Below are 72,089 nucleotides of genomic sequence, written 5' to 3' on the forward strand. Positions count from 1 at the left end.
AATGTTAGATTGTGACTGTGTGTTCTGGATGTTGTGTTACTAATTTACCTGTTTAGCTGTCAGTGACGTTGCACCAGGGTTTTGTTTTCAGTGCATTTGTGGCTTAAGATTTGCAAAAATCATACATTTTTTTTAAAATGTAGGCACACTTTATTTTTATCTATATTTTAACAATTTATTTTAATTAAATTCAGGGAGAAAATCCTTTGTAAATTATTTGTTCTGCTTTTTTGTTCATTTAAATTTTACAGAGTCACACTCATTTACACTTTACTGTAGCACAGCATGTAATTACACCAGACAAAAATGTCATTTCCTTTGCTGGATATGTTTCACTTTAAAAGCATTAACCGATCAAATTAAATACATTAACAAAGAATGGACACAAAGATATTCAAGTGCCAACATCTCAAGCTTGTTATGCTCTTCTTCAGTCACACTGCTCAAGAGTTGCTGTGTGAACTGTTCAACAGAGGAGCAGCGCTGCTGTAACAGGAGGACTGTCACTGCCGACAGCACCTATCTCAACTATGGGTCATACACATTTATAGCTCATATCACATTCACTGGCTATAGACAGCAGCAGATCAAGTCAGCATTTGTGAGTAGATCGTATCCTGCTGTACATAATTTCATGCAGAGTATACAATAACAGACTATAGCAATGTAGACCGCATAAAGTAACACAATCTCCTGTCCATCAATTTCTAATGTAAATACAGACTGTTAAAGAACACATAGTGTTAGAGAGCTAATACTCACTGCCTGGAAGAAAGGAAAAATAATAAGTTACAGAGAAGAAACGTTGTTTAGACATCACTTTAGATTACAGAAGAACTAAGTAGAGAAGTGGATCACCTGCGACAACTAAAGCTCAGCATCATCCAACACTAATCCAGAGTTTTTTGTGCTTCTTTCACTAACAGATGGGTGTCGCAAATGTGTACGAGCACCAATGAAGCTGCTTAGCCTGAATATCTCAGATCTGGGGCCACTGCTTTAGTTTTATTCAGCTATCTACTATTATGGCCTGAGCTGCAACAGGAGTTGTGAGATATCCTAACATGGACTAATGCATTAGATCAGACACCAAAACGGGCGCGCTAAAGCCGGTTTAAGCAAAGCCAAGACTGCCATCTAGTGAATGAAACATGTCATTCTGTTCCCTGGGCTTTCATCCATTAAAAAAGGAGTCACTGCTGCCTTTTTAAGGAATATTCAAGGTCGTAAGGCAAAAAGAATACAAAAGTGACATCATAGTGGCAAAAAAGATTGATGTACCTTCTTGTTCCACGCTAATGACAATAAACTTACAGATTATCGTGAGGGCAGGACCCAAATAAATCTTTGGATTCATTTTTTGGATCCTCCTGCAAACACTGAACATGAGCTTTGGAATAATCGGCTTGCAGGTACACGGGGATGCAAGGTGCTGTAATAAAGGCTCTAATAAACAATAAAGCCAGGCTTGCTTGCAGGAACAGTGAGGATGAGTGAAGAAAGAGGGAGAAAGTCAGCAGAACATTCTGTTACTGAGGAAGAAAAAAAGGAAAATACCCTGAAAAATGGTGCTTTGGGGTTTCATATTCTGCACAGACCATTAAAACTCTATTTTATGCTGTTACCTCACTGTAGGTTCAGTGAAATGTCACACACTTTGGCTCAGTTTGAGGCGAAAGATGCTTGTAGATTTAAGGCCTTTGAATTTTTCCCATTTTAATCAGTCTGCGATGATTAATCTAAACCACAGTTGGGTGCTAATGCGCTGCCGGTGTCGTTTGAGTGTGTGTGAGAGTGCAGCCTGGGATTTTCCTGAAGAATTTTTAATTTTGGTAGGTGAGATATTTACAGCTTTGAGACCAAATCCAGACCCATAAAAACACACACACTTTTTTTTTTACATGCCTCTAAATACAGAGTTAATTTGCTTTTTTTGTCCTCTGTGACATTAGTACATGAACAGTGAGTGTGAGGTGTTTTAAAGGGTTCATTTCATTATTCCAAAAAGCACCCTACCGTCAGGAAATAAACACACTTGTGGAAAATGAAGTGTCTGATGTGGGTGTGAAACTTTTCTAAAGGCCAGAAGATTAGAAAGCATTCAACAAACCTACGCTGTTCACATTTGTGCAGCTCACAGAACTGGAAACCAAGATTTTTCTCCCATGCTATGAATTATACTTACCCCATCTACCAGGCCTTGGGGTAATAAATCAAGGATAGGTTACTGGGGCTATAAAGTCAAGCCACATCTCCCTAATTTCAGTAGTGGCTGGCTGCACTGAGGCCAACTGGAATCAGGGGACTTGCTCTGTGGGGCAGGGTGGTAACACCCAGGTGGTCTGGAGCTCAGGTAGTCTCTGACATCTTTCAAAACGACTGCCACGTCCAGACAATCTTTGGCCTTGTTTTGGCTCCGGGCCTGAATTGCTCCCCTTGGGCTTGTAGATCAGAAACCAGCTTAAATCATACATGTCCTTTTGTGTTTGTGGCGAGCATGAATGGAGTACTAGTGCTACTTTAAACCTGAATCTATTTAAAGTTTAACTATATTTGAATGAATTTTATAGAAACCTGAGGAAACACAAGGAAATGCTGAGAATCCACGCTACGTTTCTCTTTGCCACCAAGGATTTATTTGTTTTGAAAGCCCCCCCGCCCATAAAACTTCCAAGTACTGTGAGAAAACCTCGTAGTTTATTTGGGAAAAGAAGCTTGCCACTGAATAACACTTAAAAATAACATATAAAAAGCAACAGTGTGAGGCATCTAGTCCACTCCTGGAATAAAGCAGAATGGGGTGGAGAGTGGACGTTTATACGAAAACAATCCAAAATGTTCATTATAATTCAAGCAATGGTCAAGACGGCCCTCTCCCTCTTCCTCCTCTTTTTCTTCTTCTCCTCCAGGCGACCTGTAGCGTCGGCAAAGAACATGACGTCCTCTTTGCTCTCGATCTCCCGCTGGAGGAACTGCAGGGCTGCACTGTTAAAACCCATCACATCCTGAAAGAAGGAAAGTGGAGAGAGAATAGAAGCAACAATCGGTTAAACGCCAAAAAGCTTTGCTCGGTCCCGCTCCCTTCCACTCAGATGTCACTTACTCTGATTTCCCGCACTTTTGAGAGTGTATTGGTCCGTAGTTCATCGATGACAGACAGCAGCATCTGGTTACTGGAGATCTGACCAAAATGGATCCTAGAAATAAACAAAACACTTTTATTAGGTGCACCTTGCGAGTGTTATTCATGGTGTGCTATCCTGCTGGAAGCAGCCATCAGAAGATCATCACTTGCAGTTATAAAGTGATGTTAACGGTGAGCAACAATACTCAGGTAGGCTGTGCTTTTAAGTGTGCCATGAAAATATCCTCCATCCACTACCTGCAACCTGAACTGTTGAAAGAAGGACATATGGATCCACGTTTTCATGTCCGTTTCATCCATGTGTCACAGAAGAACCTGATCCTCATCTCATCGGGCGATGTTTTCCAATCTTTAATTATTCATTTTTGTTGAGCCCATTCAAATTTGTAGCCTCGGCTTCCTGTTCTTATAGCGCCTTTGAATAATCTGCATTTTCTCAACATTTTAGTTTCGTTAAAACGTTTGATCATTGAAATGAGCTTCATAACACCTAAAAAACCCACCATTCTTATGTTAATTCGTTTTTTAAATTTATGTTTTAAATCTTTTGTTGTTTAAAATTTTCATGCAGATCCCAGACTCCTGAGTCACCACTCAACTGCCCAAAGATTAAATCTGACTATAAAACAGACAACCATAATAAAGCACGTCTCACTTGAGAAGGAAAAACAGGCAGCGGCAGACCAACTCCACCTCCAGGCCCTGCTGGATGTAACTGTTGAAGAGTTTCAGGAGCTCGGGGACATAAGGAAAAGGCAGCACCAGCAGAGAAACCTCCAGCTCACTGATGATCACAAAAAAACGTAAAAAAGAAAAAAATCTGAGTGTATTTAAATGCACAGGACAGTGTAGGCAGATGGTAATCAGCTTCACATCATTCGCTTGAATCTTACCTCGATCTGACCTTCTTTATCACATCTAAAACGTAGCGGGAGGGCTTAAAGAGGGGCAGAGACAGATTGAGTTTATAGCTTGAGCTGAAAACAAGGTTTATTTGTGATCTCAGTATGAAGACATTTATTGTTCATAACTCTGTTTCTCTTACCGAAACATTTCCAAAGGCCACGAGGATAGGGTTGGGTTGCGGTGGAGGAAGCTGCAAAAGAGGATGAACTGTTTAATGTGACCTGTGATGCTTTTTAAAAAACAAAAAACCTGATTTAAACTTCTCTGATGTGCCCTTTGATCTTCTCCTGCACATCTGGACCCAAGTCTGTGCTTCTGCCAGTATTTACATGACTCCCTGAAAGTCATTGTGGATCTGCCACAGGTGCCCGGTCACAACTATGTGACTCATCAATTTAAACTACACTCTGGTAAGCGCACAGAGCTAAATTTAGCAAGTAGGGTAGTTTCCATGGTGATTTTTCAAATGCCCTATTGTAAGTGGACAGAGCAGGACTTCCAGTGGAGCCTTCCAAAAACAGCATCACCACTCAGGGTGGTCCAGAAGTGCACAGGAAGATGACCTTGAAGGGAGGAACTTAAAAACTAAGGTAATGGTGTTTGACCTCTTCCTCACATCACTGCATTTGCAGCTGCTGGAAAAATGATTTCTGCTCAGAATCAGCTGAGCATTGATAAAACAAAAAATGCCTTTTTACTGCACTACCCCACAGCAAAAGTAGAATAACTGAAATCATGACTCAACCTCTTTGCCTGCGCTCTCACAGGCATATCTGTGCTCTTCCATCTTCCTTGTTTCCCCTTTATAAAGCTCCAGAGCCTCCATGATTCGCTCAGCCTGCAAAAAAAATCGAAAAAAAAAAATCGCACAAACAGGGAAAAGATCAACAAAGAAGGCTTCTGATTTTTGACCCTCATAAATATGAAGAATAATTCTTAGTAAAAGGCAACTGAAATATAGAAAATCATCAAGGATTTATTCAATTAATTAATTATTAAAGAAAATATGCTTGATAAAAACTGAATGTGTACCAATCAAGTAAATTTCATTTGACCAAAGTCTGTTAAATTGAACACTTTACAATCCTACTTATGGAATACAATTACACAGAAAATTTACATGTAATCAGATTACTTAAAGTTTTCATTTTGGCCATAAATACTTTTTGAGTGCAGATAATAACTCAGCTAATTACTGAAGAGAACTCACAGCTTTGACTGTCTCCACAGTCTTCTTGCCAGCAGGTGCTGCCTCTCCTTGCGTTTCTCCCGGTACCTGAGAAGCAGAACGTATAAATGCATCACTCATCCAACATAACAGCAACTAAGTGTAGAAGCTGAAAACTAAGCACTCACCACAGGTGCATCTCCTTTAGCCAAGCTCTCCTCAAACTCTGCCTCTCGCTCCTATCGACACAAAAAGGAGGCGGTGTTTAGGTGTTTATGTCAACCACTGTAACATCATCTTTGTGGGCCCTGTCCTCCACCTCACCATCTCCCTTTCTTCCTCCAGGATGATGGGCTCCCTCGTCCTCTCCCAGAGACGCAGGGACTTGTCGTGAGATGACGACACGAGGTGGTCTCCGTTTGGGCTGATGGCCAGACACCAAACCTCCCGATGGTGGCCCTGTGATTCAAAGAGGACGTTCAGTGTTACAACGTAGCGTAGTGGCAACGTTCAAAATGTAAAATGATGAAGCTGAGCAGTAAGAAATGTGGGGCAGCTACAAAAACAAAATCAAATAGGAAAGACCAAGTATCAACAGCTACTGGGTGGAGTGCTATAAAAATTAGATTATGAATTAATTCCTGATTTAAGATAAAACCCCTTTGAACCCTACGGCATAACACTCGTTGTCTGGTTATGGCGTAGGGTTATAACCCGTTTCCGGTTACATCGTAGGTTACAAATTAGATTTCCAGCTGAAGTCTATATAAATTTATTTATTTATTTTAATTTATTTATTTATTTTTTGGATGGGTTAATTCATTTTTCTGTAACATTATTGGGAGGGAGTGGGGGGTATTCATGTATTCATGCCATCTATGTTTTTGTATGCTATAAAACAAAAAAAAGAAAAGATTATCATTTCTGTGTACCTATGTGTTCTATGACAGTCTGGTATTTGAAAAGTAAAAAATAAATAAATAAGAAGTGTGAACTTAACCTAAGTAGAAAATTGATCACCCAGAATTGATCTGTGTGTTTCTGTGAGGAATAAATCCAATGCCATTCTCTGCGTAGCTCATGAATGAGGTGTAGTTTGGATTAGTTACCCTAGTTACACAGGCACACCTACTTCCAACTCCTACATCAGTTTACAGAATCATCTTCCCAATCAATCCATCTTCCCCAAATTGTATTTCTATCATTCATACAAACCCTCGTTACTCAGCTGCACGACTGAGACATTGTTTTGCTGTCTCCTATTTCACCACCAGATGTCACTGAAACAAAGCTTTGAATGAATTAACCTATTTTTAAAACAGCTGATGAAATGGTTAAACACTGCTTCATTTGCGCATCACAAACGCATTGATGTGGCATCCTGGAGGATCTGATAGGGTCCAGGTATCACCTCATGCTACCGGCAGTGACACTGACAACCAGCCAAATGCAAAACTAGTGAAAAGAAACAGTCAGAAAAGATGAAAAGGGAAAGATGTGAGCGGCCTCCACCTGCCAAACCATTCCTGTTTTGGGGATTGTCTCATTGTTACCCCTCTAGTGCATCTTCTGTCAATTTCATTAACACCAAAGGAGCTGAAACTAATTAACAATTAAATTAACCGACCAGATTAATATCGTAGAAGTTTAACTGACTTCACTCTGAATAAAAAAATGTTCTTTTCATTTTTCGAGCGGTGGGCGTGGGGAAAGCTGTTACCTCAAGTGTCTGGATGTTCTCAAACTTGTCTGCGTCCCACTGTTTGATCTTCTTGTCCTTCCCTGCTGTGAAGAACAAATGAGTCTTGGGAACAAACTGAAGGAACATGACACTGCAAAGAGAAAACAGAGGAAAGAAATTATGAGACAAAGCAGATTTAGATCAATTTCAAACAAGGAGACAGGAAAGAATATTACACAACAACACATTTCAAAGGAAATTAGAAAAAAAGTGAAAGAAAAATCACATTTAATCAAAAATTAATTAACAAACGAAAAGAAATCATCAAGCACAGAAACTGAGATGGTCCATGAGAAACCAGAGGAGCGTGCAGATGAAAGAGCAGCTGGTGTGAAGTTAACAGGATACAGATCAGAGTCTCTAACCACAGAGATGAAGTCACGGTTGGAAGCTAAACTGCCCCGTAGATGACTTCATCACTGAGTAAAAATCTCTTTTATTTCCAGTTGAACCTCTGACTGTTTGGTTTGGGTCTGTGCTGGCCAGTACCTGTCGTCATGAGCAAACATGGAGCGGTGACAGTCGCCAAAATCCAAACCCCAGATCTTCACGTTTCTGTCGGCGGAGCCAGTGGCAATAATTGTGCTATCCTGGTTAAGAGACACACAAGGTCAGAGTCAGGAAGACTCTGGGCTGAAGTGAGTCTTGCAGCTAATAATTTTAATATCTCAACAGTACTCACGTGTGAGATGTCCAGACAAAGTACAGGCAGCTTATGTCCATACAGAGACAAGAAGAACTGGAGCAGCAAAAGGAAGAATGTGTAGATATGATGTAAACAGTGACATGAAGCCAGTGTGCGGTAAATATAAATTTAAGTCGAATCTTGTATGTCGAGCCTACCTTAAGTGTGTCTGTGTAGAAGATCTTGACTGTGCAGTCTAACAAAGAGACAGCCAGCAGTCTGTGGTCAGGAGAAAACTTCACACAGAGAACGTCTTCCTCCAACTGCAGAGTGCGTTTGTGCTTCACTGTCAGCCGTCTGAGTCACAAACACACACACACAACAACTCTGCAGGTAAGTCGTGATGCAATAACACAGTTTTCAACATCACTGCTTTCACCATATATAGCAATGTTTCATATTGCACCTACTGCAAATAACAGGAATAGTAAATTAGGCAGTTAGGGCCAGATATTACTGGACACATTCTTATTGTTTTACATGCACACCGTCCAAAAGAGCATCTCCAGCATCTCCAGGTTATAGCAGGAGTCTTGAGTTGAAGAAAACTATTGCATTAACTGTGTGTCAGCTATGTTGACACACAATAATGACACACAATACTTTGGGCTCTTCCCTTACTTTCCAAGGGCTCAACGCAGCAGATGGATCTGCGTACTCTAATTGGGACTGATTTAGACAGGACGCCTTTTCTGACACAGTCTCAGGGACCTCCTGAGTCTGCAAAACTACACATTCACTCATCCATCTCCTCTTCAGCATCCAAATGTGGACCTTTCCCCCCCTTTTAAAGGCTGAAAATATTAATTTAATGTACATGAACACAAATCAGAACTGATAAGAGTGGACATGACGAGAAGTCGTGTTCAGAGACAAGAAAAAAATGTAAAACTTGTGTCCAGTAACATTAAGCAGTAGCATGAAGGCTGTGGCTACAAACTGCTGTGAGATTATGTTAAAGAGAAGACTTCATGGAAAAAACCAACAACAAAAAAAAAAACGCACACACAGCAGATTCACTGCAAAGTCTATTTAAATATTAAGATCAACCAGATTGACAATATGGAGAGTTGATTGAAACAGAGGCCATGTAATGTATGGGAATGTCCCGATCAGGTCTGCTCAGACTTGGTCTATTTCTACAAAGATGACTGGAACCACAACCACAGGCAGTTGTGTTAATAGCGCTGACAAAGTATTTAGAGAGGATTTGTTTGGTGAGTTTTGGCCATCAGGCAGTCACTGTCTGCAAACGCTTAAAAAATATTAAAAATAAGCATTTTATTTATTATGTTAATCGATCCTATATATACACATGTAGCTCCTCAGTAGTTTCAAGCTTATGCTGAACCTGACCACTTTATTCCAGGTGTTAAGGGTCCTATGAGATCATTGAAAATCTACCACATCGATCCTGAACATTGAACAAAATAAACTCACTTCTGGCTCGTCTCCTTGTCCTTTACCAGCTCAAACTCCCAGAACTTCACAGTCTTATCTGCACTTCCTGAGATAATCCCCCTCTAAAGGAAATAAAAAACAAATCAAATCAGTCTTCGGACTTCGATTTTTTTAAAAAAAAAATCAGTTTATGGAAAGGATAAGTTGGGTGTGAAAAACACTCAGACACACAAGCTGAGTACAGTGAGGTTTACCTGATCTGGGGCCAGGCAAATTGACCACACAGCTCCATCATGGGCATCTACAGTTTCCAGAAGGCTTCCTGAACCCAGCTCAAAGATCTGCAGCTTCCCACTCTAATAAGAACAAAACACAATCTTGACTACAAGAAAGTCTACAACTTTGTAAGGAGCAATATTCTCTCTTCCAAATGGTTGCCATTAGATTACAGGATTCAGAAAGAAATACATCTACACGCTCAAATCCACTAAATCACCGACACATCAATAACTTATAGAGAACAGTGGTTGAAACTGACTGTAAGCCTTGGACAGAGTGTCTGAATGACTCAGTGTGTCCACATACCTTCGTTCCCAGGATTATCTGTCGGTCTCCAGGCACAAAGAGGGAGCAGAGGGCGTATTCGCAGGCCATGGTGCGAATCACCTGCAGAGTGGATCTGTCACAGTGGGCAGGACAGTTAGAAGACAATGACCAATGAAGCAAGAGCTTTTTCACTGAATGCAGCAAAATGAATCTAATTATAAGACCCTTTCAGGACGTGCTGCATCTAAACTGGTGTTACCTGTTCCAAACTTTGACGGTGTCTCCGGAGGCGGAGAGGACAGCCAGGTTGTCTGAGCTGAAGGCCAGTGTGCGCACATCTGTGCGGTGTCCCCCGAGTGTGAGGCGAGCCGTTTTATCGGCTACGGGGGTCTTGTGTGAGGTCTTCAGGCTGTAGGTCTCAACTGTGTTATTCTGGAGCAGCAGAGCCACCTTCAGCTCACCACCTGCACATGACAGGCAGTCCACCCACCTGAGAGGGGACAGAGGACATGGATGGTGTGTACATGTGAACAGACCCCTGATTCCGAAGAGCGTGGCTAGCGAAGATCCCTGACTTGTGACACAAGTACCTGGGAGGGATGCATCAGGTCAAATATGTGGTTCCATTTATTGTGGCGCCCCCTTGTGTAAATAAGAGAGGAGCCAGACACAACCTTTCTAATTCTGGAAAGTGCCATCCTACATAATTCAGGTACTTCAGATATATTTAGATCAACAACTTGTACACAATTTGAGCTATTTACATATAAGGACAAAATTATGTTGATGTTTGAAAAAGCTATCTTAAATACTCTTTGCCCTGTTTAACTTAAAAACTTGCTGTTTTCATAGGGGGGTTAATAATTGTGTCCTGATCTGTACTTACTTGAATAAGAAGTCTAAATGTTTTTTTTTCCACTTTGCAAAATTTATATTTTATATTTATTTCTATTTGTAAATCTTGTGCAGCACCACTATTGTCAGGTGGTAAGAACTTGTGCTTTTAAATGACATGAATCTTCATTTTGTTATTTTTCTACATGAATTAGCCTTATTTCATCCTATGAAATTATTCAAGGAACTAAAGACTGTTAGTTGTCTGGAATTGTACTGCAATGTAAGGCCGATTAGAGCAGTTTATAATACTTCATTCCTGCATGCTCCGCTTTTACTTCAATGTCCAGCAGGTGGTGGCAATGCACACAACAACCATGATCAGAGGAAATTCATGATCTCCTACAGGTAACTGTGGCTTAATGTTTAGAAATAGGGTCACTGGATCAACACAGATAAAGAGACAAACAGCGGCAGCAAAGTGAATTCAAAATGTTTGAAAAGTTAGATTTGAAACAAGAAAATTCATTTTAACATTTATTCGGATGCTATCTGGACCTAAGTTTCAAAATCTTAGAGAGAGCATAATTCGCTGCACTGACCTGATCTTGGAAGATGCCTTGATGTTTGTTAGTCTGATGATCTCGTCCTTCAGCATCCTCTTCACCACGGGCTCCTCTGTCTCCTCACCTGAAGCTTCCTGAGCTCTGCAGAGAGCAGGGATAATAATCATCAGTTCAAAGGGAGATCAACAATAACAAAAAAGCTGAAACTAATCATTTAGGCAGCAGCACTAGCACTTGTCCTTCCACCTCCACTGACATCAGTGTGTTAGAAGTAGTCAAGATAGGTGGTGTCAGTACTGGAGTTATATTAGCGACATTCATATGAAGCTTTCTCAGAAGAGAGCAGAAATACACGCGTTTAATTGTCTTTGGTAAATTTGTCCACCTCAGTATCTGAATGTCTGGCTAATAAAACTAGCGCTGGTTGTGCGGTGGTAACAGTAACAGTCAATGTGCAAATATTCCAAAGAACAGAATACATGTGCGCTTACTTGGTGGCCTTCTTTTTGGCTTTCTTCAGCTTCTTTGTCATTTTTTTCTGCACTTCTTCCTCTGACAGCACAGTGAAGAGCTCCAGGACTGAGTCGTTGCCCTGAAAGACATAGACGGCATAATGTGTGTCATCAATCGCTTTTAGCTAGAAAATTAGTTTACAAACACAAAGGCATTTAAACTAGTATGTGCAATGTTTAAATTACAGCTGATTGTCAGGCAAATGCTGACGGGCAGTGTGACTGTATAGGAGGAAATAACTCAGCAATCAGTCTGACCAACAAAACAAAACCATTGAAACTATTCTTAATCGCATTTAACCATCAGGTCATGTGATCAGAAAACAAATGAATATACAGACAATTACAGCAGGTTGTGAACTGACATACATTAGTGATGTCAGAATGATCTCTTTCACATTACATTAGCGACACTGACTAAAAGCCACAAGACGACCTTACTACTGATGAGTGCCTAAAAGCTACCAGTGAAAGAAGAAACACATACTACAGCATGACTACAGCAGGTCTCAGTGGGCTCAAACTGCACCGAGCAAGCATTACATTCAACCCACATATAAATACTGTGTATTCCAGACATCATGCAGAGTCACAAGGAGCTGTAAGATGCTTCAGTACTAACGTGGCAGGCGATGACTCTGGCGTGGCGGTCTGCTGTCAGTGAGACGACGCGATCTCTAGCTTCTCTCAGGATGGAGCCGGCCTTTTCACAAGATAGGATGCGCTGCCCAAAAAGAAAAAGAAAGAATAAATGTTAAAGAGAGAATTTGGTTTAATTTACAAAAATACTCTAGTTGAAGATGGTGTTGAATAATTGGAACTATTAACAACTGTGAAACATTAGAAAAAAAAGAATCAACAGCACAAAAATGTGGCAGTGCACTGACTTTATCCTTCTGAGACCTACACTGCTTAATAAAGAATGACGTTCCACTACAAAGTAGATGCATGCAGAGCATTTGAATCATTTTACCCTCACTGCAATGAATGCTACTTTACCTCTTCAAGGCTTTCATCCACGTCTTCTTTATTGTCTTCTTCATCATCATCAACCAACAGAGTTTTTCCCTTCTTCACCGTAGGCTCACCCTCAGCTTTTGCCTGCGCAGGACGCGACCAGACAGAGTTTTACGACCTTACAACAACTCCATTAATATCGTTTTTAGAGCCAAAACCTACAGTTAATAAGGATCTGATTAACTTCAATAACAAATTTAATGTAATTGAAAAAAAAAGTGCCCGTGTTGTGTAAAATTACAGGCAAAATAATACAAAAGGGAAATGAAAGACTACTAAAAGCAAAACATGACATCTTCATAGAAAGTAAAGCATCGCACATTAGGGGAGAGACTCCAGGATCTCAAGAAAAACTGTTTGCTTTCTCTCTGATTGTCTTTTTTCAGTAAAGGGCAGTTGGGGGAGGAAGAGAAAAAAGTGCTCAGCTGAGTCCTTTCTCACCTCCTCCAGGTAGTTGATGTCCCAGGCTCGAAGCTCACTGTCTGCAGAGCCCGTCAACAGCCTACTCTCCTGGCTCAGCAACACCATACCCCAAACCTAACATACACACACACATTTAAAACAAAAACATCGAGTCATCTTAATAATCTAGGAAAAACATTAAAATTCCAGTGGAAAGTCTCTTATAATCCCCATTTCCTTCCAGTGAAAGCAGCTAGTCACAAGAGCTCCACTATATGGACCAAAGTACTGCACAGTACACCTACAGGAACTGCTTGGCCATGGAAAATCCTGCCATGAAGCTCCCAGTTCACAGTTTTTGTCCTGAGGTTAATGCCAGAGCAGGTTTGGAACCACACTGTGCGCTGCAGCTTCAGTGTGGGTGATATTACCTCAAAATGCTATCACAAGATGTCAAGGAAATGTGCAATAATGATATTTCTGACACTAAAGAACAAAAAATACTCAATAAATGCTGTATCAATGAGTGCAGCTTGCAGCCAGCAGTGTTTATTAGTGCAAACAAAAGAAAAGGTATTAAACATGCTGTTCTTGTGATGAGTTACTGTCATTAGAGATAGACTACCCAATTCAAAATGTGAATCTACTGCCAGCAGCAGCCACATTATAGCCCAATAGCAGTGACACAGCATTACATGCAGTGACGCAGCATAAGTCCAATGTAAGCACAAAAGCAGGCCAGCTAGTGTTTTCTCTGGTACTATGTGGTCGACCTTTTTAACCAGTTACTTAAATTCCTCCTTTAGCACCAGGAGATTGCATCAGTAATTTCCATCCACTGTTTGTGCTTCTTGTTATATGGAGTGTAAGTAGCAAGTGCTCCAGTGTTGCTCAGGTGAGTCATTTGTTTAATGTTGGGTTGCACATCATCAGCTGTTAGCATCTCCTCCTTCATAGCCTGGTTGTACTTGATGGTGTGTTTTTGCCTCAAGTTTGTTGTTTCCATCGTCACCAGGAAGCGTTTTCTTGCACATTTTGTAAAGCATCACACTTTGTTAGAGGTTGCTGAAGTAGCTCCCTTTTACAAAATCTTAATCGTGGCAGAAGGCTAGAATATGATTCTGCTGCAACCTTCTTCCTATTAAAAGGGAGTTTTTTTCTTTCCATTCTTGGCAAGTTCAGAGGAGGTTGTCTGATTGTTGGGGTTTTATTGTGAACAATATCTGGCCCAGCCCTAGTCATACATGTGTGGAATATGTAGAAGGGAAGAAATTCCACAAACGGACTTGGACTAAATGCAGAGAAAGAAGCATCTCACCTCACTGCGATGGCCCACCATAGTCTTAAAGCAGTGCTGTGTGTCCAAGTCCCACCACTTGACAAAACTGTCTTTGGAGCTATACGGTGGGCAGAGCACACAATTAGCTTTTCAAACCTCCATTTCAAATATACAATCCAGTAGACGAGACACAATGTAAACATCACGGTGTCCTACCATGTGACGAGGAGGTTCTTGTCTCTCAGGAACAGGGCCTGCGTGATGACATCTTTATGGCCTCTCAGCCTGTACAGCCCACACTCATTGATGATGTCCCACACGATCACATCTGTGTCCTAAGAGAGGAGTAAACAGTTAACTGAGGTGATTCCTTGCAACTCACAGTCCGTCTTGTAAAATAAAAAAGCATTTTTAAAGGCAAAGTAAACCACTCAACAAACAAACCTCCAATTTATCTTCCATTTATATTAACACCTTTATTTTCGTGTAACTGTTGTCACTTTGATGTTGAGTTTAGAAACACGTCAACACTTAACAAAACCAAGGAACAACCTGCCACACTCACCTTTGAGCCAGTAACAAGTCTCGCCCCGAGTGCATCATAGTGTATGACGCTGACTGCAGACTTGTGGCCGTTGAAGGAGACGTTGCTCTCACCGTTCAGCAGGCTGAAGATTCTTACTGCACCATCTTCGTAACCCACGGCAATATGAACTCCATCAGGTGAAGGGCAGAGAAAGGTCACCTCATGTTTCTGACCCTGCAGGATCAGGACCTACACACACAGAGATGACAAGAATAAAGATAAGAACAGATAAAATCTGAAGGGAAGTGTACCTGGATATGAGTTGTCGCATTGCTATAATCACACTTGAACCTCACCTTCTCTCCTTTTCGAACATCCCAGATGAAAACATGTTCACATGCAGCCACAGCCACATAGCGCCCCTTCTCCCCTCCTCGAAGGGTCACATACGTGATGTTGGCTTTTTGGCTGCCAATGACCCCAAAAACGGCGCTGGCAACATAGCGCAGGTACTGCTTGGTCAAACCCATGACCAGCAGCTAAGGTGATGCTGAATCCTGTTTCACACCAGAGCACAGGAGAAAAATTTACTGTGCACACCTTTTACGGAAGAAAAACAGAGACTCAGTGCTTGATTGGCTCCACCTGATTCTACATAATGTCTGAATAAATTTAAGACAAGTTCAGAGTTCAGCATGTTCTGCTAGATATTGAAGTCTACATTTTCATGAAGATAATACAGAAAACTGTTTTATTATCTTTATAACACTGTTTGAAAAGTTGAACATTACACCCACATGTTATTAGTTATCATGTCATCCTAAAGTGGCTTTGACGCCTCCTGTGCTAAATGTTCCAATATAGTGTGGGGAAGATCGTGAATAGTTTTTATATGAAAAACCAGTTTCCAGATACAACAGGAGGCATAAACACATAAACACTGCTGTAAACATGAACCATTTTAAACTTTGGTACTAAACCACATTTGCACAATCAGGGCACCCCTCTCTTTTTTAAGGACCTGGCTTTCTGTTTGTGCAACTGTTGGCAAATGTTGCCACAAAAATGGAAACATCGTTGACAATGCATGCTTTCCATCATGACAACAAAGACGAAATACATTGTATATCAAATGTACCCAAGAGTCCACATATTAATAGATATTTACAGAAATAAAATGACGAATCTTTATCTATATAGCATAGTTTAATTTGTGCTGTAATTTGTCCCTGCTATCTAGAATATATAATCTACCACGTATGCGTATTAAATATATCACAGTTTTCAAAAATAAGGTTTTCTGTTTTATACCAGCATAAGACACTACATACTTAATACATGTCTGATCTTAGTATGCTATTCCGTATTAATGAGGTGTAAAGTATTTTCGTATTGTTTATAATGTGTCGAACTACGGCCTTTATTTCTGCAGTGTCGATTCAGTGTTGTTGGTCTATTCCTTCGTTTTATGTCCTTTCCTCATAATTTGCAAATCCTGCTTTAAAATAATACACCAAAAATACGTACTACTTAGTAAACGTGTAGCAAGGTATAGCACATCAGTCCTCGCAGATACGGGTACGTTCGTTTTAGTACACAAAACTGCAGGCAGAGTTGCCGGTTTACGCTTCTGGCATTTGACTCAACACGACAACGTCAACCTCCGCCCGCCCGGAGACAAATTTGACCCAAATCGAGTGTGCCTAAGCATGATACTCAGTTACTAGACCCACGTGGTAAAACAATTCTTGGATAATTGTACTTAATAAAAGTAACCATGACATAAATGTATATCTCTAAACGTTATATACAACATTTGCGTTTGTTTCGTCAATGTAAAGCGTCTATGTTGGTCCTCTTACCTTTGAAGTGTGACAACTAGCAACTACCTTGAAGTGCCTGACTTCGGCTGCTGTTTCAGACCCAACCAATCTATCACAAATCGTTACTAAAACAATACCATGCAGTGCTAGTTTGCCTATAAAACTATGCACACAGATACAGTCTATTGGAAATATATATATTTTTAAAATATTTAGATAGGATTTTAGCAGTGAACTGCGAGTCAAAGAAACCTTTCTGTTTCTCTGTTTTCTCGATTGCGCTCTTTCTATTGCTTTTGACTGCAATACCAAAAAAAGACATTTTATACATTTTTGAATGTACAGTCCAAAATAAAATAATATATTAGGTCTTTACAGATACTCGTTTTTGTTTGTTTAATTTTTGGACAGAGACGTCTGGCTTAGAGCCAATGATTTTTGCGGTTTACATCAATAAAGTGACTCCACAGTGATCCCTAAGCAACCATACCGGAAGTGTTTTTTTTAAGTCAGCTGACTAGCACCGGAAAAATAAAATGATCTCGTGAATAGCACCGGAAAAGTGTTTGTCTAACCTATACAAAACAAAAGCGTGTGCTATTTTAATAGGAGAGTATAGACATGACAGAAAACTATAAAGAACAGAGTAAAAGTACATTAAACATACTCTAAAAAATAGTTGAAAGGTCAGAATAATCATAGTCACATGGCATTGTATTTCGTTTGTAATTCCAACATGTAACACATACATGGGACCGCCACTATAGAGAGAGGGAGAACAGACTTTCACTAACTACTTGATAATGATAAAATTAATGAAACACATAATTAATGGAGTCCTAACTGGCTTTTTCTAAAGGAGGGACTAAAACAGAAGAAATTCTTTAACAAGGTGCATTTGTACACTATTAAAGGAAAGGTATATGTATATGTTTTGGGTGGTTTTTTTAAATGCAGGAGGTCACTCGATTTGTTTAATCCAAGCACCTAGCAGAAACGTTTTTTAATCATCCACAGCACTTTATTAATGAAACTTGAGAAATAAATGTAATAAGTGAGATCAAAAACATGCAAGCAGACACGTTTATGTTCAGAAATTAACGAATTAGGTCAAAGAAAATGGGAAAATGTAGTTGTCATGCTTATATGAAATTTAGTTTTTGAAATGTAGTTAAATGAAAACATTTCTAGAAGTTTATTTTGAAATGCCTAACGGGATGTTGATTTCTTTTAATACTCCAGACTTTACGCCGCAACAATCAGCTCTTAGCATGGTTGCTAAATGTGCAAATCCTTGTAATTGGCACTTTGAAACTTACTTTTTGACTGCATTTGCAGTATTTGTGCTTGTTAGTATGAGGACCCTGAGGATGAACATCACGTCTTGATTTTATATGGTGTCGTGTCAAGATTTATTAATTGTTCCTTTTATAATTTTGGCGTGACATCACCCCTGTAAAGGAAATACATTGCTAGGTGGGTAACTGTCTGTTTGGTTTCTGAAACACTCTGACCAAAGTGCACTATTTATCGATTTATAAAGAGACTATTGCTTTTCTGGCCTGACATAGAAATGCTTCGGAAGAGAAAGAAGTTTACCTAGTAAGAGACAGACGATTAATTTCTTGTGACGGATGCTTATCACACATGTGTTTGATTATTTTAATGAAATGCAGCTGTTACAGAGCTAATGGAGTAGTAACATGCCAAATGCCATGTCTTCAAACTGCTTATTTAATTTACAAAAAGTAAGTAAAAGTATCCAATTTGCCACAAATTAACAGCAAGAAAAGCAGCCAATTACAAACAAAAACAGCTCGACCAGCTTACTAAAAATAACTTTCTGCGTTACACCGAACTTATTTAAGGCTTACGAGTTTTGTCGTGCTCACGACATGGTTTTATCTCGAGCTGGGGTTTATATGGTGTTACATGTGTGAACAAAGGGACTACTGTCATACGTGTATTCAATGAAGCGCCCAGCTTTTATCTGGTGATAATGTTATTACATGAGGGTTTCTTGTTGAGTTTGCCGCCGTAAATGCCGCCGTAAATCAGAGACAGTCTGATATGTGTGTCTGGAATCAGACTGGTGGCAGCCGTGCAGGTAGTTTGTAAGGTCCGTCTTTACTCCAGGTCGTTATTAGGAATGGGAATCGACAGCTGGTTTTCTACTCTCTAATCCGTAGACCTGCTTCATGACAAACATCTTGACTTTTCATTGCAGGGAAAGCTTATTTGTAATAATGATTCCTGAGTTCAGTAAGTGTTTCAGTAAGCCAGGTTGAAATGTGTGCTGTTAAAACAGCTGGCCGAGCTCAGCAGTGCTGTCTGTCTGACAGTTGTGTATTGCAAACGGTGAGGTTGAACTCAGAGTCACGTGCATATTTTGTACTGTCTGAAGACCCGGAGATAAGTAAAACCTATGTAGGTCACTGACATAGTAAAAATGTGGCTCCATTACAGACTCCTACAGATCAGTTTATTAGATAGATTAACAGGATGCATGTTACATATGTATTTGCATAGAAAAAAATAACATCTCAGTCTTATAGGTTTGAATTTTTAAACACTTCTTTATTCTAAACAGTTTATTTCAGACCTGAATGTATTTTTCATGTGCTAGGTAACTGCTCTGTTAAGTGATCTTATTAGGTCTTCTTGATGATCTAATGTCCTCCTCATAGCCACCAAACAGGTCTCTGGAGGCCAGAGCCACCTCCAGGAGACTGGAACACCCTTGAACTGGGTTTTGCACAAAGATCCAATACTTGAAAAATGTTTAACAAAATCATAGGTTTTGTTTTTACCCTTCAAGCTTTCAAAGATAATGTCATTTTTGCCAGTTCTCCCTGCCTGCACCTTTCTGTGTTCTCCTTGTGTTTGTGTGGGTGCTCCAGCTTCCTCCCCGAGTCATTTATGGGGTTAAGGCCAATCAGTGATCCTAACGTGGCCATAAATGTGAACATAAATGGGTTGTCAGGTTTTCTGTGTTAGCCTTGCAACATACTGGTGACCTGTGGCCCGATCACAGCTAGGATAGACTGATTACCTGTGAAAATAAACCAAAATGCAGATCTTCTCAAAAGCACAGCAAACGAGCACTGTTCATTTCCACAATCATCTAGATTTTTATTTTATTTTTTTGTCTGTCAAAGCCACAGGGAGACACTGGAAATAGGCAAATGACTTTATCTTGTACTTGCAGCCCAGCTAGTTGGTGATCCTCTCGAGGCTTGTAGTGCCAGATGGGGATGGATCCTCTGGGTGCTCGCTCCCAGTTTGTGGATATCCAGACTCTTCCCACATGGCAGCAGCAGCTGGACAATGATGGCGAGGAGAAACGGCTGGTCCGGAGCCACAGCATGCTCAGCCAGAGTTTCCCCTCACCCTTCCCCTACAGACCAGATATCAACCGCAAGATCATCCTCTTGTGAGTCACGCTGTTTCTTCACATTGTTGCTGCTCTGTAGAAATCTGTCTTTTTCATAAGAGGTCACAACGTCAGCCACGGTTTCTTCCTACACATTTAGACACAGAATCATATAGTCATTCAAGCAAAAATGTCACAATGAAATAACTAAAGTTTGAAAGTATATTTAACTTGTAGCTTTAACTGGTTTTGGTGGTCTATATGATGTATTTTTTGTAACTATGTCATACTAAATTTCTTCTTTTTTTAACATCTGCTCTTTGCAGTAAGATACAGCTGCTGTGTGTGTCATTGCTTTTGTGAAAGTGACCAATCATACCGAAACTATCAGTAAATCAGATCAATGCCCACAAAAGTTTCACTTTTTACCTGTCAGAGTGTGTATTCCCGCCCACCTTAACCAAAGAGAACCCAACTCACAGTGGTTGACTTTGAGCACTTGGCTGCTTAATCTAAACACACTTTTGGATGCATATCTGTGTATTCTGGTAATCGCTATCAATCATCTGTCATTTAAGCAAAGTGTGTGATCCTAGATACATCCTAAAAAAGGGCAGTAATATTAATGTATTGATATTAGCAGTATCATATAGTAGTAGTAGTAAATGCTGCTTGTGTGTCCATGTGCTCATACAAACCTGTTCAGAGTCCATAACCTCGTAAATCTTCTTTGTAGAGAAACGCATGACTATGTGGAGCCCGACTTGGCAGCAGTTTTTCTTTAGGAGCCTTGTTGTGGTGCCAGCCTTCCCCTGAGCAGTCATCAAGAGCACGCACATTCCTGCCACAATAGCATGACCAGGATTTGAGCGCAATTGACCCTCGAGCAGTGGTGCTTTTAAACCTTCCAGCAGCTAGAATTACAAAGGGGTCTATTTTTGAGCTAATATCAGAGGTTCCATATGACTACAGCTTAGATTTTCATTCTTTCACTACTTTTTCAAACTTACTTTTAAACCCATGGTGGTTAAAAAGTAAAGTCCAAGCAAGGTATCTGAAGGTATTGAAAGTCTTAATAGTGTCTCATTAAATAGATAAAGAGCTGTTGGCTCATTTCTTTTGACAGAAAGTCATTTATAGAGTAATTAAGAAAAAATTATTCTATTTTATTTACTTTATGGTTGTTTTAAATGTCAGAGTCAATGTCATTGGACCTCAAAGCATCATCACACTGAAGTTCTTCACAGAATCTTGTAGCAATGTTACTCTTCCTGTAAGTAATGTTTGTTGATTTATGTGATAGTCATGATATAACTCTGTCAATGTGTTGCTATTTTTATTGTTTTAAAATGAACTTGTGCTTTTCGTGGATACTCTGATAGCGCACACCTGGTACTATATGTTGTTAAATGACTTTGTTCATAAATGGGGAGAGGACGTTTCATTAGTTTGGGATATATCTGCTCTACGACTTAATACAGAAGCTAGCATTTGACAAAACAGGAACAGGGGATTTGCACGAGATCTGTTTCACTGTTGTTTGCAGGCATCCTGCTTGACTTGATTTGGTGACTCATCTGTAATTGAGCTAGGAGGAATGAGCTGAACAAAAAAAATACACAACTCTTCCTCCGTGGTCCTGGTTGCTGAATATGTCTTGTGATCAAACACTGTCAACACATGCATTTCCTCATTGTTTTTTCCTAACACAACCTGAAGGGCTTCTGAACAAAGAGTTGACTTCAGGTATTAAAATAAGCATTGAAGTTTCGCCAAATGTCTTCAAGGTCTAAATGTTTGCAGTATGTTTGATCCGTCGGTCACTGTTACTGTTAGAGGTAAAGAAAAAGTCTTTGGTTACCACTGTGCTGTGACTGGGGCCTGGTGATGACTGTCAATAAAAGTCACAAAAAGCAACTTGGATAATGAACATCAGTAGAAGTTCAATTGGGTGTTGAAATGTTCGGACAGTGGCACAGTTTTCATAATTTTAACTCTCTGTGTCAACACAATAGTTTTTAAAATGCAACAATAAAGTGCAGATTTTTAGCTTCTATTTCCAAGTGACTGTGCAAAAACATCATTCTCACAGTACTCAAATGGATGAGTTACCCAAATAATACTTTTTAAAAAACCCAGTGAATTAGTTTTTTCTTTTTGTTCTTTGTAAAAAGTTTCAAACCCACAGACATTACCAAATAGCAGATTTCCTCTTTCTGATCCTTTGATGTTGGCACCTCTGGAGCCTGTAGAGTGAAACACTTTCAACATACCCAGGATATCTTTGTTTCACTTATACTAATTCAGACCAAAAACAACGATAGACTAGCCTTCTGTTTAACCATGTAGCTACAACGGTGTTCCCAAAAGGGGTGATGTTGGAAACGTATGATGACTCAAACATGATTGTCCATACAAAATATTGTTAGAGAGAGATGAGATTAAAAATATAATGCATGCTATAGTCCAGTATACCTGCTCCAGTTAATGTGTATGTGTAGGACATACATACTGTACGGTGCTTTTATCCGATATTCATAAAAGAAACCCTTCAGTGAATGTGGGCACATTAAACACTTTGACTGAAAATGCGTTACGTTATAAAAGTTTTCTTCAGCCGCATGAATTGAAGCTCAAAGTTTGCATTTAGATTGCATCTTTATTGTTTCATTGTAAATCTGCTGTAGCTGCATACAGCATCAAACTATTCAAAAATTGCGTCCTTGTCCAAAACATTTCCACACCTAGAAAATACAGAATAACAAACTCATACAAAACATTGTTTTATGGCAAAAAAAACCTTTACAACATCTTTGGCAAAATGACATCACAACGGTTTTTTTATACGCCATATCATTCGTATTTACTCTGTATAGTTTTAATAGATTGTTTTTCTTTCCCCACAGTGTTGGTGACATTGCTCTGCTGAATTGCACCGCCGTCGTGAACACCAGCAACGAGTCGCTAAACGACAAGAACCCCACGTCTGACAGCATCCATCAGCTGGCAGGACCCGAGCTCCGAGACGAGCTGCTTAAACTCAAAGGTAGACATGGAAGGTTAAACTGCTGAAATGAGCTTGATTTCACTTTGGTCTTCTCAGAGATATCACTGTGAGTGTTAAATATAACCAGTCACCTGATATCACGCTGGCACTACCGCTGGCACTTTAATACAGAGTAACTTTTATCAAGTCTCTACAGCTGCTGAAAGTACTGATAACACACAAATAAGTATGTTCTGGCTTCTGTTCTGGCAGGAGCCCAGTTTTCACTGGAACTACTTTCTGCAGAATTGCTTCCAGTAATATGCTTTGAACTTTGAGCTCCAATTTCAAGGAACAAATACAGATGTTCTTGAACCCTGCAAAGATTTCTGGGTTTGTTATTCAATCATCTGCATCACTGTGGATGTGTGACAGTGTTTTTGAGATTGGCTTTTCAGACGTCCCAAGTACAAAAAAAGGTCTAGTTACTGGTTTTTACCCCGACACACTGGAAGTGTCTTTTCATCAAAAAACGTCACCTAAAAATATCTACATTATTATATATATATTGATGCTTTAAGATGCAGTATTTGAAGAAGCTGGTGCTCAAAATAAAAACCTCTGTGTGGTTAGCATACCAGAAAATTTAATCAGCAAATTTAATTGTCAAAAGAAAAGTTTTCCCTTTCATGAACTCAGTTGTCAGCTCTCTGATTCACATGTGTATTTGCTGGATCAACAGTCATGAGAGTTTATTTTTAACATGTAATAATAAATATAATAATCTTTTTGTGTGTTTGTGTCCAGGATGTCGCACCGGGGAGGCAAAGCTGACCAAGGGCTTCAACCTAGCAGCGCGGTTCATCATCCACACCGTGGGGCCAAAGTACAAAGCCAAATACAGGACGGCAGCAGAGAGTTCACTATACAGCTGCTACAGAAACATCATGCAGCTGGCTGCGTAAGAATCAGCAACTTATAATTCAGCCCACGTGCTAAACTTGGCAGTAATCGGACTTTCACAAATTTCATCTGTTTCATTCTCTGTCAGAAAGCACCAGCAAACAGTCACTGAATGAAAGTGACTGAGCTTTCCAGCTTTTCAGATTACAGAAACACTGATTTTAGAAAAGTTGGATCTGTTTTAAAAGTTGATGGAAAAACATTAAATCCATCTGTAAAATATGAACTCATTGGATAAATTAAAAACAACCCCCCCCAAAAAACAGTGTTTCAGATTAAAATCCACAATTTCCTAATCAATATTTCACAGACCAGATTGTGCCGTTTCTGTCCTGATCTACTTGGTGATATAGATGTTTGCAGTATATGATGAAGTGGAGAGAGCAGTGATGATGATTTAAGGGAGAAGGCTGAACCCACTAAGACAAAAAAAGAAAGGAAAAAGTCAGACTGGCAAAATTTAAATAGTAGTACTGGAGGTCAAAGGAGCTTGCAAAGTGTGAAACTGGCTGATTGGGACCCACACCCAGTTTCACACCTTGGCTCAGGCGATTAGAGGATCATCAGGGGTCCTTTTGTCCCTCTGTGGGGGGAAACTCCCACTAGGTTTATATCTGGGACTCTCCACCATTTGACCTTAGAACTGAAGAAGCTTCTCGGATGAGAGGTGAAACGTCTTCAAGTAACTTAAAGAAGTCCAGACGCTTTTCTTTGCAAGCTCCTTTGACTACAATGACCTGGATGACTGAGAACCTTCACAGACGTAGTACTGGAGGTATTTAGTGTTTTGTTTTTACCCCTCAGCTGTAAAAAGGCTGGTCAGAGATTGTTGTCACGCCTCCCTCAGGTGGGCAGGCAGCATGGACACCTGAGTTTGTGAATGCGATAAATCCAGAACATGGCAGGAGTTTTAAATGAATACCATACATGTATGTACTAAGAATCTTGGGGAAATTTGAATCTCAAACTCAAGGTCAGAGGACAAGTTTTCTGAAAATCTTGCAAATGCGATAACTCGCGTAGGTCACCTAGGACTTTCGAATTGATATAATAGGTTTGTCTACTAGAAAACTGAGGGGAAGCACTGACGGCTGCCAGCATTTTCTTTACATGGAATTACATTTTTACCTCCATCAAGGATGTTATGTTTTTGGTAGTGTCATTCTGTTTATAAACACAACAGCTCAGTAAGTTCTGGATGAACTCTGAAAACTTTGTAGGTGTGTAGAGTGGGGTCCATAATAATCCCTTCAAATTTGTCTTAAATTTGTCTCCACCAAGATCTTCAAGGTCAACTCAATGACTTATTAGTCAAAAACTGATGAAAAGCCTGAGAACTTCAAAACTACGATTGTTACAAGTTGGTGTGTATTGTCAGCATATAGAAAGTGCCATATGAAGGTTTAAAATATCATGTCACATTTGACCTCTGACCTTTCTTCAAGGTCAATAGAGGGATCTGAAGGTGCTATATTGAACCATTGTTTGTATTGACAACATGTAGACATATTGGGAATGATGTATGTCACATTTGACATTGTATAGTCAGTGTGTACTGTAGATGTGATGTGCAGTATGTGAGACTGTATTTCTTCATTTTTCACCACAGAGAGCAGTCAATGGCATCAGTTGGCTTCTGTGTGGTGACCACAATCAAAAGAGGTTATCCTCCGGAGGATGCAACACACATTGCTTTGAGTAAGACACACAGATGCACACAGGTTTTTATTGGAGTGACACTTTAGTCATATTTTCTTATTTTTTTATCTCTCTTTGTAAGTTTATTGGTGCAGCCCTCCACCAAAATCCCGATTTCTCATGTGACCCCTTTGGAAAATTGAACTCCCCAAGCTTGTAATCGGCCCAAATTCAAAACAGTGGAATTTAATCTAAGAGGTTAGATTGCCACCCTGAAATCACTCAGATCCACTCAAACAGAAGTCTTACTCACCTCTGGAGTTAAAGCTACTACTGGCTGTAAAATAACCACAAAACCTAAACTGAATGTAAGACTGGATATACACGGGGCATAGTTGAGTGTATTAGTTCAGTGAACACCCAAAGAGAACCATATGTGGCAAATATTCTGCTTGTTTGCAAAATGTTTGTTCAGGTTTGTTCACTTAAATACACGACTACAGGTCCACACCACAGAAAAGGACGCATCTCAGTTGGTTTCATCCTCTTCTTAGTCTTAGAATAATTGCAGTTCTCTGTAAACTACAGATTTGCTGTTATTTGTCTGTGTTATCTTGTAACAAACCAAAACAAATGTGTTTGCAGGGACAGTGCGGCGGTTCTTGGAGAATCATGGAAACAGCATAGAAACGGTGGTGTTTGCGGTTTCAGACACAGAGGAGGTTTGTGTGACTTCTTGTCTTTAGTTTAGACCAACAGGAAACACTGAACCTGCATGTTCCTCTTATTTAAAACCAGCTGTATTAAGTTAGCCATGTGCATATTAATCACTAATAGATATATATTCATATTTGTGCTCTTTCAGTCTGTGTTCAAGAAGTTACTCCCTCTGTACTACCCACGCTCTGAGGGAGAAGAAAAGGCTTGCCTACCTCTCATCCCAGCTGACATCGGCAATTCTGAGGGTGAACCAGTGGTTCCAGAAAGACGGATCCGCATCACAGAGAAACCAGGAAGCATTGAAGGTGCAGCCTTCTTCTTTTTTTTTTTTTTTTTTTTTCTCAATAATGTGATGAACAATTTCCTGAAATCGGAAAGGGACACACAACATGCTTCACTTTCATTTCAGTCAAAAAGAAACAAAACATTTCTTCCCTGTAGTTTGAATTTGTAGAATAAAAGCTTTTCTTTTCACTTGAAAGACTTAATTGTCAAGTTGAAATAGTCTGACCGAGCAGTCAGCCGTTTGGCTTTTTAGGCTGTCAGCCATTCATGTTGTTTGTCACTCACTCACCAACGGAACCATAAAACATCTGAGCTCAATCATTAAATACAGTGTGAAGATGACACTGGATAATGATTAACTTAGAGCTCAGGTTGTTTTTGTGAGTCAGTCAGACTGCATCTGCCTTCAGGCTCCTGAAGTGTCAGGACATGATTGTTTTATTTGTAGTAAAGCACTGACAGGACATGAGAAGTATCGCAGACAGATTTTAACCAACATAATGCCTCGTCACAATGATTGTCTCAAAGCCCTTGAACAAAAGTGTTCTCCTAAAAGAAAGAGTTTGATGTGATCAGCACACGACTATCAAACAAAGGAAGATTCGAGAAACTTTCAGAATTCTAAATAGGGAAACTGTTTTGAAGCACATCAAAGCTTTTCTAGTCTCCCAACATTTGTATTTGTCCTCTAGCTAAATGCAGACCAAGTAGTCTTTATTGAAAGTAATCGAGGCCCAACAGTTCTGTAGAAATAGCAAAATAATAAAAACACAAAGGACAAACAGAAATTTTGAGTTTTTAAACCCTCCACATAAACTGGATTTTGTATGACCTCTTTAGTTTACCTCAGCTAAGCCTTTGCTTGCACCCTAAATGTTAGGTTTTGGTGAAGAGGCCTGTGAAAGTAACACCAGCCCATGTGTTAGTGAGTGTTTGTGGTTTCCATTTTGAGCCTCTTGCCTCCATTGACCTCAAGTGTGGTGCCTGCTGGCCTGATGCTTCAAAGCATCGACATGTGGCTTTGGGGTGTTGATCCAAAGCAAGCAGGCTGCCTGCGAGTGAAACCCAATAACAACAGGCTGATGTATACACACTGACAGATGCACATGTCCGTTTGGATGTTGATAAAATGCACAGACATGCATGCAGCAGTGCATGTGGTCTTGGAGAAACAAGGAATGAAACAGACTTGAACCCGAGCCTGGAATCTGTCAGCTGAGTTTATGACTTCATAGCAGCGTTTTCACACACGTGTAACAGCATCCTTGCAGATGAATTGGAATCTGTGTAATAAAATAAATACGGACAAACAAGCAAACCCATGAGAATGTTGCTGCATTTATAATTTGCTAAAACTTGTACACAGATAGTGTTTTGAGGGGAAACGATCGTTTAAAAAAGCCAGAGTTAACTGGATTAATTATTTTTTGTAAGTAGTATCGGATACAAGTTCAGCATTTCATTACGATGTCTTATCTGTTGGCTTGTCTAGATGAATGTGAAGAGGACAGCCTGGAGTTGGATCTGGGTCAGGTTGGGACTCACGCCTTCGCCCGGATGGAGGGCGACGTAGACAAACAGCGGAAACTGATTTTACAGGGACAGATGTCTGAGGCAGCCATGCAGAAGCAACACCAGAGAAAGTAAGAGTCCAAGCAAACTGTGAGATAACTCGATGATGCTTTCAAATGTTTTTCTTTAAATAAATGTAATAACATAATACTTCAAGTGTTTTCCACTTGTATTAACATTGACGTTGCCTGTATTAAAGTTTTCACGTGCAAAATCAAGTGCAGTATTTTCTTCAGTTACTAAACTGTAAATAAGTACAATTTGAATTACTCTATTTATGAAGTATTTCTATCTAATGCTGTTTCAGTTTGCACTGTAAGTGTTTGTCACTTAAAATTTTACTGAAACATTTCTGAACGGCTACGTTTTGGCTGCTTTCATGATCACACTTAAAGTTCTTTTTAGTTTTTTTGGGGGTTTTTTTTATAGGTTTTTAGTAGATGTTTTGGCAGTAATTTACAGAGGCAGTAGTTATAGCATGTGTGTAACCGCTAATTGTTCCATATATTTAAGATACTCTTTCTGTTTTAATCCTGCAGCTACGGTCGCTGGCTGTGTCGAGCGAGAGCAGAGGACCTGTCAGACATCGCCGCGCTGAAAGCGTTGTACCAGACTGGTAGGTGTTTGAGCATGGGACGTGCATATTAGATCTTTGAAGGAGTCTTTCAACGTCTGAATGTAGATCTGAAACAAAACCAGGAACCAAAAGACAGTTTTCAGACATGTGTATTGTAAGGGTGCTCGCCTGAGAGTTTCTGTTCCGCCTCTGCATGAAGAGCGAAGGCAATTCATCCTCTCTAAGGCACAATTGACTGTCATCACCAGTAGGAGGCAGTGTTGTTGCACACAGTCCAGGACGAGGTTGAGCACCAATTAGCTCAGCCGATGTCAAGTGAGGCAAAGGTTGAACCTATTTGAACTTTCAGGCCGTGTTTTGAGGTGGGTACATTTAAGCTTTAACATTAAATATATAGTTTTAAATTAAAGAATATTTAATTTAAAACTATATATTTAATGTATTTTACTTGTATCACAAGAAAAGTCTTTCCAAAAAAAATGTTCTTTATGTTGTTGACTGTCTTAGGGAAATATGCAAAAGAAACATTTTACATTTTGTAGTGATGCTACACAAGTAGAAGGTCTGTATGCATTCAAGTAAGAAACAAAGGCTGTCATACAGCCACTAATGCACATTACAGTTGGAGTGTTTTATCCAAAAGTCAGCTTTCCAAATCACTGCAGATTACAAGCGAAAAGTCCAGATCATAGTCACAGACACAGAGGCTGAACTGCTGGAAAACTATTACTCAGTGTTGGCCAGATGACCTCTGTAGGCAGAGGGCCAAACACAGACTGTATCTCCACACTTCTCACTTACTACATCTGCAGCTCTGTTTCAATACTGTGATACTATATTTAAATGAATACAAAATTGCAGGGTCTGAGTGTCTTTACACTTTACTGTGTATTTGTCCAGGCGTGGATATATGTGGCAGGACGGTGATGGTCGTGGTTGGACGAAACATCCCCGTGACCCTCATTGACCTTGAAAAGGTAACGTGTGCCAGTATGTCAAAGTGAAGCACTTTTAGTGATCTTAGTCATGTCGGACCTCACCGTAACAGATGGTGCAGATTTATTTTTTTGTGTACTCGTAATAATGCAATACGTGTGAGCAAGCACAGGTCACATTGATCTGCTTTTAACCTTGTTCACTGCACGTTTGATTTTACTCCTCAGTACCTGTTGCAAAATGCAATATATCTGTTTTTGATAACCAAGATGGCGCCGCGTATGGATGCCCTGGTGCTTCAGTGCGTTACTTTTGTCTTGTTTTTGTGCATTTCTTCTGTGTCTGGGAACTCCTCTGGATACTCGTACACCAGAGAAGAGCTCCTTAACTGCAGGACTACAACGCCTGTGGACTTATTTCCAATATTTGTCGCATCTGCGGCAGATTTACTGCTGACTCTGATCAGGAAAGTGAGACGTCGAAAGAGAGGTAAGCGAGCCGGCGTACTCGTGCGTTTGAGGAAACGCGGACTGAGAACGGCCCTTCCTGGGATCTTCCTTTCTAATGTACGCTCACTCTGGAATAAGATAGACGAGCTGGCCCTGATGAGAAGCATGAACAGAGACTTTGCCTCCTCCTGTGTCTTATGTTTTACGGAGTCGTGGCTCAGTGAGGACATCCCGGACTGCGCGCTCAAGCTGGAGGGCTTTCATCTGCTGCGCGCGGACCGGCAGGCCGCTCTCTCCGGTAAAACCAAAGGTGGAGGTGTCTGCTTCTACATCAATAGTGGCTGGTGCACAGATGTAACAGTGATTGCTCAGCACTGCTCTCCCTCTCTGGAATATCTTTTTATTCACTGCAAACCGTTTTATTCTCCGCGGGAGTTTGCTTCATTCATCCTGGCCGCTGTTTACATCCCGCCAGACGCGGATGCGCAAGCAGCTCAGTGCGCACTCGCAGAGCAGATTCTCCACACGGAGCGGACATACCTGGACTCTCTCATCATTGCTCTTGGGGACTTTAACAAAGCCAATCTGAGCCATGAGCTTCCGAAATACAAGCAGTATATTAAATGCCCGACCAGAGAGGAGAGGACATTAGACCACTGTTACAGCACGATCAGCGGGGCCTATCGCGCGGTGCCGCGCGCTTCACTCGGACTTTCTGACCACGTCATGATCCACCTAATCCCCGCGTACAGACAGAGGCTGAAGCTCTCCAAACCTGTCGTGAGGACCAAAAAACTGTGGAGCAACGAGGCTGTGGAGGAGCTTCGCACGTGTTTGGAGACCACAGACTGGGACACAATGAAGGCTGCTTCTAACAGCTTGGACGAGTTTACGGACACTGTCACCTCCTATATCCACTTCTGTGAGGACAGCATTGTGCCATCACGCACCAGGGTGAGTTATAACAATGACAAACCCTGGTTTACTCCTAAACTCAAAAAGCTGTGGCTGGAAAAGAGTAAGGCGTTCAGAAGCGGAGACAGGGACTGCTACAGAGAGGCCAAGTACAGGTTCACTAAAGAAGTGGACATTGCTAAACATCAGCACTCTGAGAAGATGCAGCAGCAGATCTCAGAGAATGACTCGGCCTCTGTGTGGAAAGGTTTTAGGAATATTACAAACTACAAGCCTAAAACCCCCCACTCCACTGACGACTTGCTCTTGGCCAACACCCTTAACGACTTTTACTGCCGTTTTGACGAGCCATCAGGCAGCCTTCACACCTCCAACGACCCCAACAATAGAGGCACTTTGGACACTCATTCCCCCACCTCTCCCCCCTCCATAGAGCCATCACCACCTTCAAACTGTTCACCTGCAACACCCCCCTCCTCACCCCACACAAAAGAGGATTTCACACCACCTCCTCCGACCACAACTCTTCATATTCATGAAGCAGATGTGAGGAAGCAGTTTAGGAGTCTGAATGCTCGGAAAGCTCCCGGCCCAGACGGTGTGTCTCCTGCCACCCTCAGACACTGTGCAAACGAGCTGGCCCCAGTGTTTTCTGGCATCTTCAACTCCTCACTGCAGGCATGTCATGTGCCTGCCTGCTTCAAGTCCTCTACCATAATCCCTGTCCCCAAGAAACCTAGGATCACTGGACTAAATGACTATAGACCCGTGGCTCTGACATCTGTGGTCATGAAGTCATTTGAGCGCCTAGTTCTCTCCCATCTCAAGACCCTCACGGCCCCCCTCCTGGACCCCCTGCAGTTTGCATATAGAGCCAACAGGTCTGTAGACGACGCCATCAACATGGCTCTACACTTCATCCTGCAGCATCTGGACTCCCCAGGAACCTACGCCAGGATCCTGTTTGTGGACTTCAGCTCTGCCTTCAACACCATCCTTCCAGACCATCTCCGAGGCAAGCTTTCCCAGATGAATGTGCCTGATCCCATCTGCCGGTGGATCACTGACTTCCTGACGGACAGGAAGCAGCACGTGAGGCTGGGGAAGAATGTCTCGGACTCCCGGACCATCAGCACCGGCTCCCCTCAGGGCTGTGTTCTTTCTCCTCTGCTCTTCTCCCTGTACACCAACTGCTGCACCTCCACCCACCAGTCTGTCAAGCTAATCAAGTTCGCAGATGACACCACCGTCATTGGGCTCATCTCTGACGGGGATGAGTCTGCCTACAGGAGGGAGGTTGAACGTCTGGTGTCTTGGTGCAGCCACAACAACCTGGTGCTGAATGCCCAGAAGACAGTGGAGATTATTGTGGACTTCAGGAAGCACACAGCCCCACTCCCCCCCATCATCCTGACTGACACCCCCATCACCTCTGTGGACTCATTCCGCTTCCTGGGTACCACCATCACCCAGGACCTGAAGTGGGAGCCCACCATCACCTCCGTCATCAAGAAAGCCCAGCAGAGGATGTACTTCCTGAGGCAGCTGAAGAAATTCAACCTGCCAACACGGACGATGATGCAATTCTACACTGCAATCATCGAGTCCATCCTCACCTCCTCCATCACCGTGTGGTACGCTGGAGCCACTATCAAGGACAAACAGAGACTGCAGCGTGTTGTGCGCTCTGCTGAGAAGGTGATTGGCTGCAGACTCCCATCTCTGCAGGACCTGTACACCTCCAGGACACTGGGGCGTGCAGCTCGGATCTCAGCTGACCCTTCTCACCCTGGACACAGTCTGTTTGACCTGCTCCCCTCAGGCAGGAGGCTCCGGTCCATTCGCACCAGAACCTCTCGCCACAAGAACAGTTTCTTCCCCTCTGCTGTTGGACACATGAACAATAACCACATGACTGTCCCCGCCACTAACACATGACCCTACGCTGTGTCACTGCATCATTTCATGTCTGGCACTGATCACCACCTGCACTCATGTATATATCTTTCTACGTAGCACTCTTAATTCTTATTCTCATGTATATATGTTTGGCACTGATCACCACCTGCACTCATGTATATATCTTTCTACGTAGCACTCATAATTCTTATTCTCATGTATATCTCATGCACATATCTTTCTTTCTACATAGCACTTTAATTCTTATTGTCTGCACTGAAGCACCGCAGCAATTTCCTAACGTTGTAAACCTCAACATCTGGCAATAAACCCATTCTGATTCTGATTTAAATAGGAAAAGCTGCAACTATAAAAGAAAATGTATCAGATGTGGGTGATCTGGTTTTTAACAGAACTGTAAGTAAATAAATACTCACAGTAATCCTGTGTCTTTGTTTCCTCTGCCCGTGTGCTGTAGGCGCTGTTGTACTTCATCCATGTAATGGACCACATCACAGTGAAGGAGTATGTTATGGTTTACTTTCACACGCTGACCGGAGAGCATAACCATCTGGACACCGACTTCCTGAAGAAACTCTACGACATCGTTGACGTCAAGTCAGTCTGACATTTTACTCACCTGATTACACTGAGCCTGTGGCTAATCTAAACCTTGAGCTGAAGGCATGACTGCAATTTTTTTAAGTATTTGCCTTCCATCTTTTAAATTAAAACATGTCAAGTATATTGGAAAACCAACATTAAATCAGATATGAAGTGGAAGAGAACATTGAATAGATAAGGCATTAACTTAGTTCCAGTTTTTGTCTTATTCCTCTGGCATTGAGTCACTGAGTAAGAACAGTCTGCTTCAGCTTTCCATCCAGAACTGTTGTCATCTGGGTTTACAATATATGTTTAAAGTAGAATTAGATTTGGCTGACATTGTTGGCCAACTACTTCTCCAGTCTTAACTAACCAAAACTTAAAAAAGAATCAGACAGAGAGAGGTTGTGTAAAAAAGACGGTCTTTGGGAATTCCCCTCTCATTCACTCCTTTTCTCTCTCAAAGGCCATGACGATACTATGATTGAGTCATTATAGTAGCCGCTTTCATATTTTCTTCCATGCAGCATAGTGCTTACTGGATTTTAAATCAATCTAACGGTCATTTTGTATCAACATGACAAAGGGTCCACTTTTCGAACTAAATCAAGGTGTTTAACATTTTGTATATTAGGTCATACAAACATTTAGAGTTGACTTTCATTTGACCTATTTGGTGTTCGTTGGCTCTTGCTCTTAGCCTCTGCAGCTGCATTAAAGTTGAGAAACATTGGTCGTGCCACAGTACGATACCACCAAGGTTACAGTGTTTAGATGATTGGAAAAGCCAAACAAGCTGTGAAACACATTTGTTTCATTGTTGGCGTTGGCGCGAAGTCTCGCGGTGACTTGAGGCCAAGCAACTTGGCTCTGACTTGGCCTCAAAGAGTTCAAACGAGTTCTAAACTGAGACCGGATAAACCTTTCAAAGACAGCGCTCTGAAAAGTTGTTGTCAGACATGACTTTGTGATAACTGAGGTTGCAGAATGGATTTGGACCTGAATCGGTCATTCTGTTGAGCAATGACGTGTCCATTGTGTACCATCACATTGGAACTCGATACACATGGAGGCAGATGCTGTTTGATCTCTTTGAGATCTCCTGAAAAGTTCACCATTTATGAATATTTTCGTCGTGCTTAATCGTAGCCACATCTTCCAAATGGAAACCAGAAAGATCTAGACTTCTATTCAGAGATCAGAGTAGACCTACAGCTTCACTGTTCTGAAGTGACTCCTCTATCCACGCAGACTCCCCTGTTTGTGAATGTTATGTGTCCAAAATTAATAAAGACAGACATGAGTGGTCATACAGTAGATATTATTAGAGTTAGGTTTAAGTGTACGTCTTAATCATCCTACTACTACTGATTTAAAACTAGCACTTGAAACTAGATTAAACAAATTTCTAGTGTCCATAAACATCAACACACACATGAAACCCACACAATATCTAAACGTAACTGGAAAAAAAGAAGGGGTTGAAATTTTGTTAACTGGAAGCCACCAAAGGAAAAACCTAGAGAAACTCAGGTACTCGGTGGGTAGGAGAAGCGTTTATAGTTGTCATCTCTTTTTAGTTTTGGTTACTAGAAACCAAACTTGCTTCCTGTGTCAGTGGGAAACTCCATACAGTCAAGACGTACCTTTCCACGCTTGTCTTTCTCAGGTTTCATTGCTTTCTTACTGTCTATTCTGTCGGTTTCACAACACCTTTCTTAACCTTCATAAAGAAAACTGAAACTGTAGCACATTCCTGATGTTTATCCTTTATGTTGTGTGATAAATTTACCCTAAGGGTGTCAGATGCAGGTTACGCGATATATTTCAGTGAGGCAGGAAAAGGGAATTTAAAAAAAAGCAAACCTTGCTTTCACAGAGTCTTTAAATGCGAATGAAGACGCCTTCATTCAGCTTCCCCTTTCATCGGAACAGGAAACCCCCATTCAGTCATAAGTGACGAGGGCGAACGTTTGTGTTCTGCTGATTCATCAGTGCAGCCTTAAAATGTTAGGGATGTTTAGGCTCCACCACCTCTGCAAACTTTTAGCTGGACCTAACGAAACCCAGACAACAGTCTGCCCTCTACTAAAGGCTCATTTAATGTGAAACAAAAAACGCTGAGGTTATCTGTTTGCTTGTACACTTTCTGACTTGGATATTGTACTTTGGCTGCAGTAGAAAATGATGACTGCTAACAAGTTTGTCATTTAGCAGGGGCGTGGGTCTGGCAGAGCTCTGTGTTTAAAGCACAAGAACTGTGCTGCCTGTCAGTCACAGAGACAATCAAAGCCTTTTTTCAGGGAACTTTGTGTCCTCGTTCTTCTGCAGGGCGAGGAACACACGCACATCACGTTCAGGGATCACTTTACTTCTAAACAGTTACAGTTTCTGTTCTAGCTGTTTTCATTTAGGAGTATTTTTCTTTCTCTGCAACATTTCTCAAGCAGTTGCTTTGTTTTGGGGGTTTTTGGTTTGGCATCGTGATATTGAACCCTGGTCTGGCTATTTGGCTATTGATTGACTGCAGATGCATGTTAGCTTCAAATTACCTAACCAACAGACTCTCGCCAGATTGAACATATCCACAGTTTTGGAAGCGTATATGTTGTCTGCATTTAGCAGGAGACCGATGGACTCGAGAGTGATTATTTTTAAATATCCTCGGGTCCGGCTCTGGACCAGTGCAGAAGGCCACAAGTCACGGTTTTGTACGTTTGAATTATTTGGATAACTAAAAGTTCCTGTGTGTTCCTCTGATGGACAAATGTTTTGGTTTTTCTTAACACAAGCAAATTTAGTATGGATGGAAGTTCAGGTCGGCACTATTTCCAGAGTTTTCCAGAATGCAAGAACTTTTTGGCAGCATCCAAAGGGGCCGGGGTTAAAGGGAAAGAGCTTACTATTATTATTTAATTTATGTGTTTTATTTTAAGAGTAAAGTGGAAATGTTGAGTGTAAAGTTAAAGTGCATGGACTGTGTGGACAAACGTGTTCTCTCTGGATAAATCTGAACCTGAATCTGAACCTCACCCTGAAGACTCAACATCTGTGTGTGATGGTTGATTCCTACAATATCAAGAAGAACTTCCAGATGCAGCACATTAATTTAAAATATCATCTGAATTAGTGAATATCAGAAATACGAGGAATTTGGCTCTAAACACATGTAACTAGTAACTGACCCACAGTTTTAGTTGGCGCTCTCTTACTCTGGGATATACCCCTGATTTGTTTGTTAGTCTCACAGTCTGTTTGTTTGCTTCTGTCTTGAAAACAGAGATGCGGGAGTTGACTCCAGCAACTTAGGAATGGCAGACATAACAGGCTTATACCGGTTTGGTAACCTCAAGTTTACATGTCATGTTTTTGCCAGTGATGTGGCTCTGTTGCTTCATTGGAGCATGGTCTGTAGTTAAATAATGGTGATTGAAATTGAGTTCCTCCCAAATGTAGATGCCTCTCGGGCCCCTCTTCCATCAGGGAGAGTTGGTTGCGTGAGACTGACAGACTGGTGAGCCATCTGTGGTTTTGGCTGCTTTGACTGAGCTTCAGATACGAGTAGATGGAGACAAGTGTCTAAAATTAGCTTCCTTCTGTAGACAGTTTGGCACAGTTTTATGGCTAAAGTTGTCTGATCAAAGCAGCGTAAAGCAGCATTGTAGTATGACAGCTGCTGTAGCTGACACTGTCGATTAATTGTCTAATTACCTGTCTGTTCAATCAAATAAATAACCAAGCATTGGAAAAACATTTGGCACTTCCATGTGGTAAATGTGTCCATGCTAATGTACAGGATGGAGCTGATTGTAAAGTGGTGTTTTTGTGGGACAGTAAATGTGTGGCTTTGGAAACGGCCACAGAAACATTGTGTCTCCTCTTTCAGAACATCAATCATTTTCATTTCATAATACAGGTTTTTTTAATTTTATGTTTGATTTCCAGAATAATGAGTCATAGGGTTGCTGAGAAGTATTATTCCACTAATGTTCTGCTTTATTTCTTGCAGGTATAAAAAAAATTTGATGGCTTTCTACTTTGTACATCCAACATTCCGCTCGAAGGTAAGGGATGGTTTTATTTACAGTTTCTGCAAAGCTTATTTAATATACAGGCCTGTGTAAAACATTTATATTTCAGTTGATAATGTATAAATGTATGAAAACAAACCTTGTCTGTGTTGTTTATTGTATTTCAGATGATTTTGATCAAGTTTTTATCCTTTTTTTGTAAGAAAAAGAGTGAGCACAAGACATTAAAAAGCCATATTTATACATTTAAGATTAAAATGCTGTGCCTTACACCCTTCAGTGGAAACTTATTTCCACTGCTTGCCTCATTCTTTTGTTCACTAGCCGGAGCTCGTGACCACAGGTGATAGTAAGAATCTAGACTGACCTGTAGATTGATAGCGTTGCTTTCATGCTCAGCTCTTTCTTCACTACAGCACACCGACACATACGCACCAGTCTGCCTGTCAGTCTCCTGCTCCCCTCACCCCTCATTCACAAACAACACCATGAGATGCTTAAACTCCTCCACTTGGATCAGCAACTCATCCTGACACAAAGTTGGGACTCCACCGTTTTGCCGTCAAAAAAAACATGGCCTCAGATTTGGAGATTTGTGCTAGTTTTCATCCCAGCTGCAAACCACTAAAGTGCAAGCTCGAGGTCACTGCCTCAGAACCACACATCTGTAAAAGGCAGACAACCAGGAGCGTTTTGCTTTTCTTATTAATCTAAGTCCTTACATTCCTACCACACTGATCCAGAAAATATTTTCCTCTTTAGGTAACTTCTGGTTTATCTGGTTTCTTGATAACTTTTTCTTTATTCATTAAAGTTCAGTCTTGCTCAGTTTTCTGTTTTTGTTGTGTTCAGTTATTCTTTGATTATTGCATGACTGGTGTCCTGGCAATGTAAAATCAAGCTTGAATGTTTTTAAAAACTGAAGTAAAAGTATCCAATTTGCCACAAATTAACAGCAAGAAAAGCAGCCAATTACAAACAAAAACAGCTCGACCAGCTTACTAAAAATAACTTTCTGCGTTACACCGAACTTATTTAAGGCTTACGAGTTTTGTCGTGCTCATGACATGGTTTTATCTCGAGCTGGGGTTTATATGGTGTTACATGTGTGAACAAAGGGACTACTGTCATACGTGTATTCAATGAAGCGCCCAGCTTTTATCTGGTGATAATGTTATTACATGAGGGTTTCTTGTTGAGTTTGCCGCCGTAAATCAGAGACAGTCTGATATGTGTGTCTGGAATCAGACTGGTGGCAGCCGTGCAGGTAGTTTGTAAGGTCCGTCTTTACTCCAGGTCGTTATTAGGAATGGGAATCGACAGCTGGTTTTCTACTCTCTAATCCGTAGACCTGCTTCATGACAAACATCTTGACTTTTCATTGCAGGGAAAGCTTATTTGTAATAATGATTCCTGAGTTCAGTAAGTGTTTCAGTAAGCCAGGTTGAAATGTGTGCTGTTAAAACAGCTGGCCGAGCTCAGCAGTGCTGTCTGTCTGACAGTTGTGTATTGCAAACGGTGAGGTTGAACTCAGAGTCACGTGCATATTTTGTACTGTCTGAAGACCCGGAGATAAGTAAAACCTATGTAGGTCACTGACATAGTAAAAATGTGGCTCCATTACAGACTCCTACAGATCAGTTTATTAGATAGATTAACAGGATGCATGTTACATATGTATTTGCATAGAAAAAAATAACATCTCAGTCTTATAGGTTTGAATTTTTAAACACTTCTTTATTCTAAACAGTTTATTTCAGACCTGAATGTATTTTTCATGTGCTAGGTAACTGCTCTGTTAAGTGATCTTATTAGGTCTTCTTGATGATCTAATGTCCTCCTCATAGCCACCAAACAGGTCTCTGGAGGCCAGAGCCACCTCCAGGAGACTGGAACACCCTTGAACTGGGTTTTGCACAAAGATCCAATACTTGAAAAATGTTTAACAAAATCATAGGTTTTGTTTTTACCCTTCAAGCTTTCAAAGATAATGTCATTTTTGCCAGTTCTCCCTGCCTGCACCTTTCTGTGTTCTCCTTGTGTTTGTGTGGGTGCTTTTTCTTTATTCATTAAAGTTCAGTCTTGCTCAGTTTTCTGTTTTTGTTGTGTTCAGTTATTCTTTGATTATTGCATGACTGGTGTCCTGGCAATGTAAAATCAAGCTTGAATGTTTTTAAAAACTGATGAACGGTTCTTTACACACATCCATTCTCTTTCTTCACTTGTCTCAATCAAGGTTTCAACATGGTTCTTCACCACTTTCAGTGTATCTGGCATGAAGGAAAAGGTCCGCTACCTCGACAATCTGCAACAGCTCTTCACCTGCATCAAGCCTGAGCAGCTCGATATCCCTCCATTTGTCTTGGAGTACGATGCACGAGTAAGAACACAATAACAGAGAGATCCATAACTCAGTCCTATGTTGTTTTCACATGATCCACGGATATCTTTCAAAGTGATTTGAATCATTTTGGAAAGGTAACTGCTAAAATACATAAAGGATTTGATAAAGCTCTCAAAACTAGCCCAAACGTTTGTTCCAAAAACCCCACACAGGTTGGAACTATTTATTTTAACATAATCAAGCTGACGTCCATCCAATTATTGCTCATCTAATTAGCTCTCCTTCACCAGCAGCAATGCATCTGAAGTATAAAGCAGCAGGTGTTCTGCCTTTGCCACACAGTATGTTATTGCAGATGGATAGAGCTACATTAACCTAGTAGAAATGAATGGTGTAAATCAGCCACTGAGTAATGCTGAAGGTTTTTTGTTTTGTTTTTTCATCCTGCTACCTTGTTGTGGCTAACTGCACGGAAGGTCAACCATTAAATAGACAGGAAATGAAAGCACGTCAGATAATGTTGTAGGCTGATTCACTCAGCGGTAGGAGCTCAACGATTTGCAGAGGTTCAGAAGTGACATTCAGTTATTATTTTCCCTAATTATTCTTATTTTTACTACCTGCCTACCTAATGTGATATTAGAACAGAGTGTTTTAATACTGGAAAGTGGTTCAGCTTTTGCCACTTTAAAAACTTTTTAACATTTTATAGTTTAGCCATATGTGGTTATAGTCTGACCATTACTAAAGTACTTTGTAAAACATCTAATTTGGGCCAGTTTTTCTTTTTTTTTAGCTTTCTGACTTTACTGTGACAGGCAAAGTATGTCAGTTGGGTGCAGCTGTGGTAACCCCTCCGCCTTCCTCTGTAAGAGTTAGGGTTCATTTGAAGTAGTGGCTAGAAATTCTAATGTAGACACCAGAAAGTTGGTCCCACTTTCTCTAGATGACTAAAATATAGGTCAGGTGCTGAAGCATGTGATTTAAAGTTACAAGCGACCTGCCAAAATAATTTGATGTGTCAGAAACATCTGGAAGTTGCAGCAGATTATCCCAGTTAATATATCTTAACTTGGAAAATATGTCACTACATTTGGAGCGCTGATGTTTGGAGCCAGTAACTGACTTCCTTTGATAAATTAGAGTTTGTGTGTCTCCACCTCCCTGTAAGCATCGGTTTTGCATTTTCAGATGCTGAAGGACGGACCGTAACCCTGTTTAGCCTCACGTCAGCTCTCTGGCTGATGGTGTTTTAGTAGAAATATTTAGGTAGGCTATGTTCCTGTTGATGTCTCGAATAAACCTGAAATCACACAAACCTTTGTGTGTTTCTATTCACATTCTTTTTTCATCAGTTGTATTTGAGGGATCAACAGACGAGACAAATCTCTAGACTTTCCCTTTTCTATTCTCCTCTTCCTGATGTAAACCAGAGATGGTGGAAATGATTTCTGTTGTTCTTTGTGATAGGTTTGTAGCTTGAACCCATCCGCTGGAACGTTAAAGGCAATATAATTACACTGCAAAGCAAGACACAAGTAGGCAAGCTTCTTCATGTTTCTCGTGCACGGGAGAGAACCGGACAGGCACCGTTCCTTCGCTTGACCCCAGTTGCTCTCGTCCGTTCTCCCGTACCACTGTTCTTTTATTGAGGTTACATGAATATGCATAAGTTCATTAACATATGACGTCTACATACACACAAAGAGTACCTTGCGTGTGTGTGTGTGTGTGTGTGTGTGTGTGGACTGCTGATCAAAGGGTCAAACATCCTTGGTCAGGAAGAGGGTAGCCTCACCCTAGATGGTTCATCCTAGATAACACGGTGAGGAAGTCCAGCAGTTCATCTAAACAAAGAGCACTTAGACTAGAACAGACGCAACTACGTTAATCCTACCATAAAACAATAAGACACGGTATGACCTCTCATGCTCCCAAAGTGCTGTCTAATACACACAAAGTTTGCAGACTATCAAGGATCAAAACCTCTACCAATCTACAACTAATTACAAAACTCTAAGCATATATAAGTAAATATTTCTAAGCATAAATGACAATCAACAATACAAATCTAACATTTCCCCCCTTTTTGACCTTTATGCTTGAAAAGTTCCCAGGTATGAATACCTCATGTCTGACAGTTTCAATGCAAACATTTTTATACTCAGCATACGTCAAATCACCCTAAATTACTGAAAAGGTACACAGTTTAACAAATGTATTAGCAGTTATCCCATTCCTCATTGATCTCATCTCATGGCAAACTGCATCTTACGAGCAAACAAAGAAATTGTTAATTTAATAGTGAAAATAAAAAAGTAACATTTTCAAAAACATCTCAGCTTGGTAATGCTTCCTCCAGGTGTGCACATCACATGTCTCTCTGCAGAGTGGTTTGAGTTCTGCAGGGCGTCATGAATGTCTCTTCCAGTTGTTTCCATCATTGTCCATAGGACCAGAGTCCAAACGTATGTAGAATAGACATTCAAACATACCAGTTGGTTTTGTTGTTCGTCAACATGGGTCTCAGCTATTTCCAAGCTGCAGACTTCTCAGCACTCTAGTTTTATGGCCTCCCATTACCTCACTTCAGGCCTTCGTCCTGTGAGGGGGATATTTATGACTCCTTCATTGTCCATACTCTGCAGAAAACACCTCTGTGGAAAGGGTGCAGGGTTGTCTTACTGCTATTATGATCCCAGCAGCCTTCAGAGTGTCATCGTATGCACAGTACAGTGGCACATTAGGTGATGTTCATAGTAAACTGCTGTCATCACCACCATAGCTTCTGGTTCCTGTGCTTTCACAGAATCATGATGTCATCCTCGAACTCCTTCTGCGCTGTCGATGGAGCTTGGCACGCTCCTCATCCCCTGAGTGTTTATGTTCCAACGCTGCTGAAGGTTTAAGGCAGAGCACGTCGTACACCTTAGTCGTCTTCCTCAGCGTCAATATTGAATCTTTCATTGTATTTAAAATCTTGCTGTGGGAAGTCTCCTCTTGATTTCCTGGAAGCTTAGTAGCACAGCTCTCTGTGTGATGTCTGCTGTGCTGAAGATGATCTCTGATCCTCCTGAAGCCTCTCTCCCATCTTGTGGACGATCCTCTCCTCTATTTTGCAGGCAGTTTCATGGTCCTTGCTGTGGCTCCAAGGTCTGATTTCATGATGGGCCCCAACCAGCTTGATCTTTGACCTCAACCACTGCCTGGGCTATGCCTGGAATGTTTCTCCTCACTGCTGCACCACTGTATTTCAAAAAAACTTCTATTTGGAGAGCATGTCAACAATCATCAAACCACATTCTTTAGTTCAGTGAACTTCACTTATAGGCCATCAAAGCCTCATCTGAACATGGATGCACCACTTGCATAAATTTAATACTTGTAAATAAACGGCTAATCACACAAATCACTGCAACAATAATAGTAAACATTGCTTAATGTTACTCCTTGGACCCCACCTCTTGACGCATGGACACACCCATGCGTCAACTCACCAAACCTGGATTCCTGTCTTAAAGAAAAAGATTAGCTAGATCATATCCCAGGCAACATCAGGGCATCTCCTCCCCTGGAGCAGCACCACCCTGGACCTATAATCCTGCAATAAAAATGTTAGTGTGTTTTGCATATTAAGTATGCTTAACACCGGGCTCTCCCAGGAGCCTGCATACACACCATCATGGCCTGGAAAGCAAAATCTGGAAGTAAAATCAAACTTCATACCTGTAAACAATTGTATCATAAGAACAAGAAGCATTCAACATCAGCAAGACAAGTGTCATGTGCAGGTTTTCTCAAATCAGTAAACTACAATTATTTTCATAAGTCGCCTCAGACATGGATCATCCCATGTACTCAGGCAACATTAATGTAATCGGTGACTGCTCTTAAGCAAAGTCACTCCACTTATATATTACTATGGGCTCAAAAGTGGCCAGCTAATGAGCCCATATCAAACTATCCCAGAAACACTGTATCTCTTATTTGTTCTTCTCATGTCACTTGTCCGCTTCTGCCGAATCCTCTACACGCAGTCATAGAAAAACAAACATTAGCAACACAGTGACCATTGGTGGTCAGACGCAGGTCGACAGGTTCCAGAGGTGCCATAAAAAGACCATAAAGTTAGCCATCTATAGCTGTGGAAAGAAGTAACACCAGTTCTCAACACAGGAAATTTCACACATGTTATTCACATTATCAAAGTAACCTTCACATTTTCCCATCAACACAATGCAACAGCATCACCACTCATAACCTGTAAACACAGTTTTCCTCACACATAAACCCAGAAATCCTGTAGTAGGAAAAAACATCAACCAGTTGTCCTGGTATAAATCGCATCATCAATTCACATGAAGAACTGGCATGCTGTAAGAAAAGAAAATGCAAATATTAGCGCTTGTGCAGGCGTATGCATACTTTGTCACAGTTATCTCTGTGAGCAACACAAGCCTATGAATAACACACCTGATAAATGCACAGACACAGAAAATGGCATTTAAAAGGTTAAATCATCATGCAACCTCGAGTGTTGCTGTCATCTTTCTGCTCCTGTAAAAGGAAACACATGGGTTCATCTGCACCTTTGTCAGGTGGGGGTTAGCTTCACACAATCATGTTCAGTCAGTCAGTTATTTTAAAATTCTTACTCATTCACTCAGTGGTTCCTTCTTTTGCTAATTGTGGAAATTATCATCGCATTCGTTTCCACGCTCAGCAAAACGACGTTATTTCAAAAAGAAAAATAATTTAGACTGGATTTCCTCGTTGAATCCTTTTTGGGGGGGACTCTCATTTCCTAATTGTCCCAAATAAGTGGCTTTCTCCTGAGCCCATTTTAAATGTGGAGAAACTCACTTGCAACAATTGTCTTGACGACATGTAACGCTTTTAATTCCCGACTTGCAGATCTGCTCAAAGAAAAGAAATTCACAAGCAAAAATCAGTGCTTGTTCAAAAATGAAAAATAAAAAATAACAGAGATTATCAAACCAAACTTTCAGTGCACTGTGAAAGTATCAAAATAAAAAGGCCTTGTTAAGTCATGACACAAACTCCTCATCAACTTCACAACAGGAGAAGAATCATCAGCTAGATTCACTCCAAACCAACCATCAGCTGCACAACACACCACACCACATAACTATGAGTTTAATCACCAGGTCTGTGCTCTTCACTCATTTAGGCCACAGATCTATTTTATTCAATTTTTCCTTTTTCCCTTCATCATAAAACATGTGACATGCTGTCATGCAGTTCATAAAAAAAGTTTGTTCTGACATATTCAGAGTTGTGTATCTAAATACAAAATTCACTCGCACATCAAACAGGAAACTCAGTGTTTTAGAGTCTCCACTCTAACAAACTCCAACACATCCCATTCACTCGTGCTAGAATTCAGTCACCTTTCATTAATCTAAAACCAATCAAATAATTTGCATATCGGCTATTAACCCACTAAGTTGACAGGACAACAGAAATGCATGTTCAAAATGTTATCACTAAAAGAGAATTTCCCTCATACAGTAAATTACTTGCTGCATCAATCAAGCAGGAAGCTTCTCCCAATTTACCATTTTAACACTAAATTTATTGCCTGATCACTGATTTATCAAACCAGGATTTTTTTTTTTTTTTTTTTTCCCCCCCACAAAAGTTAAATTGTTGTCCTGCAACTTGGAGAGTCAATTTTTTTTTTTAGGATAAATTCAGTATTTGATAACAAGTGTCTGCTAAAGTGACACTATTGTAACACTGATGAAAGATAACAAGCTAATTTTCATTGCATGGGTGTTATTAGGCAGGTCTAATGCATGTCTGTGGATCTGCATATTCAGCAGAGCATGTTCTTAAAAGCTGCCTTTCCTACACACTTCTCTGCTATTATTTGCTCATTTCTTAACTTCATGAGACATTTTGTGTTTGGAATTGTTAGTAGGGTTAATGCATGTTGCGCTTGTGTGTGTGATTTTGTATATGTTTCTATTTTTGCAGTGTTTCAGACTCCTTCACAATTTTCCAACTTAAGCAGTCAGTTTTGTTTTTCCCAGGTTTGCTAACCCAAATTTTGATTTCCCACATTAAATAACAGCATTCCTCTGTGTTCCCACTTACTCTCACTCTGTTGTCATCTCACTCTGTTGTCCTCTCCCACTTGCAACAGTCCCCAGCCGGCAGTTCTCCTTCAGCTTTGTCCTGTGTTCCACTGTCTCTTCTTGCCATTTTACTCCACAGGTGGCAAATGTCAAACTCCAACAGTCTCCTCAGTTCTCCTCAAAAGTTTTCTTCACATGCATAGTGAAGTTGCAGCTTGTTGTAAACACAGTGCCATTCATCCGATCAGTCAGGATGATGGGTTTGCTCTTCTCTGATGCTGTTTGTCCACATTGCTGCTGCTTTGCTGGGACTCTTTGCTCAGGACTTGCTGCTGTCTCTTTATCATGTTATTGCTTTGGAGCTGCATTCCTTGTCTTCAGGGAGGGGTGAGAGCTTGCTTGCTTGTGAGGTTGAGAGACACATGGCGCTGTAAATAAGTCAGCCAGAAACTTGGCCTGCATGTTTCCAATGATGTTGAAATATAACTTTCTTCCGACTGCTGCATGTGGAAAATTGATTCAGGTCTGCTTTTCACCTGAAAGTGACAAACTAAGACATTTTCATTATTATCATCGCTGCTTAATCAACACACATCTCTCTCTCTGTTTTTGTGAACAATCCTTTCTTAAAAGCAAAAAATAAAATCGTGGTTGTTTTTGGCTGATCAACACAAAACCTTTTCCCTATGATTTATTTTTCATCTACAATATAAATTCTTCCTCTTTTTCATTTGCATAAATAAATCACATGGCCGATGATACCATGGTGATCCATAAATATAATCACCAGTTTATTAAATTATTTTTAACCCAACAAAACAAATAAACAAAAACATGATGCTGATGCTACACCCACACACGAGTCAAGGTGCAGGAAAACTGCTCACGGGAACGCTGCACACTCTCTGTTTCCCCCTCTTTGAGTAGTTCCCAGACAGCTCTTGATCTGATAATGTGTAGCTTGCTCATCAGCTCAGAAAAAAAACTGCAACGCAACATCACACAGTAGTTGCATGCTCTGCCCACAGCGGCAAAGTCTTACACTTTCATATTCAATACAGCTTCTCCATCATGTACTTTTAGATGTTTCATACAGGGTTCAGCATATTAGTTGTTTTCACAGGTGTGCTCTATATCTCAACAATGGCTCATAACAAGACGACAGTCTTTCACACAGGTCAAGTGCCTCTATGCACTTCATTAGTTTAAATATTTACCTATATCACTTCACCTCACATGTCATTGTACTGAATTTAAGCAACCACAAGCTTAATGTAGATTACTTTTAACAACTATCCACCTCAATTACGTCTATGGTCTGGCACACAGGCTGTTGTCGATCAGGGCAAGCTAAAGAGTTAACATTTTGTGTCAGCTGCCAGGAGCAAAGTCCAGCACAAACGTCTGTCTCCCTCCAACTCACTCTTGGTTGCTTAGAAACCCATGATAACAACAACAGTCGGTGTCACAGACCACGTGTTCTGCTCCGCACACACTCACACAACAACAACAACAAAAACGACGACGACGACAACAATGACAACAACACAAAATAGGCCTACTCCGGACTCACACCGGACCGCTCGGGACCCTGACCCAGTTGTGGGACGCTCACCCACTCGCGCGACAAAACCCAATGAAGGGACGCTCGGGACACACACCCAGGGCGATTTCAAAACCGGACAGTCACCGGACGCTTGGGACCCTTGGGCGATTTAACCAAAACCTCTTTTTCGGGACACAAACCCAGTTATCGCTCCACAAAGCAGCGAACTTCTCAACGCCTCACAAAATGGCGGAGACTGCACAACGACACGGTTATAGAGTCGGCCTCTTCAAACTTACTTGGCGTTGCTTAGCGTGTAATATCAGCGTCGAATCCCGCCGATCGCCATTCATCGAGGAGAAAGATAGACCGCGAATCCACAGGAACTTCCTGGCTGACGTCAGTCTTTCAGCGTGTCCCTCCTCCCCTCGGTGAATGCGATTCCAGGGCTCCGGCTCTCAAAGGACCAATTAATGATAGGTTTGTAGCTTGAACCCATCCGCTGGAACGTTAAAGGCAATATAATTACACTGCAAAGCAAGACACAAGTAGGCAAGCTTCTTCATGTTTCTCGTGCACGGGAGAGAACCGGACAGGCACCGTTCCTTCGCTTGACCCCAGTTGCTCTCGTCCGTTCTCCCGTACCACTGTTCTTTTATTGAGGTTACATGAATATGCATAAGTTCATTAACATATGACGTCTACATACACACAAAGAGTACCTTGCGTGTGTGTGTGTGTGTGTGTGTGTGTGGACTGCTGATCAAAGGGTCAAACATCCTTGGTCAGGAAGAGGGTAGCCTCACCCTAGATGGTTCATCCTAGATAACACGGTGAGGAAGTCCAGCAGTTCATCTAAACAAAGAGCACTTAGACTAGAACAGACGCAACTACGTTAATCCTACCATAAAACAATAAGACACGGTATGACCTCTCATGCTCCCAAAGTGCTGTCTAATACACACAAAGTTTGCAGACTATCAAGGATCAAAACCTCTACCAATCTACAACTAATTACAAAACTCTAAGCATATATAAGTAAATATTTCTAAGCATAAATGACAATCAACAATACAAATCTAACACTTTGTCTTTTATTTTCATCTCCAGGTTTAATTTCACCTGTTAAACCGTTGACTATAACCTCAATTAAAATGCCCAGGATGCTTTGTGATTACTAAATGGACAAAATAATTATCAATAACTTTGATTAATCAAGATTTTTATCGTTTTAAGAAAAGTTAGCTGATGTATTTTTTTTACTGGCATGTTTGAAGAAAAGCAGGTGAGGAGTTTTTGATTATCCACTGATAACTCTGCTATCACACCTTCCCCTCAGGTTAAGAGTGTAATATCAGTAAATAATATCAGTCGCTCTTCTTGTTTTCATCTTGGTAACGTTACCCGCCTTCGTCCTTCACTTACTCCAAACAGCACTGCCATACAGTGCTCTTGTCACATCTCGTTTAGATTACTGCAGTTCTCTGTGGTCTACCTCATAAATCTCTTCATAAACTGCAGTTAGCTCAAAATCCAGCTGCTTGTATTGTATCCAGAATTGGATCTAATGAACGTATATCACCTGTTATTAACTCCACTGGCTTCCAGTTCACCTACGTGTCAATTTCAGATCCTGCTTCGGGACTACAATCTCTCTCTCTACTTTCAAATCGCGTTTTAAAACCCATCTATTCAGAACTGCATACCCTTCATTTTGACTTGGTCTTGTCGATGTTTACCTTGATTAGCTTTTATAGTTGTTTTTTTATTTGTTTACCTTGTAATAAATAAAATGTGTTATTAATAATATTTTTATTATTAACTGTGGGTGTCTGTTTATACTCGGAGCTAAAATATGGGGAAACATGACAGATTGATGGCACATGTTTAAGCGTGTTTCCTTTTGGCATTCACTGAGTTGCCATGAAACGACGTAAACATTTGGATGTTCTTTAGTGGCATCAGCTAAAACAGACTGTCAGAGTAGAACGTCAGCGTTGCCCCTATTTTGAGTACTGAGGAAATGTCAAACCCTGAGGAAGCATAGTTAGAATCAAAAACAACGTCTAGTTTGTTAGTTTGATGCAGTTCGAACTTAAAAAAACGTTCTTGCATCCTCCGTTTCTTTGGAATAATTCACTTTTTCTTTGTTTTTTTTGAATAGTGGTTTACAAACATATCAGCTGTGGATATCCACTTATTGATGTTGGATTGCAGCAGTAACAAGCTTGTTTTCATATTTTGTTACTCGGGGTAGTTATGAATAAAGACACGAGGTCACGGAGCTGTAATAATTACTGGTAGATGAGAAAATGCACTTGTACATGAGGTTACCTGTACAATAAAGTATCATCGTTTCAGATTCAGCATTTTGCAGGGAATGTAACTCCAACAGTGTCCTGATGCATCAAGACACAGAATCAATTTTTTGGAACAACAATGTATTTTCCACTTTCAGCACAGCCAACAACCTGGGGAACATTGTTTATATTGACACCTACCCAGAAACACTTGTCCTGCTGAGCTTAATTACAGTGCTGATGGAGTCCAGGAAGTAATTGCTCTGTTTGTTTGCTGAAATTGAACCTAACCAGGAGGTAAATTCTTAAACAGAATCTCTTTGGAATCCTCGGCCAGTTTGATCAGTCGTTAACTCTCACAGCAGACTCAGAACAGAATTGGCATTCGTTTATACCTAAAAGTAGGAACCAGGGCTTTCACTAAAACTCTATTTGCGCTGTTACTAACTACAGAGGTTGTGTCCTTAAACTCATAAGATGATGCCACAGTTTTTTTTCGTAGCAGTCAAATAAACCCCGTATTGCAGGTTTGAAGCTTTTAATGGGGGTTAAAGTGCGCCGTGTTCCAGAGCCTACACCAGAATGGTAAGGATGATATGACGTGTGAAAGAAAGTTGGCTACAGTTACCACTGAGCTTAGATAATTGTAGATTTTCTCAAAAGGGAAATTGAGATGGTATCGCTCATGTAACCACTCACCAGCCGTCCATTTTCCTTTATTAGAAAACAAAAAAGTGAAACATGCCTCATTCTTTGTTGGTAGACTTATTTCATTTCACAACACCTGCTGGCATTTCACCATTGGCTCTCAAAATGGCCTCGGATCGACTTGTCTTTAGTACTGTTGGCTGTTTTCACATTTCTCACATTTGGCCACATTTATTTTAGCTTTGCTTGTCAGAGTTTGACTAAAGTGGAATCTATTATTTCTTTTTAATGCTCTAATAAGCCTTTTCAAGGCACACTGCCTACAATAGATGAGCTGTTGTGTAAATGTAATTATGTAAATATTCTTCTTGCACAGAACTTGTTTGATTACAAGTTTAAATGGCGTATTTTCACATCCAAAAGGAGTTGTTTTTTTTTCTCTCAAAAATTTTTTATTACTTTTTTTGACAATCTGTGTGGAAATTTGTGGGGTGGGGGTCTTTCCCCCACTGGTCTACAGCTAAAATCCTTCTGAGTAAACATAATCTAACTTCATTAATTTTTGGCCTTTTTATGCCTTTATTTGTTTTCTGGCTCTTGTTGTCATGAGGTGCTGTTAGTTCTTAGACAGCTACTTTGGTAAAAATGGCTCAAATGTGGATATGTGCTCGTTTTATATGCTTGGGATCATTGTCCTGTTGTATGATCCATTTTCAGCCACGCTGTAGCTGTCAGACAGATGGCCTCTATCATATTTCTATATACAGAGGAGTCCATCATCCACTCAGTGACTGTAAGGTGCTCAGGTCCTGAGGGCCGAATCATCATCCAAATCGATACCTGTCTACAACCATCCTTGACAGTTGGTATGAGAGGTTTTGGTTTTCGTCAAATGTTTCGCTGTCCATTATGGCCAAACATCTCCACTTGAGTCTCATCTGTTCTACAGGTGTTTTGCTCTGTTTACATGCAGCTTTGCAAATCTAAGCTGTGCTGCCGTGGTCTTTTTACAGAGAAGAGGCTGTCGCCCAGCATCTCCCCAAACAAGCTATAGTAGTTTTTAGTCTTTTTCTAACTGTACCGTCATCACCAACTTTTACATTATAGAGTCTGAGATGCAGCTCTCTTTGTTATTTCTCTGAGCATTGCACAGTTTGACTTTAGACCGAATGCTGCGATGTTCATTCCTGAGATGCACAACTGAACGCACCGGAACAGCAAACTGCCAGAATGTCTTCATTTATAAAGTGCTCACAGTTACTGCAAATCAACTCATCACAAGCGTCTGATTAGCACCATCTGGCTGCTGCTTACCCTCTAAATTCATATGGAAGCAGTAAAGGTTTTTCACAGAACTACATGGTCCTGTGAAAACCTTCTTTTGCACATGAATATCTGCTGACCTCTACTCTGAGCTTGGACTTGAGCTACCTAAATCTAAAGCTGCATGTTTTTTTTTTTTTTTTTTTTTTTTTTTTTAAGTGGATCAAAATGTGCCTCAGAACCACTTTTAATTTTCTTTCTCAATATGCTGTCGACATGTAGCCGAGGGATGAACCAACACGTCTACATGGCGTAATATTCTGGTCAATTGATGAAACAGATGTTTCTCCCTGTTACAACACTCCACGTAGACACAACATCTTGGTCTGACATTCTAGACTCTGAATAAATGTATTATTTTTTTAAATCATCATTAACGTTCAATAACCGTGCTGTCCTTTTTATGTGATGTTTCTAATTAAAGTTTTTGTGAAAAGTTTACAAGCTCAGCATTTAATAATAACACATAAATGTAAAAAAATAGAAAACTTAAAAACAGTAGCCAATCAGCTATTTCACTGTCATACATGGAGCCCGAATATAAAATTTCAAAGCAGACACATTCTGAAAAACCAGCATCCTTTACTTAACTCGGCTGCACACTCACACCTTGATTCACACTCATGTTTTTGTGCTTGTATATTCAGTAAAAAGATCTTTTGCTTAACTAAAACTTGAATCTTTCTTAATGTTAGCGTGTTGACATAATCTTTAGCTTATCAGTGTAATTATTCTACCAGCAGAACAAAGCAGTCATGCCACACCCAACACTGCTGCCGTCTCTTCTGACAGTAGAACACTTTGAAGTTGTGAAAGGCTCTGACAGGTGTAGTCAGATTACTGCCCACAAATTTTTTTCTGCATTATTAAAACACGTACAGCAGCTAACAGGACAGCCTGCCCCTCCTGGTACGAGGAATACAGCTTCCTGACACTTTGCTATATCAAGAAAACAGCACAATAGACCTGAATGAAAGCGAGGGTGGGTTGTGATTCATGAATAATTTACTTCCTGTTAGCATGTCCTTTCTGCAGCTGCTCCATCACATTATTGTCTCCCCAAAACACTTCTGTTGTGTTTTGTAAGGCTTTGTTTATTTCTTTGTTGCAGTGCATTTGACGTCTCAGGGCCACCGTAGTATAAGTCAAATTCTCTTTGTGTTGGCAATAATCACTTTAGTGTTACCAGCTTTGGCTCAAGCGATCTGTGCTAACCCAGGTGTTTGTTTTATTCTCATCTATAACAGGTGAACGGACCCTACCATCATTCAGAGGCTTCCGGTCTGTGACACGAGTCCAATCGAATCTTTCTGTCCCAAGTGGCGAAGTGGTGGATGTCTTTTCTGGACATGAAGTTTTCTGTGTGGTCTGACCTCCAACCTCCTCTTTAAGGCTTTGAACCTCAGTTGAGGAAACTCTTCTTTTGTTCTGTTCCTGCCAAAAAAGACCAAATTAAGAGTCGCAGTGCACATATAGCACGGCGCGGTCTGGTGAGCAATCATTGTTACTCACCACAGACTATTTTTGGATCTGGCATGGCTCCTGGATTATGCCTTATACTGAGAGACTTACTCAGCAGTTTTGTCATACTGCCCAAAATATGAAGTATCACATCATAGCTGGCACTTAACTCAAAGGCTTCCCTGTGATGTGGTCGTATCAGACATCCTCGCCCATGTCTCAGAAGATGGCTTTTCAAATGCTGGAGTGATACGGGGAGTGCCTGTTTGGATTTCTACACCACACGGAGCAGCAGAAAGTCTGCAGTAAAGACAAACATTGGGTTTTGCTCAGCCGGAAGTTTTTCTCCACCTGTTTCAGCGTAATATGAGACCGTGAGCGCCAGCAGTCCAAACCGGAAAATTCCAGACAAACATTAATGCCGGGGAGATTTTCTTTGATTAAAAGCACACGTCAGCTGGCTAACATTCAATTTACATCACAAGGTCATCTTCATATTGTGTGAACATGTGAAGTTAGCTTAGCTTGGCACAGAGACTGAAAGAGGAAGCAGAAAGGCTCAGCTTAAGGTGTCAGAGTCACTTCAGCTGTAGCATCATACATTAAGTTAAATTCACAAATATTACAGGGAGATGCCTCTTATCGTCACCATTTCCCAGATATGTAGATCTGTTACTAGAGGCAGTGCTGAAGTACTTCTGCTTAGCATTAACAATGTAAAAAGCCCTGTTTGTTTTCCAGTAGCTTTATGGTGGGCCTGAAAGGAAGCAGGGCATGTGTGCCTCTACCAAACTTGTTAACACCGTGTCACTGAAACGCATATTTAACCTCACACATTTAACAACATATGCCTAACATTAACTGCTTCCGATCTTTGACAGTTCTAACTTAAATACTATAAAACACGTTAATTTTCCTGTTTCTGGAGATGGAACATTTGTAACTGTTTCTTGAAGCAGTAACTGGAATCATTAAAAGAAATTGGCCACTAAACAGTGATACAGTTCTAATAAGGCAGTGCCTCTGTAACCCACAACAGTGGAAACATGATGTACAAGTGAACCTAAATTACACAAGTCAAGTCATGAGGAGTCCTCACTCTCACAAGCGCCGTGAAGGAAAGTGATTAACTATTTTTTGTGCTTTTGTGTCAAATCGCTCTGTTACTCAGTCACTAACTCCTTTGTTTGCACAGCTCGCTTCACTTTACGTTGTCGTCTGTAGTTTGATTTATCTTGGACTGCCACATGTGTGGGTGTCCAGGTCAAATGGAGTGAAGTAAACTCTGAAAGCATTTCTGATTGTCTGAACCTTCGATCAGTCATGATGTAGCAGGACCCCCGCATGTGTGGTAGCCCAACACTGACACTATCACCATAAATCGGGGGGTTCACCTGTGTGTAGTTCTGCGTTCATCCAGGCCAAACATCAGGAACTCTGCATGATTGCATTTGAACTGTGTTGGCTGCATGGAAACTCTTTAACCTTGAAATGAAAGCGGGGATGTTATTTAACACTAGCACACAGAGTTCAGCTTCTAACTTTTGAGGTTTCAGATAATGTGATGTGCACACTGGTGGGGGGTATATATCTCGTGTCACTTACTCCAGGAGCTTCTGTTTACTGTGTTTGTAGGGCTCCTTCTAAAATCAATAATAAATGCCCTCGTGAGGAAAGCATGCGCAGTCAGATTGAGCTATTTAATGTCTTTTGTTGTTTTCCTCAGTGCTTTGAGTTCCATCCAGTGAAATGAGGTTAGTGTTCCCTCCTTTGACAAAATGAAATGTGCTGTCACTGTTTTACCTTCAGCTGAATCGGTCAGCACAGACTTGCTGTTAGAACTGTGATTATATCAGAATGTGCATCAATGAGCCAAAATATCTGTGTGTAGATGTGTCCTGTTTGGGGGAGTTTTTTATCATTTTAAAGTGATATGTGGAGGGCCTGCTGTTTGACATCCTCTGAGCTTTACAGGAAATGATGTCATTCATGTTTAAATTTCCTGTTCTTTTTTTTTTTTTTTTAAACACTTTGATCACAAGAAGTTTTTTTTCTTGATAATAACGGGCTTAGACTATCCTTTTAGAAAAGAGCTGGTTGTATTGTGGAAAGTATTTAATACCTGATGAAGAATAAAGATTGATTTTGGTGCTGTAGAAACGTTTGTTATGTTTTCAAAGTGACTTTTCTGCTTAGTCTCAGTTTTCTTAATAGCGCCTCAAGGTTTTGCTCCAATTTGGAAAAAAGTGTAAAGTTTAATTTCTAACGCAACTCTGAATTCTTACAATCATCATTATTATTATTCAGGTGCATCATAATATTCCATTTACCTCGCAGCTAATGGATGAGGAGAGATTTGGTGCTAAGCTTGTGATGTGTGCTCTGCAGCAACTTAGTTCTGTGAAATGAAAATTCCTCACACGGTTTACATGAAGGGTATTTATGCAACTCTTAGCATTTCGGAGAACTCCATGTTGCTTTGAGTTCAAGCAGTTTAAACCCACATTCCAACACATATGGTTTGGCTTGACTAAACAGTGAGGTACGGCTGAACGAAGGACGGCTTTTTAACTTCTTACCTTTCAGACTGAAAAAGTCCATACAGTAAGTATTAATGTTACAACACTGTGATACATTTATTTTTATACATTTTACAAAATTGAAAATTCTTCGTGCTTGTGTTTAACATAAAGCAGAACGTGACACTAAATAAAAGTAAGATAATTCATTCTTTTTGTGGCTCTGCCACAGTTTTTCCTTCCACTGTTGTTTAAACGGGGTCGTGTGATTGTTGGGGTTTTCTCAGGTTTCTCTGTATTATTGTCGGGTCTTAACCTTACAATATAAAGCACTTTGATGCAGCTGTTTTAATTTGACGCTATTTAAATTAAGTTGAATTGAACTGTGAGAAATCGGAGAAAATTGCAAGTCTGTTGACATCTCCACAAACGGAAATTCCCATCCATTATACTTACATTCAGAGTCCAGCCAGAGCTGCGTTGCTTAAAAATAGAAATTCTTTCACAAAATGACGTAAGCGCTCAGCAACCCTGCTTTCATATAGGAATAGAACCACAAATAGAACCAGTTGAGTCGTGTCCCCTATTACAGAGAAACGCACCGCAGGTGATTTGTACTCATCAGCACAGACTGTTAGGCGTCTGTCTCTGTGTATAAATTAGATGGCAATTGTTTGCTAACCTTAGCCAATCTGTGGGCGTTTGCATGGATGTGCAACACCTTCAACCTCTTGCTGGCAAGCTAGTTGCTGTAAACGCTTACAATCAGTCTCCAGCAGCAGAAAAAAAAAAACCTATCACCAGTAAACCAACAACTTTTCCTGGTTGCAGAGATTTGATTTGATTTTGGCTCTTATATTCTTGTACTCTTTGTAATAAAAAGATAAATGAGATGTCTGTCTTGTGTTTATTTATTTCAAATTGTCCAGTAAACAACTCTTGAATTTTGAGTTTTAGGTAATCAGCTGAAACGGCTGTTTGCACAAACAAGAAAGAAGTCTCATTTTCAGAGGCTGTTTCCAGATATGTGCGCTAATACAGATTTAGTACTCTAGTGGCAGCCGGAAAATAAACTCTTGTGGGCATGTTTGTGATAATGGAGGAACATGTCCACAAGGCCCACTCTGTGACTGTGTTTTTGGGACAGCACTACAGCCTTGATGACAGAGAGGAATACTGTGCTTAAGTTCTGGTGTAGCAGAAGAACAAAAGACTGCTGGGATCAACGGGGCGTTTTAGAGGCTTGTGAGTCTATCTGCATAAGAAATGTCAGGACACAAAGGGAGTAACAGCCACACAGATGGCACTGTAATTTGGCTCATTTATATTTTAACACAGTGTAAAGATCGTATAGTGTAAAATAATTATCTTAAAATAAAGGGATTCATGATTAAATCCCAGTCCATGGCTTAGATCCTCCAGGGCGACACATTAAAAGGTTTGCTGTGTCTCTCAGCTCAGTCTCAAAAGCATTGAGGAGATTCCAGGAGACAGCAGTTGCTCTAGGAGAGCTGACGAGGACCACAGAAGGTCCTTAAGCAATCAGCAGAACCGGTATCTACTCCTATGTCTGAGGAAGAACAGTGTAAGCACTGCCAGAGTTACAAATTGACCTCCAGCAGGCCACTGGTGTGAATGTCTCTGACCAAACAATCAGAAACAGATTTCATGATGGTGGCCTGAGGGCCCCACATGGGCTTGTGGGTCCTGTACTCACTGCACAGTGCTGTGGAGCCTAACTGGCATTTGTAGTTAGAGAAGTCACATCATCAAAGAAGATGTACTGTTAAAAAGAACTACGCACCTTGGCTAGATAATGAACTTAAGGCTGCAATCTCAGAAAAGGATATAGCAAAAGTAAAAGCACATAAGTCTGTCAGTCCACAAGAGTGGGCAACATATCGTGAGTTAAGAAATCAAGTAACTAAATTGAATAGATGCAAGAAGAAAGGATATTAAGCTAAGGATATACCCTATCACCACCCTGTCACGCCACCTTATACAGGATGTTATCATGAATAATAAGCAATGCCAGTTTAAGTTTGAGACAGTAAATGTTGAGATGGTGGAGCGTTTATTAATATCACTTCCTGATGATACATGCTCCGGCTCTGATAACATAGACAGTAAACTGCTCAAAGTTGCAGCCAAGTTTGTGTCCCTTCCTATATGTCACATATTTAATAGATCTCTGGCATCCAGCTTATTTCCATTGCAGTGGAAAGAATCGAAAATAATTCCTATTCCTAAAAACAAGAATGACATTTTTAATGGTGTCAATAGCAGACCTATTAGTCTACTCCCTGTTCTGAGTAAAATTATGGAGAGGATTGTCTATGAACAAATTCAACATTGCTTAACAGAAAATCATCTACTCACTCAGTTTCAACATGCTTACAAACCGGGTCACTCCACCAGCTACCAGTTATCGGTCATATGAATGAGAGCCATTCATATGACCGATAACTGGTATAAACATCTAGATGATGGGAATTTGGTCGGGGTGGTATTCTTGGACTTTAGTGCTGCATTTGATTTGATAGCTGGATTAGAACAGGTCTGCCAGATTAAATTACTTGGTGTTAGCATAAACCACCACCTTTCATGGTCTCAGCATATCGACTATGTTATTAAGGAAATGGGACAGGACATAGCTATGGCTAGGAAAGGCTCCTATTATATTACTTCTTCAATTATGAAAGGTGTCATTAATGCACTAGTATTATCTCGTCTAGAGTACTGCTCAATCATTTGGTCAGCAGCTAATAAGACAGATCTGGACAGACTTCAGTTAGTCCAGAACAAAGCGGCCAGATTAGTGTTAAGGTGTTCATATTATACAAATATCGATAAAATGCACAATAAACTTTCTTGGCTTTCTGTACAAGCTGGATTATACTATGGCTTACTTGTATTTTTAAAGAAAGCAATACTGTTAAACACACCATATTTTTTTCTGCTCAGTCGCAGCATCCAGATGAAAAACATAATCATGCTACACTGTTTTCAGCAAACCGTAATTTAGTAACTCCTCGAGTTAAAAGCAACTTTTTGAAAAACTCTGTTATATTTAGAGCATCTTTTCAGCGGAATAAGTTGCCTTGTGCAATTACAGAACTGGCTTCTATTCATAATTTTAAAAATCACTTAAAAGCCTATTTAGGCAGCTTTTAATTTATTGTAAATATTGTAAGAGGGCAATGTCATTTGTAGAGATGGCACGATACCACTTTTTTATGTCCGATACCGATACCGATATCATAAATTTGGATATCTGCCGATACCGATATGAATCCGATATAGTGTTTTTTAATCAACAAAACTGTTTTTTTTTAAATATCTTGCTGAATTTTGTATAAGTTCATACTCAAGTTTAAAACAACAACTACACTAAAGCTATTCTGTTATACCTGTATGCAAAAAAAAAATGTTTCATAGTTCAGCAATACTGATCAATCTAATAAACTTAAACCTACACCATCCTCCCTATTCTGGTATTTTAAAGAGTACTTAGCATAAATATTAAGCAACCTAACTAATAGGGTTCCAACTCCCAGCAACAACAAAAATAAATAAATAAAAAATAGGGAACCACCCCTCACGCTCCACCTCATGATGCTTAATCGACGTAATCAACCTTAATTTGATGCAGTGTGAAAAAAAATGCACAGAAATCAATTATTTTTCAAGAAATATTAAATAGATTCAACATCTTTCTTCAGCAAAATTGCAGACTGCACAGATGGTACCTTCCCAAAGGAAAAAGTACTATAGCTTACTAGGGTATATATATTAGACTTAATAGTTACTATATACAGTAATGGACTTCTATTCCTTTTACATCAAATTAAAACTTTGGGTGTAAGATTCGGATAATTATTTATTAAAAGCTAGACATTTTAAATGAGAATAAAGAAAAGTGTGTCTTTGTGCCCCTTTTCCCTGTTCATGCCCTATCGGCCCCCCTGGCTAAACTTTGCTAGATCCGCCCCTGCACAGTTACAGCCGTCAGCTACGTAGAAAAAGATCCTGGAGTAGAAAGTAATATTAAATAAATTCTAACAACAGCTTATCAAGCTTAAACGTGCTGCTGTTGTTCAGCCGCTGGTTTCCTCTTTCTGGTGCAAAGTGGGCCAAAAGCAAACAAGAGAGACGGACTTGCGACAGAAAAGCCGATCAGCTGATTTAAGCAGTTTCATGATTGAAGTAGCAGCCGGAGAGCGAGAGGCAGTCGCTCCATATATCGCTTGTTAAGCTTAACGCAGGAATGCTTTACAAACATTCAGAGATGGACTTACACACTTGCTTTACTTCTCTCGGGGATAACTTTGTCGGAGATGAAATGTCAGGTTGCTAGCGAAGCTCCAAATGCTATCCAGACCACCGACAGGTCCCGCATGCCACAGCCTCTCTATCACGTGATGCATACTGCTCCGACGTGCTAACGTTCTGAGGTGAGTTACGGCGTGTTGCAAGTTTTGTGAGGTGCTTTCGTGATATTTAATGGATCGGATTACATTTTTTATTTTTCTCCAATATCCGATCCAGTAATTTAGGTCAGTATCGGACCGATACCGATACGTAATATCGGATCGGTCCATCTCTAGTCATTTGTAATGGAAATTTGTGTATTTTGTCTTAGTGTTATTGATATTTATATGCTTATATTTTCACAAAATATTGTAAAACCTTACTGTGGATGGAAGAGCCAAATTATGCGGATATTTTGCATCCACTTTATTGTGTAATATTCTATTTGATTGTATTTGATGGTTTGGGCCCCAGGAGGAGCAAGCACTGTTGTGGAAGCTAATGGGGTTCCTTATAAATAAACAAATAAACAAATAAACATTACATCAAACAAAAGTCGTTTTATAGAGAGCTGTCAGCATAAGGCAGACGGGACGAGGCGATGCTTATCATGAGGATATTTTCCCCCTTCCTTTTTTCCGTGTCGTGTAATAACCAGGATACTGTCTTGCACACAGTTCTGTTTTTTTGAGGAATGGAGAAGGAAACTGGACCAACATGTCAGCCATGTGTTTGTATAGTCAAATATATTTTAGTATTATTTCGTAGCTCATGTGTACATACTGCTGCGAGTGACTGACCCGCAGGAGATGTCAAAGCCCTCTGGTGTGTTTCTCTTTAAGAAAACAGGAAAGATGGAGACGCATAAGTGGCTGAATAAGATGGATAAACAGCAGGTGTTGCAGTCAGTGTGGCTTTTTCCACCGTCTCATCTTCCCTTTGCAGAAAACAGCATCATTTTCCAGGAAGTGAAGAAGAAGTGGCCCCTTTCCTGATTACCCCCCCCCCCCCCACACACACACACACACACACACATACACAACCCCCACCGCACATCCAACCTGCACATTGCCCTCAGCACCTCCCATCCCCTCACCTGCCAACATCCTGCTGACCACGTTGACCCTCTTTCATCTCTTTTTCAGTTTTTTTAAAGTCTCTCTATTCGTTCTGGATTAAAGTGCTGGGGGAGGGGGGGGGGGGGGTGGAAGGATGTTGCTGTCTATTCTGTAAATGAAGAGCTGCGGAGAGCACAGGACCAAATCTATCTTTTGTAGGCCTCTCTCCGTGACAAGCTGGGGATTAGCCGGCCAAAACACAGACAAAGAGAAGAGCAGGAAAACACAGGAAAGCATCAGTTGCTTCTCACAGCACACCAACGACTAAAACGTGTTACTTTAACTGCAATTCAAAGAGATATCACAGTTTACCTGGCAATTTAGCCTGTCATTGACACACAGAGTGAATAAAGCACTATTTAAAGGTGCTATTTCACCTCAACTGCTGTGAGACATTAGGCTGCTTTTGATTTCACTAGTTGAGTTTCATGTCATCCTGTCACTGTCAAAGTCTAGTGTTTATAAAGTGTGTGAAAAAAGTGAAGCTCAACAGGTTTGAGCGCTGTTATTACTCATTATAAAAAAATAGTCGTTTTCATTTGAAAATATTTGCTTACTGCTTTCTCATCTAAGTTTTTACTGAGATGAGAAAGCAGTTTGTCACATAGACTTTAACAGCAGCAAGTAATCATATGTGTACCAGCACCTCTGTGGTTTTAACTTGAGTTTCATTCCAGGGAAGACAAAGAGACTTCCTGAGGGGTGTCCAATATGTGATATATGTTTAGCCTAAAGTCAGAGTGTTGATTGTCATGAAGGTGGTTCTCTTGCTCACAGGCTAGATAACTATGTGTAATTTCTGCTCCAACGTATATACACAGTTTGGGTTTAAAGGTGACTTTAACTGCCATATTTTTATTAATTCTAACAATAGAATAACAACAACTTGCTCTACAGAAAATATTTTATTCTCACAACCTGTTGAGCCTTGCTAACCCCACAAATTAAGCTCTTTTATAAAGTCACAGCCAAGCTGTGTGTGTGGGGGGACTTTTGCATTCAGTAGGCAATTCAGAAAATATATAATTGAACACATTTTTATGCTTGGTCATGATTTTGCTGCCAAGTCTGTTTGAAATTGCAAAGAATGAAAAAACATCGCTTTTGCATATTTGTCACATTTCAAGTCATCAAACAAATTTTAATATTGCACAAGTATAAGCAGCGTACATACAAAATGTTTTAAATGATTTCGTTTATTAGGGGGAAAAGTTATACAAGCCTAGCTGGACCTGATGTTTCACCTCTCGACCTCGTGATAGGGTGGGGCTAGGCTTCACAATGAGCTCACCCAAAACCCTGGCTGATTGTGACCCACACCCGTTTTCACACCTTGGCTCATGTGATTAGGTAGAGGATCAACAAGGGGTCCATGACCCTCTTGGGGGCACTCCTATAGGGCTTAAAATCTGGGACTCCACCAATTTCTCTTAGGGTTAGGAGGTGAAACGTCCTCGAGGTAACTCAAAGAAGTCCAGATGCTTTTCTTTCCAAGCTCCATAGACTACGATGACCTGAATGGCTGAGAACCTTCACTCACATTTGCAGTTCTTGCTAAGTTTAGGGGACAATTACTTTTTCACACAGGTCCAGGTAGTTTGGATAAGTTTTTAGATTTAATAGATGAAATCACAATTTCAAAAAAACTGTAACAAAAATTTGTGATGGAATTTGTTTTTCACTGCACGGTGGCTTCCTCCCACAGTCCAAAGACATGCAGTTAGTGGGGTTGGGTTAATTGGAGAATGTAATTGCCCATAGGTGCGAGTGGTTGTCTGTCTTCCTTTGTCAGCCCTGTGTTAGGCTGGCGACCTGTCCAGGGTGTGCCCTACCTCTCGCCCCATGGTAGCTGAAATAGGTTCCAGCACCCTGCGACCCTGACAAGCAGAAGAGGATGGATCTTATGTTTTTATGATAATGTCTCTGCACTCAGTCCATTGTATGAGTGCACTTAAAGCAGAACGCCTGTGTTAACAAAGCAAGATGACAAGTTAAGTTGTGACAGCCATTATTTCTGATTGGGGCTATGCTGAACTTTTCTACCCATTTTATTAAAATCTCACCAAGCACGCTTAATGCAGATGCCACCACACAACCTGATGACTCATCTCAGCTTTGAGGCCAACTGTAGCACAGATTGGTGTGAATCTGTTTTACATGACAACAAGTGAAACCCATTATTAAAATCCACTGTTACTTCTCACACCAGGGGAATATGACAGAAAATAAAAAGCTGTGAATCAGAAGGACTTGTCTTCAGGTTTGGAAGATACATGCAGGTACCCAAAAAAGACAAACTATTGACAGACGAGCTAAACCTGCAGAATTAAATGAGGTTTAGACTGTAAGCCTCAGCATTTCCTTTGAAGCAGTGCTGTGTGAATCCTCAATCAATAAAACACAGGACCGATTTCCCGTCTTGTCCATACTAGTAATTGTTAACATTTCACAGAACAAATGGAGGCTTTAAGTGCATGTGGAAGCTGTGCAACGTGTTTATCAAATATGTGTTTGATCAGAATCACAGCCAGACTACCAGAGAGTGTGAAGGCAGTGGAATGCTAAATAGAGAAAACTGAATATTTTAACTCGTTTCCAGTGTTATTACCTCCGGTCATGCTGATAGATTTCCCTGCTTTATGATAAGATTTGATCAAGGAGCATTTTCTTAGATTGTGGATTTTATTTTCTATCCCCAGGCCAGTGTGGTTTGTCCCTTTTAACTACTTACAACCACACTGCAAACATTTCTGACCCCAAGTTGAGTCTGCTTGCTGGAACATGTCTGGTCCTCAGTATAATAAAAGGGAAGAAGAATGCAAAGTTAGAAGAAAAAACAGAAAAAGCACAACATGTTCACAGAGGCATGAAAACCAAAGGAAAATCTGATGCACGGAACGCTGACATGATACCGGAGTGCACGAAAACAAAACAACAAGCCGTCGGGTCTGCAGCCATGTTAGTGGCTCTGTGAGGCAGCGCTAAACAGAACAGATGCTGAATGAGTCAAATGTGAAAAAGGGTTCCTGGATTAGTTACCACACATGTCGTTCAGCTGAAATTACACATTTCAAAATTTTCACTCATCCCATTCAAGGGCTTCGAAAATCTTTGAAAACATTCATAGCATGGTAAAAAAAAAAGTAAAATAAAAAAACCCAGTAAAGTAAAATTTTGTCCAGCCTAGGGAGGGGCGGCCATCTGCCCCGACCGATTGGGGGATGATGCGTGTATGTCTAATCAGGACAGGAGATCAAACTCAGTTGTGGTACGTGGATCCATCTTTTTCATTGGACAGTAAACGAGGATGATAGCTGCACATCTAATTTTGCTTTTTCCTTAATGTCCTTAAGGTCTCACAGACTGTATATAAAGATGGATGTAGCCACCGTGTTATCACCGGCTGGCTAATGAGTTTCTTTGTGATCCACTGAGCTGATAGAATAGAATAGAATAGAATTCAACTTTATTGTCATTGCACATGCACAGGTACAGGGCAACGAAATGCAGTTTGCATCCATCCAGAAGTGCTTTAGTGATATAGATATATTACAATATATATTAGCAATAATATAGATATGTGAGTATATTACAGAAATGGGTCTATTATGGTATGTTATAATGTACACGGTATGAAGTATGTTGTGAATATTCTATAACTATAAGTATGTACAGGCTGTAGTGAGCACAAGCTATGTACAGGATATGAACAGGATATAAATATGAAAAACTATACAGAATATGAAATGAAATAAATAACTTTACAGAATCTGGGATATACAGCTATACAGAAATGGGAACTATGCAAGTTGTAAACAGTTGTAGGATTAAAGATTATCGAATGTACAGAATGATTATTTACACAGAGCTATACAGTAGTGCAGTTAAGATAAGTGAGGGTGTAGATAGTTTCTACAGAGGCTATATAAAGTGCTAGTGGTTGTGAGTGGTGGTTCAGTCCATGTTATTATTGTGTTTGAGGGTACAGTTGTCCATTGTGTGTGTGTGTATGTTCAGTCCATGTGTTAACGTGGGTCAGATGTCAGGAGGCAGAGTTCAGGAGTCTGACAGCTGTGGGGAAGAAGCTGTTCCGGTACCTGGTGGTCTTAGTCCGGAGGCTCCTGTGGCGCCTCCCAGAGGGCAGGAGGGTGAAGAGTCCATGTGATGGGTGACTGGGGTCTTTGATGATTTTCCCAGCCCTTTTCAGACACCGCTTCCTGTAGATGTCTTTTATGGCAGGAAGTGGTGCTCCGGCGATGCGCTGGGCAGTTTTCACGACCCTCTGCAACGCCTTCCGGTCCGAGGCAGAGCAGTTCCCGTACCAGACTGTTATACAGTTGGTCAGGATGCTCTCGATGGTGCAGCGATAGAAGTTCACCAGGATGTCTGAGGACAGGTGGTTCTTCCTCAGAGTCCTCAAGAAGAAGAGGCGCTGGTGAGCCTTCTTGACCAGCTTGGAGCAGTTGGTCGTCCAGGTGAGATCCTCGGAGATGTGGACTCCCAGGAACTTGAAGCTGCTCACACGCTCCACAGCCGTCCCCTTAATGTGGATGGGTGGATGTGGGTCAGCATTCCTCCTGTAGTCCACGATGAGCTCCTTGGTCTTCTCGGTGTTAAGCAGCAGGTTGTTTCTGTCGCACCACTCAGCCAGACGATCCACCTCCTCCCTGTAGGCGGCCTCATCGTTGTCACTGATGAGGCCAATCACCGTGGTGTCATCTGCAAACTTAATGATGGTGTTGGAACCATCAGCAGGTCTGCAGTCGTGGGTGAAGAGGGAGTAGAGGAAAGGGCTCATCACACAGCCTTGTGGTACACCGGTGTTCATTGTGATTGTAGATGAACAGCGGTTATCCAGCCGGACATGTTGGGGGCGGTTGGTCAGGAAGTCCAGTAACCATTTGCAGATGAGGGAACTGATGCCCAGGTCTGTCAGTTTCCTGATGAGTTGTGAGGGGTGGATTGTATTGAATGCTGAACTGAAGTCTATAAACAGCATTCTGGCGTAGGTGTTGTTGTTGTCCAGGTGTGAGAGGACAGAGTGCATTGCGATGGAGACTGCATCCTCTGTGCTCCTGTTCCGGCGGTATGCGAATTGGTGGGGGTCCAGGGTGGGGGGGAGACAGGATTTGAAGTGTGCTAGGACCAGTCGCTCTAAGCACTTAGTGATGATGGGGGTGAGTGCTACTGGGCGGTAGTCATTGAGGCAAGATGGGTTGGAGTTTTTGGGTATCGGGACGATGGAGGTGGATTTGAAGCAGGCCGGTACCACAGCGTGGGCCAAGGACAGATTGAATATGTCTGTGAGCACTCCTGCAAGCTCCCCAGAACACGCTCTGAGAACACGCCCGGGGATGCCATCAGGGCCTGCAGCCTTGTGGACATTGATCCTGCTCAGCACCGCTCCTACATCGGTGGGGGAGAGAGTCATAGGTTGGTGGTCTGGCGTCATGTCTGCTTTGGTTGTGGTTGTGGGGTTCCCTCGCTCAAAACGAGCATAAAAGTTGTTGAGCTCGTTGAGGAAGGAGACATCAGAGGATGCGGGGGAGGGTTTGGTGGTCCTGTAGTCTTTGATGGTCTGGAGTCCTTGCCACATGCGTCGGGGGTTGGAGTTGGAGAAGTGTTCTTCTACCTTCTTTTTGTAATGGTGTTTGGCTTTTTTGATGCCCTTCTTTAGATTAGCCCTGGCTGTACTGTAGGCGTGTGCATCTCCTGACCTAAAGGCGGTGTTGCGGGCCTTCAGGAGGAGACGAACATCCCGGTTCATCCAAGGCTTCTGGTTGGGGTACATGGTGATCCGTTTCTGGGTGGTGACACTGTCTGTGGTTTTGGAGATGTAATCCAGTACAGATGAGGCGTACTGGTCCAGGTCTGTGTGGGTGAACATATTCCAGTCTGTGTTTTTAAATCTGTCCTGGAGCACTGCGTCTGTCCCCTCTGGCCACACTTTAATTGTCCTCACAGCAGGTTTCACACGTTGGATGAGTGGTGAATACCGAGGTGTGAGGAACAGGGAGAGATGGTCCGATTGTCCAATGTGGGGGAGGGGTGTGGCTTTGTAGGCTCCAGCCAGGTTGGAATACACATGGTCTAAAGTCTTGTCTCCTCTGGTGTGGCAGGAGACATGTTGGTGGAATCTGGGGAGGACTGTCTTTAAGCTGGTGTGGTTGAAGTCGCCAGCAACAATAAAAGCAGCCTCGGGGTGTTTATTCTGGTGTTTGTTAATGGCTGCAGAAAGTTCTTTCATGGCCAACCTAGCATTAGCGTCGGGGGGTATATACACGGCAGTGAGTATGATCGAAGTGAATTCTCTGGGGAGATAATAAGGTCTGCATTTGACCATTAAAAACTCCGCATTAGGTGAGCAGTGACTCTCAGTAGTAGTGGAGTTCATGCACCAAGCATTGTTAATATAAATGCACAAACCTCCACCTCTGGTCTTGCCGGAGTCATCTGCTAGCCTGTCGGCTCGGTGTGTGTGGCGTCCTGCTAACTAGAGCATGCACTGAACCTGTATATCATCCCTTTTTTGATTCTAATGAGTATTAAAGTCCAGAAAATTAGCATCATGTTGTTTCAATAACAACATGATAACACTTTTTTTTCACGCAAGCCTTTGTTAATTAGTGCTAAACACAACGTGGCAGATAAGGATCTTGTTTGATTTTTATATGTTTGATCCCCAAAATAAGAACTGGATGAAAGACCTGTTATTGATGCTGCGAAAGATAATTGACCTTTGAAGAGTTTTCAACAGAAACAAACACGTCCCCATCGTGCACATCGAGGAGTAGAAAAGTCCGGGGAAAACCAGAAACAGAAGGATTCTTTCGAGCACATGAATATCTGCATAGAATTTTTAATGTGGATGCATCAAAAAGCTGGTGAGATACAGTACTTCATCCTAAACCACAAAACCACAGACAGACCATAAATGTGTTTGCCAGCTTTTGCGATAATTCATCCACAACTCGTTGAGACGTTTCAGTCTAGACTAAAACAGAGGAGCTGATAAGCTGGCTGCACTTCCATGGCAGGAAAACAGTGACATAGCAGAAACAGCATGTCCAACGTGCCTTTACATCTCAGTTCAGCCTCCAAAGGCACAATATACTGCACAACTCATATCATCTCATATATCAATCATGGCAAAATAAAGTAAACCAGATGGCTGTTTTTCAGCTGCATTTGTCAGCGCTTCAGTCTATAGACCCACGACCCAGACTTGTGGCGATGTTTCAAAATGAGCATGTGCTCACTTGATTAAAACTGTACGCGGGTCCTTGGGTCTGCCTTTCTCAATTCTCTGGGACGAGGGGGCAAGAGGAGGACAGAGTGCAGTGAAGGGATTAGGCCACTAGGGGGGACAAGTCAGGCTGAGGTACTGTGAGAAGGGCTGGTTTGAGCTTCAGATCAGGGAAAAGGATGTTTACTAACCCCTGCTTCATTTTGCCTTGTCTAACTTTGTATATTCCACTAAGTTAGTGTCATTTCTAAGCATTATGCCTACCACTTTAAAGTGTCATTATTAGCCTATTTATTGTGTTTGCTTTGCTTTTATGTAGCATTTGTTGTGTCAGGATACCCAGGCATGCTCTATCAGGATGCAGCACACATACAGTAACAGTATCAGTGGTGCAGATAAGCTCTTGTGTTGGTTATATGAAACTCGGTCCAACATCTGGGGTGTATTGATACTAGCTGGGACACTGAGTTATGTAAACACATTATCCCAGTTAATGCACCCTGGTGTTAAGAAAGTAACTCCTCGCAGTTATATTTGGAACATTTAAATGATGCATTTGTTTAGCGCTTGCATGTTTCTCAGGGAGGAAACACAGCTTGTTCCATCTAACAGGCACAACCTTCACAAACAGAGGTTCAGACTGTAAACAGTCTGTCTGTGGCCCAAAGTCACGGGTCTTCTTAATGTTGTCGTATTGCAGCCCATGCATTATGGAAGACAAAGAATGTCAAAATTTAAAAAATAAAACACATTTAAAACCAATTTCAAATACAAGAATTACAAATACAACAAGATGCACATTTTTTTTAATTTCTGAATGTATTTTCTTTTTTACATTTAATTATTTATTTTTTATTTTTTATTTTATTCTGTCTCTCCTTTGCATTTTTATCCAAACTGATTTTGGTCATTTCCATTTGATGCTTCTTCATACCTCAGCTTTACAACATTTAAATGGGAAGTATAGTACGTTTTACTACATAACAATCATACTTTTTTTCACTTTACGATTTAGTATGTTTGTGTGAAATACTCTGTACTTTTCACCAGAAGTACAGTCTGTGTGGAGTTTGCATGTTCTTCCCGTGTTTACGTGGGTTATCCCTGGGTACTCCAGCTTCCTCCCAGAAATACACAGTTGCAGGGTTAGGTTAATTGTAATTCTTATTTGCCCATAGGTGAGAATGTGAGTGTGAATTGCTGTCTGCCTCTCTGTGTTAGCCTGGAGACGTGCATTAGACTGTGGAGACCCTGAGCTCCTTCAGCAGGAGAAGTGCAATGGCAGGTCCTTCATCCCAAGAGCAGTCAAACTCTTGACTGTGCACAGGTTAAATACCTGCTTAAAAAATTTAAATGTCCATGTGTGCCCAGGCGCACCAAGCTTAGGTCCAGTCTTTTTGGGGTCCTTTGCTGTTCCTAGGACTGCGCTCTTCTGAACAGAGCTCTTGTCTGTTGTCCTTGTATCTGCTGGAGCCACTCGCCCACTTTGAGTGCTTCAGCTACCAGGGGGATCATTGTTACTTTCAGCTTCCACGTGTTTTCGAACGCCTCTCTCAGTCATTGGTATTTCTCAAGCTACTTGTGTCGCTTCTTCCTGATGTTGCCGTCACTTGGTATCGCCACACTGATCACTACGGCCATCTTGCTCTGCTTGTCCAACACAACTACGTCCGGTTGGTTAGCTATCAGTGTTGGGAAGGTTATTTTTGAAATGTATTCCACTACAGATTACAGATTACATGCCCCAAAATGTATTCTGTAACATATTCCGTTACGTTACTCAATGACAGTAACGTATTCTGAATACTTTGGATTACTTAATATATTATCAAGCTGTTTACAACTACGTGAATGTACTATTGCTGTGTGATTCATTACTATTACTGAAGGTTACTCACCATATCAATAGCAACTACATTTTTAAATCTTAATATAAAATGAGTAACAGTAGGTGGACATTAGGCAAGGCTGCACTTTTTGCAGTGATCTCGTATAGAAAACTATTCTGCGCGTATATAAAACATGTCCGCGGCTCCGAACCGTAGTAAAGGGACCTCTGGCTAATACGTCGGATTCGTGTCGGGCTCGTAGCTGAAAAATAGCTTTACTTTGTTGTCTGGGTCAAGTTTGCTAGCGAGAGACAGAGAGAGGCGTTGAAAGGCTGCTCCAACGGAACTTATTGTTTTCGGAGGAAAACACGAACACAGCGTACAGTCGAGTCTTAATAGCTTACTTACAACTGGGCTCGTCAGGCACTCTTCTTGGCTGCAGTGGTTATTATTATATTTACATGCTTCCAGCTCCCGTTTCTGCTCGATGACAGCTCGTACTTTTCCACTCGCCTTTTTCTCCCTCCTCGCGCTCACAGACACATAACGGGTATGGCAGTCCATTCTCCCTGCAGCACGGACTACACTGCCCATGAGGCTAGATTCTTTAGGGCTATGCCTCTAACAATATGCTATTGCCTTCTGTTGCGAAATCGATCAATGTAGAGCAGTGAGACAAACCACGGAGGCCCCAGAAAAGTGCAATCAAACGATGAGTTTATTAACACACAGGAGAAAACATCAGCATATGTCCTCTGACCAAAATACATGTTGTGGACACTTATAAAGCAGTGGGGTACACGCCCCCCCATGGCGTCAATTACAGATTAAAATACGTTCCAGACATTAGTCACAGTTAATGGTACATCTTGTACATTTTTAATGGCTATAAGCAGACATAGAACTTCTCTTTTCTATAACACCTTCCATACAAGGTAATGAACTTCAAGCCCTCAGAGTCTCTGGGGCTAATTATTGACTCTGGTCATCTGTTGCCAAGTAGAGTAAAACATAGTAAGACACCAAATGAGTTAAGGCCTCAGGCCTGACACATTCCTAGATTATACTAGGCCACAGCCAGGCTCCACCATCAGCCAGCAGGCCACAGCCAGGCTCCACCATCAGCCAGCAGGCCACAGCCAGGCTCCACCATCAGCCAGCAGGCCTAGCCAGGCGCCATCATCAGAAATTCCGCTTCCGGGTCCCTCGTGGTGGCCGCCTCGTGCTCTCGCTTCAGTATGCCACCCAAGAAAGGCCCAACACCAGAGGAGGTTGAGGACATTAAAACCTCCCTCGGAGCGCTGTGCGGAGACGTGGCCGCAGTCAGGGCACAGCAGGAGCTGCTTCTGGGGCTTCTGGAGGAGGAAAAACAGCTACGCCTCCAAAATGCCGAGAAGGACAGACGGATCATGGATCTCGAGCGGCGGGTGGATGAGCTGGAGCAGTACACCCGTACGAACGACGTGGTCATCAGCGGTATTAAAATCAAGCCACGCTCGTATGCGCGCGCGGTGGCCGGGAACGTCGGGGAGCCCAGCGACGAGGAGACCCGCTCGGTAGAGCAACAGGTGGCGTCCTTCCTCCAAAGCAAGGGGATAGAGATGGACCTGGAGCACATAGAAGCATGTCACTCACTGCCCAGGAGGAGTGACAGACTGCCGGCCATCATTATGAGATTTGTCAATCGGAAGAACAAGGTCGCACTGCTGAAACAAGGACGCAAACTGAAAGGCACGGACGTTTTCATTAATGAGCATCTGACACGAAAAAACGCAGACATCGCGAGGAAGGCAAGGCAACTGAAGAAGAACGGTAAAATACAACATACATGGGTAACAAACT

The 72,089-nt window shown here is 41.1% G+C and overlaps 2 protein-coding genes across 4 annotated transcripts; one reads left to right on the plus strand and one right to left on the minus strand.

Moving 5' to 3' along the window:
• Nucleotides 1-2,678: 2,678 nt before the first annotated feature.
• wdr3 (WD repeat domain 3) lies at nt 2,679-16,996 on the minus strand. Its single transcript, XM_085435310.1, has 27 exons — nt 16,591-16,996; nt 15,085-15,285; nt 14,768-14,977; nt 14,419-14,537; nt 14,242-14,320; nt 12,963-13,058; nt 12,504-12,605; nt 12,127-12,228; nt 11,484-11,584; nt 11,029-11,133; nt 9,852-10,082; nt 9,632-9,725; nt 9,301-9,402; nt 9,086-9,168; nt 7,804-7,942; nt 7,643-7,699; nt 7,450-7,550; nt 6,940-7,051; nt 5,544-5,678; nt 5,408-5,458; nt 5,262-5,327; nt 4,797-4,889; nt 4,191-4,241; nt 4,039-4,082; nt 3,801-3,929; nt 3,104-3,197; nt 2,679-3,005 (listed from the first exon to the last, which is right to left on the minus strand). The coding sequence occupies exons 2-27, from the start codon at nt 15,256-15,258 to the stop codon at nt 2,850-2,852; spliced, it is 2,826 nt and encodes a 941-aa protein (XP_085291436.1). The 5' UTR covers nt 15,259-15,285; nt 16,591-16,996; the 3' UTR covers nt 2,679-2,849.
• An 804-nt stretch (nt 16,997-17,800) lies between these two features.
• On the plus strand, nt 17,801-56,636 carry gdap2 (ganglioside induced differentiation associated protein 2). 3 transcript variants are annotated; one of them, XM_085435316.1, is made up of 14 exons: nt 17,801-18,027; nt 19,760-19,984; nt 22,831-22,970; nt 23,718-23,871; nt 25,483-25,571; nt 26,157-26,233; nt 26,377-26,536; nt 28,009-28,159; nt 28,628-28,704; nt 29,566-29,642; nt 33,343-33,482; nt 37,480-37,534; nt 39,738-39,881; nt 53,011-56,636. In XM_085435316.1, exons 2-14 carry the CDS (start codon nt 19,800-19,802, stop codon nt 53,050-53,052), a joined length of 1,491 nt encoding a protein of 496 aa, XP_085291442.1. In that variant the 5' UTR covers nt 17,801-18,027; nt 19,760-19,799; the 3' UTR covers nt 53,053-56,636. The 3 variants fall into 3 exon arrangements, with proteins under 3 accessions (XP_085291442.1, XP_085291443.1, XP_085291444.1); XM_085435317.1 differs by lacking the exon at nt 17,801-18,027 and adding an exon at nt 18,092-18,153; XM_085435318.1 differs by lacking the exon at nt 17,801-18,027 and adding an exon at nt 18,224-18,299.
• Nucleotides 56,637-72,089: the final 15,453 nt, after the last annotated feature.

This window comes from Copadichromis virginalis, linkage group LG16 (genome assembly GCF_057382275.1).
Source record: "Copadichromis virginalis isolate Kocher_CV1m ecotype Utaka linkage group LG16, C_Virginalis_male_GT1.1, whole genome shotgun sequence".
In the NCBI taxonomy this organism is placed as follows: Eukaryota; Metazoa; Chordata; class Actinopteri; order Cichliformes; family Cichlidae; genus Copadichromis; species Copadichromis virginalis.

Bases quoted from the DNA above. Each gene is read 5' to 3' on its own strand.
- wdr3 (XM_085435310.1), bottom strand. From the start codon at position 15,258: ATGGGTTTGACCAAGCAGTACCTGCGCTATGTTGCCAGCGCCGTTTTT. The intron at 12,606-12,962 runs GTGAGAAAGGAC...CGTCCTGCGCAG, and splicing joins ACATCAACTACCTGGAGGAG to GCAAAAGCTGAGGGTGAGCC. The intron at 9,403-9,631 runs GTATGTGGACAC...TGTTCTTATTAG, and splicing joins AGATAATCCTGGGAACGAAG to AGTGGGAAGCTGCAGATCTT.
- gdap2 (XM_085435316.1), top strand. From the start codon at position 19,800: ATGGGGATGGATCCTCTGGGTGCTCGCTCCCAGTTTGTGGATATCCAG. The intron at 23,872-25,482 runs GTAAGAATCAGC...TTTTCACCACAG, and splicing joins AACATCATGCAGCTGGCTGC to AGAGCAGTCAATGGCATCAG. The intron at 33,483-37,479 runs GTCAGTCTGACA...TATTTCTTGCAG, and splicing joins TACGACATCGTTGACGTCAA to GTATAAAAAAAATTTGATGG.